We start from the raw sequence: 67,380 nt of genomic DNA on the forward strand, positions 1-67,380 counted from the left end.
TTTTTTTTTTAATTTCACATACAAATTTACAGTAGAGGCTATCAGAATAATCTATTTCAATTTACGAAGTTAATTTAAAAAGTGTCCCCATTAATTCTTAATTCTATATTTATTATTTAATTAATCAATTTTAAAGCACATCTTAAACAAATTTATTATTTATGTTTTAGCGTATTTATTATTATTATTATATATTATTATTATTATTATTATTATTATATATATTATTATTATTATTATTATTATTTATTTATATTTTATTATTATTATTATATTATTATTTATTATTATTATTATTATTATTATTATTATATTATTATTATTATTATTTATTATTATTATTATTATTATATTATTATCATTGTTATTATTATTATTATTATTATTATTATTATTATCTTTGTTATTATTATTATTACTATTATTATTATTATTATTATTATTATTACTATTATTTGTATTATTAATATTACTATTATTAGTATTATTATTATTATTATTATTTTTATTTTTTTTATTTTTATTTTTTTATTATTATTATTATTATTATTATTATTATTATTATTATTATTATTATTATTATTATTATTATTATTATTATTATTATCATTATTATTATTATTATCATATCATCATCATCATATTATTATTATTATTTTATTATTATTATTATTATTATTATTATTATTATTATTATTATCATTCATATATTATTATTATTATATTATTATTATTATTATATTATTATTATTATTATTATCATTATTATTATTATTATTATTATTATTATTATTATTATTATTATTATTATATAATCTAGATATTATCTACTGTATTTTAAATATTATATCAATCTTTATTTTATTTAAAATCTTGAAAATATGTATTATTATATTCAATATATTATTCTTATATGTTATATTTTTATAATATATTTAAGTAATATTATTATATATTATTTTATATTATTATTATTATTATATTTTATGTATTTTATTATATATTTTATTAATTATTGTAAATATATTAATTATTATTATTATTTATTATAATTAAGTATAGACCAGTTAAATATTATGTGTCGTAAGAACAGATGTCATTCATTTCTATTTTTCCTCATTTGTTTGAGATTGCAAAATCATTTAGTTACCAACTGCCCTAGTGTGAATAGAAAGTGCTAAGTTTCAAATTCCTACTAAGGCAATAATGATTGGCACAATGTCGTCATCATCATTCTCGACATAGGCATCATCATCATTTTCGATAGCTGGGGCAACAACGACGATGGCTACCAACACCACCACATAAATTATAGATACAATTTATAGAGCGTCAATCTCCAACGAATGTGTTCAATAGTGATTTTCAAGTCATTGATGATATGAACACTTTAAGATAATTAAATGTTACAATTTTAGATGATCAATTTAGTTATGCTGATACCAATGGAATATGAAGAACATGGTTTTGAAATATTAAGAGAGAGGTTAATCTACACTCAGTAGTATGAGCGCATCTGGTAAACACTGAGAGAGAATTCCAGATTGATGATGCCGCGAAACCAAATGCACGTTCCTAGAATTATTTTTTTAGAATTTTTCTTTCTTAAGTGGTGTGTTCTGAGGAGCGGAGAGCCGGAGATAACCTGTACTCCGATATCAGTAACTATTGTGGTGCTAAGCCATGTTCACATTTGAACCTACGCATGCCTATTTGCAGGTCTGATAACCGGACGCAATTAAGAGCTTGGTGTAATAAATTGTATAGACGGTTATTTCATCTCTTTGTATTTATTAAATGAGTTATTTGAATTACAATTTGACTGAAAACTAAAAACGTTGAATTTGTATTCATGTGCACCAAATGATTATTTATAATTGCCAATTAGCTGTCTTTTACACCTTATTTCACACCAATAAAATGTGCGAAAATAGTTTGCAATCGTTGAATACCATAACACATGGTTACAAAATATCTAATAATCTTACTTGGAGGGGTAGAATAAACGTATTCTTTCATTTCTTCTTATTTATTAAACTCGTTATATTTTTATCTTGCAATACACATACTCGCAAATTCGTGTTATTGGGCACGATAAAAAAACTCGTTTAATAAAGACAAAGAGATGAAAGAATCGTATATTATATTACGTTGTTTGAGATTATTTATTCCATCACAACAATGAGCTCATAACAATTTGGGTTATCAGATTTCCACGTTAGTGAACGTCAATTTGAACATTATACAGATCATCTTGAGCTCAACTCTCCAATCTTTCAAAACTGGGGTAATATTTTCTGTAATGGTTGTCCCAGTTATAATATTTTTTTCTGCTTTGTTTTGAATTGTTTGAAATTCCATCAAAGATGATTTTGGAAGACCAAACAGTAGGGAATTGTATAAATCAATTCTGCTCATTACAACACACTAACAGTCTCGTACATTTTTTCATCCATTAGGTTTCTAATTCTGCTGATATTTTATACATAATGATCAACAACTTGGCACATCATCATCATCATCCTCATCATCATCATCATCATCATCATCATCATCATCATCATCATCATCGTCATCATCATCATTACCACTACCACCATCACCACGATTAATTTCTTGTATGTACGCGGTTCCATCCATAGGTGATTGTGTTTCTAAATTCATCCTTCTTTTTTTTTTTTTTTTTTTTTTTTTTTAAGGGTTTTACGGCGCTTGCTTCTTTAAACCCAACCCGGACATTGCCCTAAAATTACGTCACAATAAGAGGCCTTCATCAGCGCAGCAAAAGAATGTGAAAACTGAGTTTATTGTTACTAGACTAGTGCTCCCATCGGTTGTAATAATATTATTGAATACAACTTATTAATCAATTTCTTTTGGTGTATCGTGGCGTGATTATGGCCAGTGTCAAGCTGAGTTTACAAAGGCTACGGGCCACGGCTGTAGTCTACATGTATACTACAATGAAACAAGAATAGTCTTCATTTACATCTTCAAAGTTTTAAATAAATCCGATTTACTTTTTACTTGTAAATGAGTGTATCCACATTTTTTAAAAATTACTGAATGATACGTTTACTAATAAATTGATAATACTGTCTTGTCTTATCCGTAGAGGTGTGTTCAACTGGTGGAATTTGAACGAAAGAGTCGAGGTAAGCAAAAAAGTGGAAACACAGTATCTACATTAATAAAAGCAAGGGCAATACGCTCTCTCTCTCTCTCTCTCTCTCTCTCTCTCTCTCTCTCTCTCTCTCTCTCTCTCTCTCTCTCTCTGTGTGTGTGTGTGTGTGTGTGCATATATATATATATATATATATATATATATATATATATATGTGTGTGTGTGTGTGTGTGTGTGTGTGTGTGTGTATGCGTATGTGATTGTGTGCGTATCTGCTATGAAAATTAGCTAGTTCATAAACTTTTTCACCCTTCTGATGCGAATCGATGATGTCTCTGCTATTTAGACCGATTTTAAAATGGCTATATAAAAAATCTAATCTATTCTATTCAATTCCCACGAGTTGTGAGGAAACGGGTGCAATAATGTGTTAGCCTTGACACCTGCCCATATTTTTTTTAACGAAATAACACCGAATATTGTATATAAAGAAGCTTTACAGATTCATGTATTTGTTTTATTATTATTATTATTATTATTATTATTATTATTATTATTATTATTATTATTATTATTATTATTATTATTATTATTATAGTGCGGCTATGTAGTATTATGTAATATGACACTCGCTGTCGGATCGGAAGGTGCTGGGTTCAGGCCTGGCTCGGCGCACAGTTGAGTACTTGGAAAAGGCCATTCTCTCACCGTACTCGGGTGTAAAATGAGTACCTGGTGTCAACAGCGTTGTCTCTGTCGGAAAGAATTGTAATATCGCCTAACAGGTATCATGTCTTGTTCTACATGTTACGTGTTGCTGTTGATCAGGTACCCTTTGTAAAACGCTTTGAATACGTTTAGTGGATAGTGTCCTATAGAAAATCTCAAGTTTATTTTCTGTGTGTGAGTTTTTCGGGTTTTTTTTTTTTTGTTTTTTTTTTGGTTTTTTTAAAAACATTTTGGCAGTTACTTTCAAGTGAGTCTTCAATATAAAAATGATTACTTTTCATCCATTTCTTGACCTCAGAAATACAGAAGAGACTTTTTAGAATCAATGCAGCAGAAGGAACTTGATGCTTTTATTTGTCCTACCTTCCCTGTTCCTGCTTGGCAGTTGAAGGATACCGCTTCTTCCACTGGTAAATACGACAGAAAATGGAACTCCTCTCCAACACTGTTAATACATTATTAAAAGGGCAAAATGATCGGGTCTTATGAATTTATTCGTTAATGTGACCAAAACTAACTATCACAATGTCCAGTACCCTGGCATTGTACAAAGTGCGGAGATGTGGTCTTGTGGTATGACACTCACTTTCGGATCGGACGTTCCTTTGTTCGAGCCTCGCTCGGCGCATAGTTGAGTCCTTGGATAAAGGCTCTTCACTCACATTCTCTTACCCTACTCAGGTGTAAAATGAGTACCTAGCCGTTAACAGCGCTGTTTCTGTCGGAAAAAATGTGACATTTCCTGACAGTTGTCATATCTTGTTCTACATGTTACGTGTTGCTGTTTGTCAGGGACCCTTTGTAAAGCGCTTTGAGTACGTTTATAGAATATTGCGCCATAAAAAAGCTCAAAAGCTCAAGTTTATGAATGTTACTATGGATGCACCTCTCCCTCTCTCTCTCTCTCTCTCTCTCTCTCTCTCTCTCTCTCTCTCTCTCTCTCTCTCTCTCTCTCTCTCTCTCTCTCTCTCCCTCTCTCTCTCTCTGTGTGTGTATGTGTCTATCTCTCTCTCTCTCTCTCTCTCTCTCTGTGTGTGTGTGTGTGTGTGTGTGTGTATACGCGCGCGTTTGTGCGTCAGCGTGTAATTACAAGTGAAATTATTTATGTTATGCTATCATAATGTTTCACAGTAATCAATGCATTATGGAAAAAGTCAAACATATGTTTCGAATGGGACAATACTGCTGCTGCTACTACTACTACTACTACTACTACTACTACTACTACTACTACTACTATACTACTACTACTACTACTACTTACTACTATACTACTACTACTACTACTACTACTACTACTACTATACTACTACTACTACTCACACTACTACTACTACTACTACTACATACTACTACTACTACTACTACTACTACACTACTATTTACTACTACTACTACTACTACTACTACTACTACTAACTACTACAACTACTATCTACTACTATACTACTACTACTACTACTATATCTACTACTACTACTACTACTACTATACTACTACTACTACTATACTTATATACTACTACTACTACTACTACTACTACTACTACTCTTACTCTACTACACTACTACTACTACTACTATAACTACTACTACTACTACTATACTACTACTACTACAAACTACTACTACTACTACTACTACTACTACTACTACATACTACTACTACTACTACGACGACGACGACGACTATTCTAATCTTACTACTACTACTACTACTACTACTACTACTACTACTACTACTACTACCACTACTACTACTACTACTACTACCAATGGTCCGCTATGTGGTCTGTTGGTATAACACTCACTTTCGGATAGGAAGGTCTTGGGTTCGAGCGTCGGAAAAAATGGTAATATCGCCAAACAGACGTCATTCCTAGTTCTACATGCTACTTGTTGCTATTAGTCAAGGATCCTTTGTAAAAGCGCTTTGTGGATATTGTGCTATACAAAAGCTTAAATTTTACTACGACTATTAGCATCACTATAATTAACATCATCATCATCATCATCATCATCATCATCATCATCATCATCATCATTATATATTATTATTATTATTATTATTATTATTATTATTATTATTATTATTATTATTATTATTATTATTATTATTATTATTATTATTATTATTATTTAAGTAAAAGGTCTGTGCCAGACATCGGTGATCATGGTACGCCATTCATCTCTCTGATCAGATAACCTCAGAAAACTATTATTACTCTTCTCTTTCTTTGTCACCCAGCTGTTCAAACTATTGAAATATGTTTTTCTTGGTCTACCTTTACTCTTTTTACCTTCTATCTTTCCTGTACGAGCAAGATGTTCAATACATTTATGTCGATTTAAGTGCCCTAAAAATTGCATTTGTATTTTTCTAATTGTAAGAATTAATAACCTTTTAGTTTCAGCTTGCTCTAATACTTCTTCATTAGTTTTCTTCTCTGTCCATGAGATTCTTAACTTTAACATCCTACTAAGAAACCACATTTCTGCTGCCTCCAGTTTCTTTCTAATGTCTTCTGAAATTGTCCAGCTTTCACAGCAATATAATAATACTGACCATACATAGGCCTTCAAAACACTATGTTTTGTTGTCATTGGCTTGACAAAGGCTAGCAAAGTAAACTGTACACAAACCGGCAGTAGGCAACGGGAAACCACTGCTGTACCTTCCCAAGAATATTCATGATGGCCACAAATGAGTCTAATTTTTTTAAACCACAATATCTCAATATCTCAAGTGTTATTATTATTATTATTATTATTATTATTATTATTATTATTATTATTATTATTATTATTATTATTATTATTTTATTATTATTATTATTATTATTATTATTATTATTATTATTATTATTATTATTATTATTATTATTATTATTATTATTATTATTATTATTATTATTATTATTATTATTATTATTATTATTATTATTATTATTATTATTTCATTATTATTATTATTATTATTATTGTTATTATTATTATTATTATTATTATTATTATTATTATTATTATTATTATTATTATTATTATTATTATTAACACCATTGTCATTATCATTATTATTATTAATATTATTATGATCGCTATTATTTTTGTTGTTGTTGTTGCTGCTGTTGTCATAATCATTATCATATTTTTTATTGTTATGATTTTCGTTATTCTTATTCCATTTAATACTATGACAGCGATGATCACCATTCTGAAAACCGAGTCTTGACCTGTTTCCACAGCTTTTGGAACATACACGCTATTGCAAAACGTCCTCAATTTGCCATGTGGTGTTATGCCCGTCACAAGGATCAATGCTGATGACGTCAAGAAAACCCAATCTTATTCCATGAACAATAGCACGGAAAAATTTATTCACAGGGTGAATATATTTCTAGATCTCTTGATTAGACTAGCCCCGCGAGTTTTTTTGTTTGTTTTTTTTACCAGCTTGCGGCCGCTATGCGGCCTCAAAATTAGGAAAAATTTTATGATTTGCATTGCAACCGCAAAACCTGCACGTTTTGCAAATTTTTGACAAATTCTTTGATTGTTTTTAAAAATTATTTTGCGAAATTTGCGTTCCCCGCTGTGATGAAGATATTTATTGTAATTTTGTTTCCCCAATTTTGTGGTTATTTCCAAATCAGCATAATTTCTGGCAAAATTTGCCATTTTTTGTCCCACAATTTTGCATAATTTTGAGTTTGAAATTGCGTAATTCCGCGGAGATATTTTATTACATGGATTACATGTAGTTAGTTGTTAGGTGTGATACAACATAATATTTCGAAACCTGCAAAATGTTTCCAAAATTCATTTATTTTCTTCTGTAAAATTCATCATTTTCTTTGCAAAATTTGAATTTTTTTTTAAACTGCGGGGTTAGATTAGATATTTGTTTCTAAATCAGGAAATTACTTTTATAATTTCAAAACTGCTGATTATTTATCAATCAATAAATTTGGATGATACAGTTGTTTATAAAAACTTGATTATTGTTTTGTTAACAATTATTATGATATATCTATATTAAAATAACTCCTTACTATTAATTTATTTGTTAATAAATTAGGATATTACATTTATATTTCTAAAACTGCTGATTATCTTTTTGTTCATATATTATTATTAGGATACCAGCTGTATTTTTCCCCTTTTGTGATAATGTAGTTACTTACAATTAGATGAATTAGGAAAGTATGACTTTCTGAACCAATATTTAACAATGTACATATATAATGCAAAATCTCATTTCAAGATTAACAGAAAAATATTTTTAAAACTATAGAACAAATCGAAATAAATTGATCTCACACAAATTGTTTTCATGAAAAAGAAATAAGAAGAAACGAAATTGTAACTGATGCGACCATAAAACTGTAATAATATTATAACAACTCCACTCATTGAGAATATTAAAGCTGGGAATTAGGATCCTACGATTCTTTCGTGCCTTTTCTCTATCCCAGCGGTTATTTGCCAAGGTCGGATACTAGTTTGCCTCTCTCACATACTAATCACCACCCATCCCAATTAATTAATGGCACCCACCCCTCTTGTTGTAAACCTAACGGCACATAATAATATTACGATCTCTCTCCCCGCCGCCCTCTCGTGTGGGGGGTGGGGGACGTAGGGGACGACTTGGACGATTCCATTATTCGGAGTAAATAATATTTCTATTTCAAAATCTACTACACACGAGGCTAAAAATATCGCAATGACAATGATCCACCATAAGAAAATAAAGACGACATCGCCCCTCTTCTCTATAGATAGAATGCGCTTGGCCAATGAGTTCACAACATTGCCATCCGGAAGTATAACGGACCAACACACAAACTCTGTGTAACCATGAACTTTTATAGTCTGGTTAATACAGTTTAGTGAGAACAACTCACAAACGCGGATGGCAAAAACAATAACAAAGGCCTGAGTGACGTCATCTGCATACTATCTATAGGTTACAGTTTGAAATAAGTTGACGCGCGCGCCCGCTCGTGCGTTTGGAATCCCGATAGCTCAAATGATAGAGCACTCGCTTCACACACAAAGGGACCGAGATCGACTCCGGGTGCTGTCGAGATATTTTTCTGATCTCCCTGTCTACACGACAGTGAATGGGTAGCTGGGTCTGTTAGATCTGGCGAAAAGTACTATGCGATAGACTGGCGTCCAATCCAAAAGTAGAAATATAAAAGAGAAGGGAGAGGAAAAAAGAAACAAAACAAACCCTGGTTCAGCATGTCAATGACACAAAGTATTAACAATCGCGTTTCCTTTCACTCCCTACGAATCCTATTATGTAATTCCATTAAGATCATCAATTAATGTCAGGAATACCTCAAATGAAGTCTTAGACCAATTTCTTTCCATAAAACATTGATTTTAATAACAAAACAATGGTGGTAAGCAAACTATAACGTTTCCTATAATAGCAAGGAAAATAGCATCTTAATAGTCTTCAACAAAAGTAAAAACAATTTTATATTTAAAATTCAAGATTTAAAACTTACATTATATATCTAAATTAAATCCCAACATATCAAGACGTAAAATAGTGGTGGTAAAAATTGATATGTATGTTTGGAAACAAATTACATTATAAATTTTCTTAAAAGAATCACATCGAGCTGTCCTATACATAAGGGTTAAGAATAATGATATAATACACATTAGACCATAGGGATCGTGAAAACAGGGTGGAAAAGTATGGAAGGACGCAACAAGATTTAAGTTGTGATAATCTGAAGTAAAACGGATATATGAAAATGTTATGACTGTGGAGATATAAACTATTGAAATTTCTCCTTCTTATGGTGTTCTTCAGATTAATAATTTTCTTCCCAAATCAAAGAAGAAGATGAAGTAGTAGAAGAAGGCGACGAAGAAGAAGGAGGAGGAGGAGGTGGTGGTGGTGGTGGTGGAGGAGGAGCGGGAGGCGAATAGGAAGAGAAGAAAAAGAAGAAGAAGAAGAAGAAGAAGAAGAAGAAGAAGAAGAAGAAGAAGAAGAAGAAGAAGAAGAAGAAGAAGAAGAAGAAGAAGAAGCTTGGAAATATTTAAAAGAAAAATATAACATGTTTGTTTTCAGTCTTATCATTGTAATCTTTGGACATTAACATAACATAACATAATATGACATAGGGCGAAATATGATAAAATCCCTTGAAAGCCCTTAATATTAATATTGATTGAAAGATTACAATAATGATACACGTGGTAAAGATAGTATATCAACTTGAATGTATCTACGAATGTATGTGTGATGGACAAACATATATCTTTAACCGTGATATGCAAAACACACACACACACACACACACACACACACAAACAAACACGCTCATACATCCATACATATAGAAGATAAGCAAAATAAGGTAGCAATGCATAATATTTACATACAAGATTGAAGGCCATGTCAACAGCAGTGCAAACAAGTATTATGCGTCATATATAAATCTCTCATCATATAATTCCCTGTCTACTAACTCCTTGAAATAATCCATTCTTAGTTTCAAATTTCAAATTGTTCCATTTCTGGACAATACGAATATCGAACCAATTTTGTCTTATGTTTGTTTTGCATCTAGTGACAAAAATCTTAAACTTGACCCTCTAGTAAAAGTAACATTAGAATATGAAGAAAAAAATTAATTAATAAATTAATTTCATTTCTTTCTTCAATCTCTTTGTAAAGCTGTCCAAAGAGTCTGAGAACCTGCCAGTGTCCGTACAAGCTGTGAGCTACCCGTTTATGGAAGAGGTCACCTTAAGAGTTATGGGCGAAATCGAAAAGGGGCTTCAGAAAATAGAACAAGCATAACCTGCACCGTTTCTCAAGCTACAAGGAATCATTGCTTTATGATGCATGCAGTGCCATTCTTCTCGCGACTTTAAAATCACCACTGTGGAATTCTCGGTGTGTCTCTCACTAATTTATGGTCGAAGTTAGAATAATGCAATTCGTTTTTTTATTTTTTTGTTTTTTAGTTTGTATGTTTAACATCTCAATCTCACTCCACTCACAAACAAACGTACCGGATCATTCAAAAAGTCACTTCCAACGATTTGGTATAATATTTTACTGTCCTGAAGATATGACAGAAGCTGGTGTAACTTTCAGTCTATAGGCTCCGAAACACTACTATTATAACTAGCCTACCTTTATGAGTTTTTATTTGGCATGCTTCTTATAAATAGTCTATATGTGACGCTTGATTTTTTAAATTTATGACACAATTATGATGTAAAAATAACATTTAAGGATAAAATGAGAAGAAATGTGAAAAACATGCCCCATTCCCGATTTGATGTAAATGTTGCTCATTATTCATCTTAACGACGCCACTACCACACTATCTCATTCATCTGTGGTGTTTCATTCATCCTGTTTTGTGGATAAAGGGGAAACCCGAAACGTTCATTTGATCTGTTTTTTGTAATAAAATTGAAGCTTACATTCAATTTCACATTAATATTCATTCCCGATGTGAAACTGATTGATAGTCTAAATAATTACTTTTTGCAAAACATTCCTCTTCAATTTGTTAGAATATATTACTTACTTTCATGATTTGCATGTTTATAATGGAAGTTTTATTATACAGATAATAGAAAAGACCAAGCATTGAAATGGCCAGCGATGTGAGGGGATCTAGGCCACGTCTTTATCGTTTATCGACAATTTTCTAGCTTGTCTTTTTTTATATATGCACATTTATTAATATAACATTGATATTAAGCCTCCATTTTGAGATCCTTTAATTCAGAAAAGTGGGTGGAGCAGGCACTTATGTTGGTAACAACAAGAGATGAAGTGAGTAGAAAAGTGCCAGAAGACAATAGATATGCGCTTGGCTAAGAAGCTCATAACATTGCCATCCGGAAGTATAACGGACCAATACACAAAACTGTGTGTATCCATGAACGTCTATAGTCAGGTTAATACAGTTCAGTGAGCATTACTCATAAACGCGGATGGCAAAAAACAATAACAAAGACCTGAGTGACGTCATCTTCGAACTATCTATAGAGAATTTAAAAAATTTGCGGCGGTTATGGGGTTGGAACCTGCGACCTTATTGGTACGACAACTCCGCCTGGTCGGTGAGAGCGTGACTCTACCATATGAGCTATCCACGAATCCAAAAAAAATTCGTATCAAACTCATGTCATTCATTATTCTCTCACCGACTACTGGAGGTAGCGGGTACACACACACACACACACACACACACACACACACACACACACACAACCATCGCAAAGTTACCTGGCCAGCAGTTAAGCTTAATAGCCAATATTCTCAACACAAACATATAACATATAAACAACTGAGACATTGAGTATGCTCCGGTAGATGGGGTGAATTTTTAATTCAGAAAAGTGGGTGGAGCAGGCACTTATGTTGTTAACAACAAGAGATGAAGTGAGTAGAAAAGTGCCAGAAGACAATAGAGAATACATTTTTTTTGCGGCGGTGATGGGGTTTGAACCTGCGACCTTATTGGTACGACAACTCCGCCTGGCCGGTGAGAGCGTGACTCTACCGTATGAGATATCCACGAATCCAATTTATTTATGTATTGTACAATATATCTAAATGTAAACGTGTTATTTTCAATATGATAGAAATACTTTGTACGGTTATGTTTGGCAGTGGTTGTAAGTGTGTGTCGGGAGGGGAGGGGGTACTTGCCTTGGTAGTTGAATTGTCTATGATTGTTTTTGTTTTTTTGTTTTTTTTTAATGAAAATAAGATTGCTTCATTTTTGAGGATGTGAAGATTAAAAATGTTTTTGAAATGCATGACATTTCAAATATTATGTCTGATTAAAATTTTCTGAAAAATCCCAATTGAAATTCGTATTTTCTTATATTATTCAATTAAAATAAAATGGAAAAACAATCTGTGAGTCCAAAGTACGCAACGGAATACCAAAATAGCCACCTTGTTATAAAATATTTATAAAACTGTAAATTTTTGAGAAAAATAAATAAAATTCTTTAAAATCATTTTTTCACCTTTAAATGGCAATATAACTCTTAGTTCCAACTATTTTTCAACTTCGAGCTACCTATTGTCGAAATCCTCAGAAAATGTTGTACTGTGTGTGAAATTTTCATGATGGTTACACGATTTGCACAAGTTTTCCATTAAACCAACGGACTAATGGGAAAGCATAGTACTTAAGTTCAGATCCGTGAAAATAAAAAAACGGGCAGGGACCGGAGTTGTTATTATTATTATTATTATTATTATTATTATTATTATTATTGTTATTAATATTGTTATTATTATTATTACTATTATTATTATAATTACTATTATTATTATAATTATTATTATTATTATTATTATTTATTATTATTATTATTATTATTATTATTATCATTATTATTATCATTATTATTATTATTATCATCATCATCAACATCATTAGTAGTAGTAGTAGTAGTAGTAGTAGTAGTAGTAGTAGTAGTAGTAGTAGTAGTAGTAGCATTATTATTATTATCATCATCATCATCATCATTATTATTATTATTATTATTATTATTATTATTATTATTATTATTATTATTATTATTATTATTATTATTATTATTATTATCATTATCATTATTAAGGCGGTAAGGTTGCTCTTAATGCCTACTTTTTGTATTGACTGCGTGAGAGAGGCTCTGTAAGCACTTCTTCCTTTCAATTATAAGTATATTCCTTAATACGTATCATTCTAGTCTAAATTTTACTGGTACCAAGGGGGAGATCCACCCCCCCCCCCCCATCCCTTTTTTACTCTCTTGCCTAGTTTGTCTAAGCCTCATCGGTGACAAACTAAAGAGCAGACGCTGGTGTAAAATAAAGATCGGAGTGAATGAAACAGTGCCAGACAAAGCAAGAAAGAAAGCCACAAGAAAAAAATCTCTGTCAAGGAAGACTTGATTTTACGGGATGTTTTTTTTTTCCCTGGCTTTGTTTTTCCTTCTTTGCCTGGCACTGTTTTATACACGTACAATTTCAGATCTCCGTCTAACCCCTCATTTTTTTAGGCGGGGGGGGGGCAGCAGCAGTTTTTCGTCTTATGTTCATAGACATTTTATAGCAAAATCTCTCATTAAAAAAAAACAAACCACAAGACAGCGATAACAACAAAAATAAATAAATAAATAAAATCAAGTGGGTATTACAATGAACGCATCATTCATACAAATGTTCAGATAACAATGTTAGTATTTGAGACTAGAGTTCTACAGAAAGTCCAAATTATTAGGAATAAATGTTGTTATCACTTTGATACCATTAAAATCGTGTAAATTTCGTTTACTCATGAGTTAAATGTCTTAAAATTATCCCAGTCCGACAGAGATAGGCAACTGAATATTGCATGGAGATGACACTTCTTCACAATTGTAGCCTTGTTAAAGAATGGAAAACTATAGTCAGATTTTTCATAAATGGCACGTCTTTTTTATATAGCATCAATGTGGCCCAAAATCTATATTTTGTTAAGACAAATTGATTCAGAGGTTAACAAATTTTTATAACTTTTTAATCGATGAGGAATAGGAATGTTTTGTTTATTTTTTTCTTAAATAGCACCTGAGCAATAATTATCAAAACAAAAATAACGGTCGACCTCAACATTGGCCTGAAGTGAATTAACCGAGAGAACTACGCCTCTCCGACAATCGTCATCATGTAAACAATGGCAGTGATTGGTAGACAGGTTTTACTATCGATGGTATGTGTTAAGTAAAATACCCACTGTTCTACCGCTTGATCAGTAGAATCAGAACAGAAAACTATATGTAAGCTTAAATGTTTTTTATATGATCGAGAAAACCATATGATAACTAGTCAACCCTTTGTCAATATAAAAACAATAACAACGATCAGATGGAGGTCGAATTTGTTCACGTTATTGTTTATAAACAACCAACTATGTTTGTCCGAGCACGTGTGAAGGTGTGTCACAAATTCCATGTTTTGATTGGTGAAAAATCTACTGGTTAATTAGGCTGTCATTTTTGATAAATTATGCTCTTTACAACGAATAAAATAAAAACCAAAGCGGTAGATGTTAGATCCAGTACACATGTTGCTGTTTCAATCTCCAATGATGGGGCATTTTTTTCCTCAACATTTTCTCTATAATTTGCTGTGGAATACCAGTGGACGTCGTCGTCGCTTCGTCAGTGGGGATAGAAGACACATTAAGCGCCTCCCTGCCACGAAAAAATCTCTTTAAAAATACTATACATCTGGTCATCTCCCTCCCAGCTAAAGATTCCTGACAGAAACTGGAAATATCCCAAGCAATCTCAATCCTTAATAAAGACAGTCGCATGGAAAGGGATAACATCTCTGAGGGATAGAAGACATTATGGAAGGTCAGAAGACCCCACTCCATCTGTCTCTTTCCAAGTAAAGAATCAAGCCCAAGCCCTCATAAAACAACTCAATCCATTGCAAAATCAAGTTCATATCGACAGGACAAATGATAAAGGGAAAGAGAAGAGAAAACGTCAGTTCTAAAATTACATCACTTCTGAGAGGTATTTTGTATCACGAGTTAAATTTAAGGGTTTTACAGCGCTTGCACCACATTAACTGTCTCCTTGCCAGTTATTTTCAGAATTTTACCCGAAACTTCGTACTTACCCCGAGAGGGTTAAGGTCATCTCAGCATCAGTAAAAAGAAAGAAAATGGGATAGTAAAAAGTTCTAGAATTACAATTAAAGCACCCAAGAAAAGGTAAGACGAAGGTGAATTGGTTCAAACGTGGAAACAGATGTAGATTCCAAGAGCACACAAAGAGGAACACATTCAAATGCTTACACGTGTATAGTATGTAAACAAAACAATATAGTACATAACAGATGGTATACAAGACAAAAATACCATCACCCAAAACTATACATTTGACCGTTTCCTTCCCAGCGAGGTATCCGGCCAGGGCCAGGACAAAACCAAGTAATCTCATCCCAAGACAAAGACAGAAAGCATGTTGGAAAACATTTTGGGAGATAGAAGGCGCAGTTAAGTGTCTCCCTGCCCACCATGGGAGGTCAGGAACCCCACCCAGATTCTTAAAAAACACCCCAAGAGAAAAGCTCAAATAGAGATAACAGAAGTGGATACAGAAGTGTTTATCAAGAGAAATCTTTCCAGAGATCTTGGTCTGAGATCACACGATCCCATCAAGAAAATGGGCATCAAGAGTGACCTCAAGCTACCTCAGCCCCAAATTTACTTCACTAAATAAATAAGAAAAACCCACGTGAGGCTATGTTGTCTAGTGGTGCGACACTCTCTTTTGAATAGGAGGGTCCTGGGTTCATGCCTCGCTCGGCGCATAGTTGAGTACTTGGTAAAGGCTCTTTACTCACATTCTCTCACCATACTCTGATGTAAAATGAGTACCTGGGCCGTTAACAGCGTCTTCAGAAAAATTGTAATATCGTCAAACAGGTTTTTTTTTTCTTTCTTAAGGGTTTTACGGCGCTTGAACACATTGAGGTCTTTTCAGCGCCAGTAAAAAGGAAGAAAATGAACCTCCCAGCCCACTATGGAAGGTCAGGAACCCCACTCAGGGAAAGAAGACACAGTACCCCCTGCCCACTAAGGGAGGTCAGGAACCACACCAATTAAAGCACCCAAGAAAAGGTAAGACGAAGGGAAATTTGTTCAAATAGGAAATAGAGCACACTATCAAAGTACTTAGTTCGAGATCAACTAAAAGTCTCATCCAGACACAAGCATAGGACCAACTAAGAGGAATACACTCAAATGTTTACAAATCGTATATAATGTATAAACAGTTCATAATACAGTACATAACGGAAATGATTTACAAGGAAAAAAATATCTCCCAAAACTATGTATAAACATTTGACTGTTCCCCTCTCAGCAAGGCCATCTGGCCAGGGCAAAAGCAAATAATCTCATTCCAAGACAAAGACAGAAAGCAAGTTGGAAAACAGATATAAGTTAGAAGACGCAGAGACTACCTCCTTGCCAATTATGGGAGATCAGGAATCCCACCCAGAGCGTCACGTTTCGTTAGGTGCTGTTAGTCAGGGGCCCAGTATAAAGCGCTTTGAGCAAGTTTTGTGGATATATAAAAGCTCAAGTTAAAAAAATAAGAAAAATAAAACAAAAACGAAAACTATGATTAAATTATTTTATTCATTGTAAACTATTTTTCCACAAGGCATCCACAGATCTGTCAGAAAAAGCCACTGAAATAAAAAACAACAAAGATTGATTGGGAATATTTATACAAACATGACAAACTTGGTAAGCAAAAATAAAACCACTTTTTGAACTCGAAACATTTTAAAATACAAAGTCTGGAAATTGCCTTTTAATTTAATTTTTTCTCAATACATTGATAACCCAGATATAAAATTGACCACCTGGGAACAAATATTCTTTGGGATTTATCAAACATTCAGGGATTCGTCGTTTAAAGTTAAATAAGATTACCAAATATCAAATTGGTTATGCCTTAAAAGTCATACTGAGCTTGTGGTGTAGACGTAAAAATACATCGACAGATTTTCTATTTTTGGTTGAATATATATGGGTTATTAGCTATTTGTACTTATTTACAGGTATTATAACCCTTCCCTTCACAGCAACACTTTTTTACATTTTTACAAATTTATATCTAAAATCATTATCTGTTTCTTTAAGTACTTATGATCCAATCCCCATTATGATGTCACTTGATATGACATATTTGATCACTCGTTCCAGACAAAATCAGCAACTATCGAAGTAGATATGAAATATAGGTCATTTCCAGACATACGTCTTAATGAGCTGGAGTTTATTTTTTAAAATCTAATCTTTTCTTTGGAAGAATAAAAGTGACAATGATGCAGCCCTGCAACTAATTTGTGATGCAGGAAAAAAATTTTTTCCTGCCCAGATGAAATCATAACCAGGTTTGTAATGCTATCATTGAGGTATGTATATGAAGGACAATTAATGTTTGATATGTAGTATTAAGTCAATAATCTAGAAAAGACAAACATTTCATTGTTTTGTATAATATTTAAGCTTTTACAGCGCTTGCAACACTTTTAGGTCATTTTAGCACCATTAAAATGAAGAACAGATAGTAATTTTAAAAAATAGATTTACAATTAAAACACCCGAGAAAAGGTAAGACAAATGGAACTGATTATACGAAGGAAATGAAGAAAATTCAAACTGCAAACTACAAAATGGTCTAATGGAGATCACATTAAAATCCTATTCAGACAAGTACAAGATGAATACATTCTAAACAAAAACAGGTAGTAGCTCATAATGGAAAGATGATTCACACGGAAAAATATGATCTCCCAAAATTAATATTGTGCATTTGACTGTTTCCCTCTCAGCCAAGGACTCCCATGTACGGGCAGAACCAAAGGGCCCAAAGGCACATGAAGATAAAGTGACCCTCATCTTAGATACACGGGATGATGATAATGAGCAGTTTTAATAATTATGTATCATTATACAATAAAAACAAAATGATATCCGTTTTGTGCCCGATCCGGGGGTCTGGCATCAAAAAGTATAACAATCTTGTGGAAAATTTTCTGCAAAAGTAAATTAATAACCTCCATATTCCTCCCTCTTATCAAGATTGTAGCATTTTGTGTCACCATAGAGATTTTACGGCTTTAGCTTAAGGGATTAGTTTTAAAGCATTACAAGTTGCGAATCAAAATTTTATCGCTGATAAGTGTGGAGATATTCAGACAATTTCATGGAATACTTTTGAGAACTATTTGACACAGTATTCCAAACCCCTAGAAAAATGACATACTGAGAAATTAGCAAAATGCTTTCCATTTTTCACTTTTCTTACAACTTACACCCTTTTCTATTGACATACAGAGCTTGACAACAGTACAATGTTTGCTACATCATATAAAAAAATCCTAGCTAACTAATGAATTCAAAGATTATTTATATACAAAATATGAAGAAGCTGATTACTTACCAATGTGCATTTATGTGCATCTTAAAACATCAAAGTAATTTAAATCACCAGTCATCCTATATCATAAATTCAAGAGTGTGTGAAGGCTGTGGAGAGAAAAAAATAATCAGGAAGTTGGCGGCTATTACAGCATACTGATCAATATGAATTTTGATTAGAAATCCGAGTCATAAATTATTTGCATGCATATCTGAAATTACTGAAAAAGAAAGACTTCATATACATAAATGAGACCACAAGTTTTGAATGGCTACTTTTCACCCTTTTTAAATGTTTTGAGATTGTAAATAAAAGAGAAAAATTATACTACAATCTTTTCTTTTACAACAACTCAGGTCTGTGACATCCATTAGCTATAGGATTTGACATCCTATAGGTATTTGCTAACATTGCCCAACCTAGACTATAAACATGTGGAGCTTATATATAGCGCAATAGCACTAAACGTGCTCAAAGCACTTTTTAAGGGATCCCTAGACAATGGCAACATTTAACATTTTGGATGAGATGCCTGTTGTGATACATTTTGTTGGACAGAGAATGTTAAAGCCAGTACTCATTTTACACCCGAATACGATAAGATGTGAGTAAAGAGCCACTACCATGGACTCAACTATATGCTGCTCAGTGTGGAACTCGAATCCAGGACCTCCTGATCCGAAGCTGATTATCACAACATTAATCCGCATAGCACCATATACCCATCTCTCAGGAAAACCTCCGCTTGCACATGGCAAGGAGGTGCAACTACAAAATTTAACCAAGTTCAGTGAATCTTGAGGCAAACCTGATACACGACTTCTTTAGCAGAGCTGCCTAGATTCACTTGTCCAAGGTCAATTTGTGCCATTATTGGCAAACTTGAAAATGGCTGTTGTACGCTTCACACAAATGTAAAACTAAAAGTAAAACATTCCTCATCAATTGGAAAAGTAAAATGCTTAACACTGAGACAAACATGAAATTAAAGATATAGAATAAAATGCACATAAATATATTATATTACAAATGCTTAAGTGGAAATGATGTTCTCGTTGAAATGTTTAACGTATAAATATACCGTTGCACGTTGGGTAGCATTGTTACCATCTTTGTTTTCAATTATCACAGTGAGTCTCAAACGTATGAAGTATGCTACTCCTAAGACTGACCTTTATGACAGTTTCTGTGCTGGAAATCATTGACACATAGGGAATATAAGTCAAAACAAGGGGTCCCCTAAAATCATCCAAGGTAAACGTAACAAGATTTTTTAAATGATTCGTTTAAATAATTGATATTAGGTTGACTACCTACCAATGTGTGTTTATGTGCATCTTGAAACATCAAAGTAATTTAGTTCACCTGTCCAGCTGAGGAATAATAATCAAAGTTAGTGATTGTCAAAACATACTAATCCATAATATGAATTTTGATAGAAATTAAGTTGAAAACATTGAAAAGGAAATATTTCATAATATATGGGACAATATCAATTAATCATACAGATAAATCAATGAAACAGTTGAATGCCTCCTTACCATCAACCATTAGAGGACGACAAACAGAGCTCCACAACGGTGATTGCTACAACAAAGAATTAAGACCCCAAGTCAAAACAAGGGGGTTACCTCAAAATATCCTAGCTAAACTAATGGATTCAAAGATGATTCAGTTTAAATACACGATATTAAGAAGCTGATCACTTACCAATGTGCATTTATGTGCATTTTAAATCAAAGTAATTTAATTCACCAGACACCCTTTCTCATAAATTCAAGAGTGTGGTGAAGGCCGTGGAGAAAAAAAAGCAGTCGGGAAGCTGGTGGTTGTTACAGCATACTGATCCATATGAATTTTGATTAGAAATAAAGTCATATAAATTATAAATACATGCTCATACTGAAAAAGAAAGATACCGTATACATATATAGGACAACACCCAATTATCTACAGATAAATCTATGAAACAGTTGAATGCCTCCTTACCATCAACCATTAAAAGGCGACAGAGCATGACATCCTTATGACCATAATTGCTACAATAAAGGAGATAGACACACATTTTAGGCTACTACATGGATTATCAATTGCAGTTTAAGTTCAACCATAAATACTTACCTAAGCCATTAAGCTGCACATGGATCTTGGGCGTCAACAATGTTACAAAAATCTTTCCTGGGCCATCCTCTCCAGCTCTCATGTGGTGCCATGACCCTTGATTTCCTCCAGTTGAACAGCAATTTCTTGGCCGTCCCCTACTTTCCTTTGTCAGTTCCACCTCAATTCCTGTTTATTTTTAAAATGCATAATAAAATGTACAGCTTTGTGTATTTTCAGACAATTTCATAAAATAAATTCTGAGAACTATTTGACAGTATCCTATACCCCTAGAAAAATGACAAATTGAGAAAATAGCAAAATAGCTTTCTGTTTTTCACACTTTTCCTGTACCCTTTTTGATAATGTTTTCCGTTTAATATTTAGAAAAAAAATGCACTTCAATAATATTACTTCTAAGATAATAGAATGTTTTTATCAATATCTTAAGAACTAGAGTGTTGAAGGATTTTCCTAATGATTAGACCCAAAGTGACGCTTAAAACTGCTATAAATAACGTTTAATAGTTAACATCTTTCTCCAAATTCAATATATACTTACCAAATTTGTTCTATTTGAGGTTAATTGAAAATGTTAGATGGAACAAAAACGTAGAGATTAGCATTCGTCATAATTAAGGTTTGCAGAAAATTACAAAATTCATTTCCTTTTTAAAAAATCCAGTCAAAAATTTTTAATTAGAAAGCAAAGTGATGATGGCTGGTGACATGTTAGAATTATACAAGATACCATACAAAATATTGAAGCATTGACTGAATTGATTTCCATGGTCAAAATCTTTAAAGCCGTAAAACAATTCACTCAACACAATATAACTATCATTAGAAAAGGGTATAAATAAACTTAAAATGTTAAAATACATACCAAGTGACTGTCCAATATCGATGGCAAAACCAGTTTTGAATGGCTACTTTTCACCCAATTTGTTTTTATGTTCATCTTGAAACATCAAAGTAATTTAGTTCACCTGACCAGCTGAGGAATAATAAAAGTTAGTGATTGTCTAAAACTAATCCATAATATAAATTTTGAATAGAAATTAAACCATTTAAATTATTTACATACATGAAAATATTGCGTACGTATATGGGACAATATCAATTAATCATACAAATAAAACAAATCTATGAAACAGTTGAATTCCTCCTTACCATCAACATTAAAGGACGACATACAGAGCTTGACAACACGTCGATGATGGCTTCAATAAAAAAAATCAAGACATAAGTCAAAACAAGGGGGTCAACTAAAAAAAATCCTGTCTAACTTATGGATTTAATGATGATTCAGTTTAAATACACGATATTAAGAACCTGATCACTTACCAATATGTGCATTTATGTGCATCTTAAAACATCAAAGTAATTTAATTCACCAGACATCCTTTATCATAAATTCAAGAGTGTGTGAAGGCTGTGGAGAAAAAAAATCAGGAAGTTATGTTTGTTTTTAAGGGTTTTACGGCGCTTGCAATACATTAAGGTCATATCAGCACCAGTAAAAAGGAAGAAAATGGGATAGTAAGTTAAAGAATAACAATTTAAGCACCCTGGAAAAAGTAAGACGGAGGATTCGATTCAAATAGAAAAAGCATGTAGATTCCGAGAGCACACTTTTAGAGTACTTGAGATCACCTAAAAGTCTCATCCAGACACAAGCACAGGTCCCCACAAAGAGGGATACACTCAAATTTTTGCAAATTATTATAAATAGAAAATAATAATAATAATACAATCAATGCATAACAGAGAGGTGATTTATAAGGCAAAAAAACTCATCTCCCAAAATACACATTTGACCGTTTCCCTCCCAGCTAGGGTATCTGGTCAGGGCCAGGACAAACCCAAGTAATCTCATTCCAAGACAAAGACAAAGCATGTTGGAGCACATATAGGGGAATAGGAGACAGTGAGTGCCTCCCTGCCCACTATGGGAGTGGGGATTCAAAGATGATTCAATTTAAATGCAAGATATTAAGAAGCTGATCACTTATCAATATGGTGAATCCTTTATCATAATTTCAAGAGTGTGAAGCTGTGGAGAAAAAAAAATAAAACAGGAAGTTGGCGGTTGTTACAGCATACTGGTCCATAAGAGTAGAAATCAAGTCATATAAATTATTTACATATATGAAAATATTGAAAAAGACTTCCTTTAAATATATTTTTGTTTTTAAGGGTTTTACGGCGCTTGCAACACATTTAGGTTATATCAGCGCCAGTAAAAAGGAAGAAAATGGGATAGTAAAAAGTTATAGAATTACAATTAAAGCACCCAAGAAAAAGTAAGACATAGGGGAACTGGGAACAAATAGGGATCAGATGTAGATTCCAAGAGCATACCACCAATGTACTTAGTTTGAGACCACCTAAAAGTCTCGTCCAGACACAAGCACAGGTCCCAACTAAGAGGAATACACTCAAATGTTTACCAATCATATAATATAATATGTAAACTCAACATTAATAATACAATGCATAACAGAGAGATGATTTACAAGGAAAATAATATCATCTCCCAAAACTATAACTATACATTCGACTGTTTCCCTTCCCAGCCAAGGAGCTCCGGCAAGGATCAGGACAAAACTAAGTAATCTCATTCCAAGACAATGACAGGAAACAATTGGGAAACGGGTATGGGGGGATAGAAGAAACAGCATGTACCTCCCTGCCCACTATGGGAGGTCAGGATCCCCACCCAGATTTAAATATATGGGATAACATCCATTAACTACAGATAAAACAAATCTATAAGACAGTTGACATACAAATCTTGTTTGTTTGTTTGTTGCTTTAGGTCTCTTCCAACACAATTGGGGTTATATGAGAGACCGCTGAAACAAAAAAACAAGCAATCTAACAAAAATAGTACAAATGTAAATCAAAATCATAACCTAAAGATATCATAAGCTAAATAATAAATAACCAAGAACAAACAGGCAGAAGATTTACAGAAAAAAAATATCCCCTGTCAAAAATACAATCACAAACCAAAGAAGCAGGATAGGCTAGTAAAGAGAAGAAACGACATCACTATCGGATCGTACACCCATGCGAACATCATAGGTATATGATTCAAGGGTGATGCTCCCATCCAACCACCCGCATACAAATCTTGACATCCGCACGACCATGTTAGCTACAATAAAGGAGATGACACATCTTAGGCTAATACACGGATGGTCAATTGCAGTTAAGTACAATTAATCACTTACTTAAGCCCTTAAGTTCTAAGTGGGGCAAAGGCGTCAACAACTTCAATCAACTCTTTCCTGGGCCATCTGTGTGGTTCCATGTCCTTTAATTTCCTCCAGTTGAAACGCTATTTCTTGGTCGTCCCCTTCTCTTTGTTAGTTGATTCCATGTCAATACCTGTTTATTCCCTTTTAAATACTTACCAAATTGTAAAGCTTTGTGTTCTTTTCTTCTTGAATCTTTCAAACCATGTATTCTACCTGAAGCCGATTAAAGATTCAGGACTTCCACACACGATATGGCTGTGGATAATAAGACAAAAATTCAATCACATTGTAGATCCGAGACAGAGGAGAAATTCCATATACACGCACCACTTCAACGACGTTCGGAAAATATATTGAGTTGCTCACCGGAGTTTAAAGTTAAGAAACTGGACTTGTAGGATTAACATTATTAAATAGATAATACTGAAAACGTGTTTTAGTGGCTTGAGGTCAATTTGTTTCTAAACTAATTCAAGGTCAGCAACTATTTTACTTTAATAAGTCATTGAAGTGGCATCTGTATATGGAATTTTTTCCCTCATGTGATTTGGTTTTCAAAACATTACATCGGAATTATAACGATTCAGGAAAGTACTAAAAATGACAAACGTACAGATCAGCATGGTGACAACAAAATTATACAAAATATACAAAATGCTTGATTTCCATGGTGCGTCTCTAAAATGAGATAATTTAAAATTGAATTCACCAATACCATTTTTATTGATTAATTAAGCTAATAAAGTTGGTAAATCGTAGTATTGTTCTCATCAACTTACCAAGTAGCTGCTCCACGTTATTGATGAAATCTCACTGATTTGAATGATTGTTTTCCATCCTTTAAAATGTCTGAAATAAGCGATTTAAAGCAAAACATGAATTCGTTACACTATTTTAAAAATTAATCTTTTCAGCTGGTCAGGTCTGTGACCCCTTTAATTTGGGAGCCGAGATCCCGTTTTATATCCCGCCAGCAAACGGTCCCGTGCCACTTCAGCGTTACCAGTCCGCTCCGTATCAACCTTATAGGAAAACACCCACATTAACGTGGCGAGGAGGTGCGGCTACGGGTTTCCACCATGTCCCAGTGATGTTCTTAACCCTCGCCTTACCACCTACAGCAAAATCGTCACATTTGTTAGGACACAATACATTTTCTTATTCAGATTTATTTTGTACGGCACAAACTTTGAAGAATGATCTTTGTTTAATTAATATGAACATAAAGTTGTTTTGTAGAGTTTGAGTCTAAAAAATCTATTTTTCTGCTGGGTAAGCCTGCCATTCTGGGAAAATACTGAAAATTATCAGTAAGGAGAGGGTCAAACCTGAAACATGGCTACTTTAGCAGACTACCCGGATTCGATGAAGGCATCATTTGGCGCCAATGATGCCAAGATCGAACCACTCCCTCCATCCCACCCAATGTGCACCCGAACAGAATGTAAAATTTTACAATTTTATCAACTAGAAATTTCTAACAATTCTGAGCAACACAGATTAAAGATAATATAAAATGCACTAACTTACTAACTCGTATTGATTTGAAATGACTTGATGTCAATTTAAATGCATAACGCTTATTTGCACATTGGGCGACTGATACCATCTTCGCTTTTGATTATCAACTGAATCACACAAAAAAATGTAAGAGTAGTCTATCACTATCCCGCATACAACCTCTCTGAAGCTGGAATTGCTGAAAAGCAATTATTCTCGTGTCGGTTGTATCACATCTGGGGAACATAAATCAATGCTGTCCGCCTACAGAGTAGACCTAGAAAGAAGACGAAACCAAAAGAACCCCATAGAAACCTCTAAATTCGTGCACCACAGAAGGGGGGTGTAAACGGAAGCATTTACCTAGCATATAGGTTCGAAATATATGCATTCACGTAGCGCATTTCAACATGCTACAAGTGGTCGCCGCCACCGATGTAGCTGTTGGTGATTCAGATTATGATAAACAATTGCGGAGATGGTAACGTTTTACCTGAAAAAAAAGATCCTGAAAAAAAGAATAATCCTCGAATGGTTCTTGATCCCCTTGAATCCATCTTGGCGTCCGTCGTTGTGAAATACAAGAACAAATGCACACTTAACAGAAATCAGGTTCGAAATATATGCATTCACATATAGGCCATTTCAAGCATTTGCCGTGCTCATTGCGTAACGTTTTACCTGAAAAAAAGAATTATCCTCGAAAAATCCTCGAATGTCCTTGTTCCTCCTTGAATCCATCTTGGCGTCCGTCGTGGTGAAAAAAAAAATTAACAACAAAACATTGACTACCACATTCTATTTTAATTTTGCCTAATGCAAAATATAATCCACTCTAGCCGTGGTCCCTAGTCTAACCTAGCACCCTAGCAGAGACAAGAGAAAGAGGGTCGAAATGAGAGACCTGGCCCCGGCCTTTCATCTCTAGAATAGACAAAGACAGCCCCAGTTAGACACCCACCTCTCACCACGGTGTCTAAGCTGAAACTGAAGATTTTTTGGATAGAAGATACACATTAACTCGTGAGTGTGTAGCTTAGCAGTGATTTGTTTTAACATATTAACCGTTTCAATTTCCGTGAGTATTGGTTATAAACACAACACACAACTTAATGTAAAATAAACAGTCACCAAGAAATTCTTATTTTACCTCTCATTTTTTTTTCTTTTTTTTTTTTTGTCTTGTCTGTTTTCAATTTATTATTATCTATCCTGCCATCTACTTGTGTAAAAACAACTCACCGCCAAGTCTATTAATAGTATTTTATTCAGTGAAAAGATCCCCCCCCCCCCCCCCCCCCCATCTACGATCATGAGTAACCACAACATAGCCAAATAAAAAACCCTAAAAACTCATAACATAAAACTTCACCTTGAACGTTTACATTCTGATTGATACAATTTAGTGAGAACTACTCAATAAATGACTGGTAAAAAACAATAACAAAGAGTTGAATAATGACGTCAAATTCGTTCCTTTTATAAAATTATACAATTGATCAGGCGTGTAGAACAAGTGAGCATTTTTCCTAAACGCAACCCATATATGGTAACACCGTGTCGTTTGCTGATTTTGATAGTAACAGCCATTGTTTACATTCGGGGGACTGGCCGATGGGTGTGACTTTGTCCCCCTCAACCGAGTGTTTGTTGATACTATGCTATTGGGTAAAATATTCAAAACATCCACCAGCCGGATATCGTCAACCAACTCAGAAAATTATATGTCACCTTGAACAATTATAGTCTGAATGATAGAATTTAGTGAGAACATTAGTAGTGTGCGCTTAGCTAAGAAACTCACAACATTGCCATCCGGAAGTATAACGGACCAACACACAAAACTATGTGTAACCTTAAACGTTTAATACAGTTAGCTGAGAATTACTCACAAACATGGATGGCAATAAACAATAACAAAGGCCTGAGTGACGTCATCTTCGTTCTATATATATATATAATATGTCAAATGACCCGAGACTAAAATGAAAATATGGAGACATGAAACTTAGGGACTCCTTCCGTATGTGGGTGTCAATGTCAAGTCGGTAAACATGGCATTTGAGAATTGATGGTATGTGTTTAAATAAAATAAACACCATTTCTACCCACTTTTTCAATCGTACAAATACACACAAAGTTTATATAGACAGAACGAAGTTGCCATCATTTAGGTCTTTGTTATGTTTTTTGCCGTCCGCGTTGATGAGTAAATCTCACTAAGCTGTATTAACTATAATATAGATAGAATGCGCTTGGCCAAGGAGTTCACAACATTGCCATCCGGAAATATAACGGACCAACACACAAACTCTGTGTAACCATGAACTTTTATAGTCTGGTTAATACAGTTTAGTGAGAACAACTCACAAACGCGGATGGCAAAAACAATAACAAAGACCTGAGTGACGTCATCTGCATACTATCTATAAACGTTTAAGTTTACACATAGTTTTGTGAGCTGGTCCGTTATACTTCCGGATGGCAATGTTGTGAACTTCTTAGCCAGGCGCATACTTTCTACTGATAGAATAAAGTTGCCGTCACTCAGGTCGTTGTTATTGCTTTTTGCTATCCACGTTTATGAGTAATTCTCACTTAGCTGTATTATCCAAACTATAAAAGTTCATGGTTACACACAGGTCTGTGTTTTGGTCTGTTTTAGATTGTGTGCGCTTGGCTAGGAAACTCACAACATTGCCATCCAGAAATATAACGGACCAACAAACAAAACTATGTGAAACCATGAACTTTTAAAGATAGTTCGAAGATGACGTCACTCAGGTCTTTGTTATTGTTTTTTGCCATCCGCGTTTATGAGTAATGCTCACTGAACTGTATTAACCTGACTATAAACGTTCATGGATACACACAGTTGTGTGAGTTGGTTCGTAACACTTCCGGGTGGCAATGTTATGAGCTTCTTTGCCAAGCGCATTCTATCTATAGATAGAATGCGCTGGGCCAAGGAGTTCACAACATTGCCATCCGGAAGTATAACGGACCAACACACAAACTCTGTTTAACCATGAACTTGTATAGTCTGGTTAATACAGTTTAGTGAGAACAACTCACAAACGCGGATGGCAAAAACAATAACAAAGGCCTGAGTGACGACATCTGCATACTATCTATAACCAGCTGGTGGCTGTTATGAGTATTTTTCCTAAACGCAATGCACCAATAGAGCAATATCCATAAACTTGCTTGTTCTTTTGATTTTAGCCAGCCATTTTTATGAGCAGTTCTCACTAAAATGTAAAAATCAGACAATAAACGTTTAAGGTTACACATATTTTTATGTGTTGGCACGTTATATCCTGCTGGCGGATGTTGTGAATATTTTTTCAAAGCGTATAGCATCAATACAATGTGTTAAAAGAAGAGAGTAGGTAGAGTGAGTAGTGCTCTAGATATTATGTATTGGTACTATGCGTTTAGGTTAAATAATCACAACACCGGCCAACAGGACTGTTGGTGCTTTGCGCTTGGTCAAAACGCTCACACCATTTCGCCAGCCGGAAGTAGGTACCAGCACATAAAGAAATGTGGAACCTTGAACGTTAATAGTCTGATAAATACCGTTTAGTGAGAACTGCTCATTTAAATGACAAGCTGAAAAGAATAACAATGACCTGAGTGACTTCGTTCTATCTGTAACCTACCAATTCACAATACCGTGTATAAACTTGTGCCTTTATAGATAGAATGCGCTTGGCCAAGGAGTTCACAACATTGCCATCCGGAAGTATAACGGACGAACACACAAACTCTGTGTAACCATGAACGTTTATAGTCAGGTTAATAAAGTTTAGTGAGAACAACTCACAAACGCGGATGGCAAAAAAATAACAAAGGCCTGAGCGACGTCATCTTCGAACTATCTATAGATAGAATGCGCTTGGCCAAGGAGTTCACAACATTGCCATCCGGAAGTATAACGAACCAACACACAAACTCTGTGTAACCATGAAGTTTTATAGTCTGGTTAATAAAGTTTAGTGAGAACAACTCACAAACGCGGATGGCAAAAACAATAACAAAGGCCTGAGCGACGTCATCTTCGAACTATCTATAGTCTGATATAATTTAAAATCACCAAAATGGCTCTTTGAAAATGTTAACAAGCTAAGAAGCTCACAAAATTGCCATCCGGAAATATTATAACGAACTAACACACAAAACCTTGTGTAACCTTGAATGTCTGGTGAATGCAATTTAGTGAAATGGATGCCAAAAAAAAAAAACAATAACAAAGACCTGAGTGACGTGAACTTCGTTCAATCTAAAAATCTATGTTTGTAATCAGTGTTAAATTTCAACACATCCAAACATAAGGCTGTGCTTTCACTTTTTGTTTAAAATGGCGATGGTGGTGTGCGAACGAATCGGCGGTCTCAAGAAGTGGGTGAGAGAGGGATCTAGAAATGACTTGGGTTTGAAACGAATATTTTTGTGTTCGTGGATAGCTCACACGGTAGAGCCACGCTCTCACCTGCCAGGCGGAGTTGTCGTACCAATAAGGTCGCAGGTTCAAACCCCACCACCGCCGCGAAAATTTTTTTATTCTCTATTGTCTTCTGGCACTTTTCTACTCACTTCATATCTTGTTGTTACATTTTATACAGCGCAATGTCCATTGAATGCCCTCAAACCGCTTCACAAAGCTTGCCAGCAATTTAATTAGCAATTAGGACGAGAAATATTGCCAATAGGACCTTATTGCTGTTTTTTTCATTTTTCTTTGGGTTTTTTTTTTACAGAGACAATATAATTAAAGTCATGAAATGACCTAAACCTGTGGCAATCGCGGTATAACTCATAAAAATATAACACATTAAAACCGTTTTACACCAGATTATATTAGGAAACAGCCTTTTCCAAGGACTCAATTTTGAGCAGTCAAAAGTGGGCCTCGATCTGGGAGGGGGAGTAGGGGGGGGGGGGCTATAGGTGATTAAACAAATATATCATCATCAATATCATCATCATCATCACCACCATCACCATCATCATCATCATCATCATCGTCGTCGTCGTCGTCGTCGTCATTATCATCATCGTCATTATCTGAATGAACAGCAACAAGAACAACATCATCATCAACAACAACAACAACAACAACAACAATAATAATAATAATAATAATAATAATAATAATAATAATAATAATGATAATAATAATAATAATAATAATAATGATAATAATAATAATAATAATAGTAATAATAATACTAATAATAATAATAATAATAATAATAATAATAATAATAATAATAATAATAATAATAATAATAATAATAATAATAATCAACATCATCATCATCATCATTATAATTTCATCTTCCAGGCTAATTTGAGGTTTAAAGTGTTTTACGATATAAGGTTATGTCATTTTTAAAGAGAAAAAAGCCAATGCGTGATAGTCATGTGAAATTCGCAATGGTTGACATCTCTGTGAAAGATTGACAATCGACAGCGTGTAAAAATGTTAATATCAACAACAAATGAATACAAGTCACTGAATATTACACACGGATGTGGATGTGTACATATTAAATTTCTGTCCACCATTTTTTCTTTTCTTTTCAGGTTGGCGATGTGGAAGGACGTGTGGTGCTGGCTGGCGGTCTTCATTGGAAAGATTATGCGGATTTCTTAGCTGGGTGGGCCCCCCTGCCGTGGATTTCCAAGTCTTCAATTCGATGGAGCTGGTGATGATGATGTTTTGTAAGTAAAGTATAATTTTATTATGCTTTCTTACTTTTTTTTTTCATAACCAGAGCCTGAATCATCCATTTTATGTTTTGTTTTATTTTATGTTGTTTACATGGCAGCCGTGGTTTCCTCCATCCCACACCCCCTTCTGTTTGCGCGTATTTAGTTGGGGTTTGGGGTACTTTGGGTGTGTCGTCTTCTATCGTAGCGATCTATTCTGTGGGTGGTTGGTTAATGGTGCCCAGTCTGACATGTGTTTTTTTCTATTTTTCGGATGATTTATGGGGATGGTTGTGATTTTTCTTTTCTTTTCTTTTTTGTATTTTTTTTTAATGTGTGGTGGTGGTGGTGTGATGATGGGTGGTGTGGTGGTGGTGGTGGTGTGTGGTGTGATGGTGGTGGTGGTGATGGTGTGATGGTGGGTGGTGTGATGGTCGTGGTGAGGTGGTCTTGGTGAGGTGGTCGTGGTGAGGTGGTCGTGGTGATGATGGTGATTTTTTATGATTTGCTATGTACTAACTATTTTTTTCTTATTTTTCAGGAGAAGGCCGTGGTCTGTCTAACCCGGATGCTTGGAGTGGTGGTATTATGTCTAATCATTTCCCATGCGTTCTTTTTCAGGAACTGAGTTACCATTTAAAATGTGAATCGCTGCTAGATGGCTACAGTGTGGTGTGTGAACCCCTAAGTTTTATGAAGTATTTGGAAGCGCAATGAGCATGGTAAATGCTTGACTTGCGCTATTACTTCATGGGAAGTGGATGGAAGGTGTGCATCACTGATGGTGGACTAGGTCCCTGTCTCTGTTTACAACCCCCTTCTATTGTGCACGGGCTAGTGGTTTCTTTCGGGTTCTTGTGTTTCGTCTTCTATCTAGGACTACTCTGTAGACTCTGTACGTCGTCGACTTGGTCTGCTGGGTGGTAATCGCCTGAAGTCCAGTATTAGGGGTTGTATGTCACGTTTACTGTGGCCATTGGCGACTCACTGTGCATACTTGATTGCAAAGATGGTAGCGGTTGCCCAGAGTGCAATTTCTTTTGTACATTGGGCGGGTGGTGGAGTGGTTCGATCTTTGATCGGATCCGGGCGGCCTGCTAAAGTAGCCATTTGTCATGGTGGAATTCCGTAGTCGCACCTCCTCGCCACGTTAATGTGGGTGTTTCCCCGATAATGGTGAGACATGGAGCAGGCTGGGTTATAATTCACTCAATCCTAGAGATGTTTGCTATCGTTCAAAATTGGAAAAAATGCATTAAAAATGAACATGTGCATACTTTTTTTTATTCAACTCTTATTAACATGAAAATAACTAAAAACGTTAGCTTTGATACTACGACTATAATTTGTCTCATAAAAATGTAATAAATAGGCATGGGGTAAAAGTAACCCCGGTAAACTACGGATATCGTCAGTGTTAGGGTTGAGTGAGTTAGAGCTGGAGCGGCACGGGACCGAAAAATCAGGCCTGCCTTTGAACATTTAAAAATTCGTCATTTTTAGGAGATATAAATCGTATTCTTTTTATTTACCTTTTAAAAATCATTTTTATTCTGAGATCAACGTTCATTTTCAATTAATCTTTGACTTAGATATGCTCATGAAGTTCTGAAACTGGAGCCACAATTTCGTAATTTTACTAATTTAATTGTTCGTAGTTGTAGGCAGGTCTGCTTTAAGCTGGCGGTATATAAAACGGGATCTCGGCTCCTGGGTAGAAAGGTGTCACAGACCTGGCCAGCTGAGACAAAAATGTAAATAATGGATTATAACACAATTTTTTTTTACTTTACAGCCCCATCAAGACTGTTTAAGATGGTGAAATCTAATCATTCATAATACAGTACTGGAGTTTCATTATTCTCATGGAGCACCAACTTGGTAAGTAGTGAGAATCAATTTGGTCAAAGTTTCAACATTGTATTATAATTCAGAAAAGCGAGTGGAGCAGGCACTTATGTTGGTAACAACAAGATATGAAGTGAATAGAAAAGTGCCAGAAGACAACAGAGAATAAAAATTTTTTCGCGGCGGTGGTGGGGTTTGAACCTGCGACCTTATTGGTACGACAACTCCGCCTGGCAGGTGAGAGCGTGGCTCTACCGTGTGAGCTATCCACGAACACTAAAATATTCGTTTCAAACTCAAAGTCATTACTAGATCCCTCTCTCACCCACTTCTTGAGATCGCCGATTCGTTCGTACACCACCATCGCGAATAATTTTGACCAGCAGTTAAGCTTAATAGCCAATATTCTCAACACAAACATATAACATAGAAACGATTGAGACATTGAGTATGCTCCGGTGTATGGGGTGAATTTTAATTCAGAAAAGCGAGTGGAGCAGGCACTTATGTTGGTAACAACAAGATATGAAGTGAATAGAAAAGTGCCAGAAGACAACAGAGAATAAAAATTTTTTCGCGGCGGTGGTGGGGTTTGAACCTGCGACCTTATTGGTACGACAACTCCGCCTGGCAGGTGAGAGCGTGGCTCTACCGTGTGAGCTATCCACGAACACTAAAATATTCGTTTCAAACTCAAAGTCATTACTAGATCCCTCTCTCACCCACTTCTTGAGATCGCCGATTCGTTCGTACACCACCATCGCGAATAATTTTGACCAGCAGTTAAGCTTAATAGCCAATATTCTCAACACAAACATATAACATAGAAACGATTGAGACATTGAGTATGCTCCGGTGTATGGGGTGAATTTTAATTCAGAAAAGCGAATGGAGCAGGCACTTATGTTGGTAACAACAAGATATGAAGTGAATAGAAAAGTGCCAGAAGACAACAGAGAATAAAAATTTTTTCGCGGCGGTGGTGGGGTTTGAACCTGCGACCTTATTGGTACGACAACTCCGCCTGGCAGGTGAGAGCGTGGCTCTACCGTGTGAGCTATCCACGAACACTAAAATATTCGTTTCAAACTCAAAGTCATTACTAGATCCCTCTCTCACCCACTTCTTGAGATCGCCGATTCGTTCGTACACCACCATCGCGAATAATTTTGACCAGCAGTTAAGCTTAATAGCCAATATTCTCAACACAAACATATAACATAGAAACGATTGAGACATTGAGTATGCTCCGGTGTATGGGGTGAATTTTAATTCAGAAAAGCGAGTGGAGCAGGCACTTATGTTGGTAACAACAAGATATGAAGTGAATAGAAAAGTGCCAGAAGACAACAGATAATAAAAATTTTTTCGCGGCGGTGGTGGGGTTTGAACCTGCGACCTTATTGGTACGACAACTCCGCCTGGCAGGTGAGAGCGTGGCTCTACCGTGTGAGCTATCCACGAACACTAAAATATTCGTTTCAAACTCAAAGTCATTACTAGATCCCTCTCTCACCCACTTCTTGAGATCGCCGATTCGTTCGTACACCACCATCGCGAATAATTTTGACCAGCAGTTAAGCTTAATAGCCAATATTCTCAACACAAACATATAACATAGAAACGATTGAGACATTGAGTATGCTCCGGTGTATGGGGTGAATTTTAATTCAGAAAAGCGAGTGGAGCAGGCACTTATGTTGGTAACAACAAGATATGAAGTGAATAGAAAAGTGCCAGAAGACAACAGAGAATAAAATTTTTTTCGCGGCGGTGGTGGGGTTTGAACCTGCGACCTTATTGGTACGACAACTCCGCCTGGCAGGTGAGAGCGTGGCTCTACCGTGTGAGCTATCCACGAACACTAAAATATTCGTTTCAAACTCAAAGTCATTACTAGATCCCTCTCTCACCCACTTCTTGAGATCGCCGATTCGTTAGAAGTGGGTGAGAGAGGGATCTAGTAATGACTTTGAGTTTGAAACGAATATTTTAGTGTTCGTGGATAGCTCACACGGTAGAGCCACGCTCTCACCTGCCAGGCGGAGTTGTCGTACCAATAAGGTCGCAGGTTCAAACACCACCACCGCCGCGAAAAAATTTTTATTCTCTGTTGTCTTCTGGCACTTTTCTATTCACTTCATATCTTGTTGTTACCAACATAAGTGCCTGCTCCACTCGCTTTTCTGAATTAAAATTCACCCCATACACCGGAGCATACTCAATGTCTCAATCGTTTCTATGTTATATGTTTGTGTTGAGAATATTGGCTATTAAGCTTAACTGCTGGTCAAAATTATTCGCGATGGTGGTGTACGAACGAATCGGCGATCTCAAGAAGTGGGTGAGAGAGGGATCTAGTAATGACTTTGAGTTTGAAACGAATATTTTAGTGTTCGTGGATAGCTCACACGGTAGAGCCACGCTCTCACCTGCCAGGCGGAGTTGTCGTACCAATAAGGTCGCAGGTTCAAACCCCACCACCGCCGCGAAAAATTTTTTATTCTCTGTTGTCTTCTGGCACTTTTCTATTCACTTCATATCTTGTTGTTACCAACATAAGTGCCTGCTCCACTCGCTTTTCTGAATTAAAATTCACCCCATACACCGGAGCATACTCAATGTCTCAATCGTTTCTATGTTATATGTTTGTGTTGAGAATATTGGCTATTAAGCTTAACTGCTGGTCAAAATTATTCGCGATGGTGGTGTACGAACGAATCGGCGATCTCAAGAAGTGGGTGAGAGAGGGATCTAGTAATGACTTTGAGTTTGAAACGAATATTTTAGTGTTCGTGGATAGCTCACACGGTAGAGCCACGCTCTCACCTGCCAGGCGGAGTTGTCGTACCAATAAGGTCGCAGGTTCAAACCCCACCACCGCCGCGAAAAATTTTTTATTCTGTTGTCTTCTGGCACTTTTCTATTCACAACATTGTATTATGTTATATAATTCTATACATTAAAATGCTTCTATGTTGTCTTTTGGCATGGCACCCACCTTCAGAACAAAAGGTCCAGGGTTCGAGCCCCGCTCTGGGCAGCACATAATTTTGTCCTTGGAAATGGGTCGCAATCTCAACTTACTCAGATGTAAGATGAGTACCTGGCCGTTAACAGCATTGCCTCTGTCTGAAATAATTGAATGGCTGTCGTGTATTGTCCCATATTGTTAAATATTTTTGTTGGAAAAGGACACCTTTTTACGCCATATCTTTGAATTGATCCCAAACACTGTTTCTGTTCCAACTGTAAAATTTAAAAGTAAAGACCTCCGCATAAGCGTAAAAATGTTTTTGGCTGACTTTTGTTGGCAATTCTGTCTTCAGTCTAGGCTTGAAATAAGAAATTTATACAGGATATCTAAGATATCTTGAGGAAGAAAGAATGCGGGGGTTGCCTGTACTCTGATATCAAAAACATTTAATATTTTGGTGTTGAACTATGTACATAGTTGAATATTATACAGATCATCTTGAACTCATTCCTTTTCTAGACAGGAATTTAAATTCAAACGACGAAGATGATGATGATGAGATTAGATGGTGATTATAAGACGTATCTCTGACATATTGATTCTATTCTTTAGTGGGCCCACTTTTCAAGAGCCATAAAAATATTGCATTTTTATATGGTGTAGTTTCTCAGAATTTACACTCTTTTAACAATTGCGCACAAACAGGATTTACCTAAAACATTGACAGAATGGGTGTTTAATTGCAGGAGGTCAAGTATTTCACTTTGCCGAATTGAACATTAAATGTTATGGAAATATGTTGACATGAACAAATGAAAACAAATCATTTATTACTATAGTCTAATGCATACATACTATTTTTCTGTCCCTCAATCTTCATTTTCAGCTTGGTTTCCAGATTTGGAATGTTTTGTGATTTAAGGATGGAGCTCTCTCTACGACAGTTATGTGATGTTTGGTGAAATTAATTCAGAAAGATGATGTGCATTTGACAGCTGGATGGGACAACCCAACAGTAGATTTCCAAGTACATCAGTAAGATGGAACAGGTTGTGATGTTTTTTTAAATAACAATCATAAAATAAATGACACAAAATTCCCTTCATTCACCCCGTGGGGGAAAATTTTTCTCAAGGGACTATTACAAGGGAAAATGGGAACAACCCAGGCTGCAAATTGAGCTTTGGCAAGATGACTTCAGGTTAGGAAGCAAAGACCGTACTGCTGAGCCATGACATAGACATTAGGTAAAATAAGTGTTGTACACCAATTCTTGAATATAATATTCATTTATTTTTTCTAATTAATTCATCACGATTTTTATCTTTCATAACCAAAGCCTGATTCATCCGCTTTATTTTTTTGCTTTGTTTCTATTTTTATTCATTTTTTTGTTCACATGACAGCTGATGTAGGTCCTTCTCCATCGACATTTGCCATCTCTCTTGTGTGCATAATACATTTAGTTGGTTCTTTGAGGGTTCTCTGGATTCTGTCAGCTTCTATCGTTATTCTGTAGATGTACGGATACTTTGACTTGCTCAGCCTACATGTGTTCAATAATTTATTTTTTTTAAAACAATTTTTGCGGATGATTTATGGGAATGGTTTTGATAGTTAAGCGTGATGTATTGAATTGAGTCTTGATGACATGCATAATCATTAAATCTTAAGTTTAAAACATTTGATTAATTTTAAGTGCTATGCATTTAAATTAATTATTAATTCGATATTATAATATTGGTGTTTGTATAGTATGTTTTGCAAAGTATTAAATGTTTATCGTTTTTTTCAGGAAAAGGTTTATATGAAGGTAATCATTTGTCTCGGACAATTTATACGAATTGATTTTTATGAGATATTCATTATTATAGTCTTGATGTTTTACCATGCATTATTCATTTACTTTCATTCTTTCAGGTAATGTCCTTTAAATGTGATCGCCTTTAAATGACTATGGTTGTGTGTTACTCCATTGTTGTATTGTACAATCAAGTCTTTATTTGTTCCTGTTTGTAAATTATAAAGCATTGGAACATAATGAGCATGGTAAGTGATTGAAATTCTCTATATCAATGTTTGCTTTATATGAATCAACTGAACCAGACCTGTGCATCACTGATGGCCATAGGCTAAATAAATGCTGAAATGCTGAAGTGATTTTATATGTCATCAGCCATTATCACAGTTCTCATCTGCTTGGAGATACTGTTCATTACTGGATATATTTCCATTAATAAAATAATTACTGATCCTTTTTGTTAATACAGTACTTCCTCTCCCCCACCCCCTCCCTGGGCTGAGTGCCTGGAAATAGTCAGGGAGTGAAAGTGCTAAATGGTGGGGAATATTCAGATTAGTTAATAATGCTTAGTAACACTCGAACCATCAATTGATTGTAAATGTAGAATTTCCTGAGTCTCCCATTCTTTTTAACTGGCATTGAAATGACGACTTAAGTGTCTCAAGTGCGGCAACGCCCTTAAAAGTAAAAACGAACTACCTGAGTAACACTATCTAAATGTTTTTTTCCCACAGAATTATGAAAGTCTTTCTTTTCAGTAACCCTCATGCAGAACACAAGCTGCACAGTAAGTATTTAAAGGGAAATAAATCAGAAGAAAAACACAATTATTAAACAAGTTATATTAATGGTAACAAATCGATTTGATCATCGTAATTATTTTTACTAAAACAGCCATAGAAAGTCAATGTTGTATTCTTATAAAATGCGAGCCTCAATGTTTTTTTTATTCAATATACTGTTTTCAACCTTGGTAAGTCATCTTTTAAAATGTTTAGTTGAATTAATCTCATCGTTTTATTAACATTTATAATTGATTTATATATTTTTACTTTTGGCGTAATCATTTTTGATAACATAAATTCTTGCTCATTCAATTCTTTATTGTCAAATAATAAGTACACGTTGTTTGTAAGATTCTTGCTCATTCAATTCTTTATTGTCAAATAATAAGTACACGTTGTTTGTAAGATTCTTGCTCATTCAATTCTTTATTGTCAAATAATAAGTACACCTTGTTGGTAAGTCATCTTTTAATAGTTGACCTTGGTAAGTCATTTTCTTTTTAAATTGTTATTGACCATTCTTGATAACCTAACTTATTTTGTTGTTTGTATTTGTTTTCTGTTTTTCAATCACTTAAAAACTGTTTTAACACGAAGGTGAGCGTGAATTTGTCTTTTTCAAATTCTTGCCTTTAATTCACACTACCATTCCCATTTAAACCATTCTTTGTTTTCTAACATCTTTTATTGTTAAGGAGACGCGAGACCAGTGCCTGGTTTGGTATTACTGTTTAATCTTTATGATTAATACTGTAACATATACCTCCTAACTGTTATCATTCTTATTCATTGTTTTCATTTATGTTTATAATTCCCATGTCTAATTTATAGTTTAAAATTCAAGTTGTTGTGATGACCGTTAATTTCAGTTTGATTTTTTCCCTTCCAGGCTTCACACGAATTTAACAAAAGATAAATGGTGTATTAAGTTACCTGATATCTAGGATACAAAAAGATATGAATCGGTAAGTGGTACACTAGGATTGGTTTGAAAACTAAGATATAATAATATATTCATAGCATGTATTAACATAAAGATATGAGCCTCCACATTAATGCATATACATAGAACGCTGGGTGGGGATCCTGACCTCGCATAGCGGGCAGGGAGGTACATACTGTGTCTTCTATCCCCTTATATCTGTTTTCCAACATGCTTTCTGTCTTTGTCTTGGAGTGAGATTGCTTGGTTTTGTCCTAACCTTGGTCGGAGTCCTTGGCTGAGAGGGAAACAGTCGAATGTATAGTTATTGCTTTGGGAGATGATATTTTTTTCCTTGTAAATCATCTCTCTGTTATGTACTGTATTATGTTTTATTTACATGTTATATTTGATTTGTTAACATTTGAGTGTATTCCTCTTAGTGGGGACCTGTGCTTGTGTCTGGATGAGACTTTTAGGTGATCTCAAACTAAGTACTTTGATGGTGTGCTCTTGGAATCTACATCTGTTTCCTATTTGAACGAATTCCCCTTTGTCTTACCTTTTCTTGGTGCTTTAATTGAATTCTATAACTTTTTACTATCCCATTTCTTCCTTTTTACTGGCGCTGATATGACCTTTAAAAGCGGGTGGTTGATGGAGCATCACCCTTGAATCATATACCTATGATGTTCGCATGGGTGTACGATCCGATAGTGATGTCGTTTCTTCTCCTTTACTACCTATCCTGCTTCTTTGGTTTGTGATTGTATTTTTGACAGGGATATTTTTTTCTGTAAATCTCTGTCTGTTTGTTCTTGTTATTATAATTTAGCTTATGATATCTTTAGGTTATGATTTGATTACATTGTACTATTTGTTAGATTGCTTGTTTTTTGTTTCAGCGTCTCTCGTATAACCTCAATTGTGTTGGAAGAGACCTAAAGCAACAAACAAAAAAATATGACCTTAATGTGTTGCAACTCCGTAAAACCCTCAAAAACAAAAACAAACAATACATAGAACGAAATTGACGTCACTCAACTCTTCGTTATTGCTTTTAGACAGTCATTATAATGAATAGTTCTCACAGGCATGCACTTACTTGCTGGTCTGATAACCCATTTTATTATGGGCTAATTGTTATAATAATCTCAAAATATGAGAGAAAACATTGTACATTACAAGGTCTATAATTGCATTTGGATGTCATACTGCATATATGTAAATGTTGGTTCTCACTATATTATATAAATTAGACTAAACTTTTGTACTCAGTTTTGTGTGTTGGTACATTATATCCTTTACATTAAGACTCATGCCATTGCAATTCTCTTTCTTCTAGTGACTGTGAAGCGCAGAAAACTGTTGGTTTGGACACCATACTCGACACGATAGCCTGAGCAGGACAGTACTACAGGACACAGTCGAAGGCCAGCACAGAAGAGGGCACCAAAGGAAGATGTGGCTGGACAATATAAAAGAATGGACAGATGTCGGTTCCGGAGCTGCTACATAGGGCTAGCAACAGGCAGGCATGGAGAGACTAACTTCTGCTTCACACAAGTCGCACCGACGACCATCCGGTCATGGGATTGAGTGAGTGAGTGACATTATATCCGGCTGGTGGATGCTGTGAATATTTTATCTAAGAGCATCGCATCAATTATTTTTGTGGTAATGTTGAAATGGTTTAGATTGGTTGTTGTTTAACTGCTTTTTTGATTTTTATGTTGGTTGATATATGTTGTACCTAAAATTAAGGTTGGAAAATAAAATGAATTTCATGGCTTTAAAAAACACTTATTAAACAATAATTCAAATAGTTATACGCACTTATTGATAGCTTTGTAAAAATATTTTTAATTTCTTCTGATTCTGGCAGAAGAGACGGTTAAAATCCAAAACATTCCAAACAATGTATTTTGTTCTTTACTAGATTTGCTTTATCAATTAAAAAATATTTTTCACAGTTCACATTTGCTCGCAGCCTAGTATTCACTTTGCACTTTCTCTACTTATTTGCTTTATTTAAATAAATTTTGTTGTGGCTGTCGTGACTTTATCAATCTTTTTTTTTTCATTTCAGAGGCACTCATGAGGATCTTGTGTAGTATATTAGAATAACATTCCAAACAACTTTTTACAAATAAACAATGAAAATGTTTCCTTTGTGTTTCTTTTTTATTTATTATTCTTTTTGTAAGTTTTTCTGTTTTTTGACAGCGGGGGTCACCTGGGTGAAGTTCCTGACCTCCCATAATGGGTAGGAAGGCACTTACTGTGTCTACTTTCCCCATGTATCCGTTTTCAAGCATGCTTTCTTTCTGTCTTGGAATGAGATTACTTGGTTTTGTCCTGGTGCTGGCCAGGTACTCTGGCTGGGAAGGAAACAGTCAAATGTATAGTTAGAAGATGATTTTTATCTTGGAAATCACCTGTTTTGTACTGTATTATTTTTGTTTTACATAAATATTTGTAAACATTTGAGTGTCTTCCTCTCAGTGGGGACATGTACTTGTGACAGAGTTAGACATTTAGGTAGCCTTTAGGTAATCTCAAACCAAGTACACTGATACATCTGTTCCTAATTCCCCTTAGTCTTACTTTTTCTTGTGTGCTTTCAATTGTCAATCCATTAAAAAATTTTTTCACTATCTCATTTTCTTTACTGGCGCTGATCTAAATGCGTTGCAAGCGCCGTAAAACCCTAAAAAATAAAAAAAGAGCCTGTCACTCTATGACTGTTCTTTCGTGTTGACTTTTTTCTCTTATTCTTGAGATCTATTGGTTTGTCATACCCTTGGTTGATGCCATTAGCCAAGACGGAATTTCTGTGTCTTCAATCCAACTGTATCTGTTTTCCAACATGCGTTGTCTTTGTTTTGGAATGAAATTACTTGGTTTTATCCTGGCCCTGGCCGGATACCCTAGCTTGAGAGAAAAAGCCAAATGAATATTTTTGGGAGATTATATTTTTTGTCTTTTACACTGTTATATATGTATATATTGATTTGTAAACATTTGAGTGTATTCCTTCCATTCGGTTGTGCTCGTGCTGGGATGAGACTTTTAGGTGTTCTCAGACTAAGTACACTGGTAGTCTGCTGTTGGAATCTAGACATCTGTTCCCTATTTAAACCATACCTCTTGTCTTTACTTTTTCTTGTAAGCTTTCAAAGAACTTATTTCTATCCCATTTTCTTCCTTTTTACTGGCGCTGATATAACCTAAATGTGTTGCAAGCTCCGTAAAACCCTAAAAAAACTTAAACTTTTCTGGTAAGCTTTCAATTCCAAATCTATTTATCTCATTATCTTTTTTTAATGGCGGTGAAATGATCTAAATGTGTCGCAAGCGTTGTAAAACCCTTAAATATATAAAACAAAACAAGACAGAAGTTGTCATTTTCTTGAAATATTTTTCCTTTATAGTTTTCCTTGTTAAGTATCGCGTTTTATTCAGTGAGCATTTTGTAATATTCCGAGTGTATCCCTCATGTATGCAATTTATCCGTGTCTGATGGGACATACCTGTGGAGTTATCACTCAGTTTATTAATCTTCGTATCCAATTCTGTGTCTACCTCTATTCTCTATTTCAATATGTTCATTTTTGGGAGCTTTTATGCAGTTCCAAGTTTCTAATCGATATTTTGAAAATCTCTCATCGTCCTTTTAAATGATGTTGAGACGATTTGCATCTCAGTTGGCCGATGGATTCCATATTGAGCCATAGCCTTGCTATATCTTCTATTTTCCTTTATCAGGGGCAGGATCTTTGGCATCCTATGATGGACGGGGAGGCCAACTTTGCTGTGTCTCTACTTGCGCAGTTGGTAGAGCGCTCGCTTCACGTGCAAAGGGACCATGACTCCCCCTTGTCCACCCAACAGTGATTGGGAAGCTTAGTCTGTTAGATCTGGTGGAAAGTACTTTACGATAGATAGCATCCTATCCAAAGGGTAGCAATTGCTATTGTCCATTTCACGCTATAAAAACTGGGATATAATCCTGCTTCAAGGGTCTCATGACTTTTTACTATATCATTTATGAAGTGCAATATTGACTAAATGTGCACAGAGTGCTTTACAAGGGGTCCCAAGCCATCAGCAATGCTTAAACATGTTGGACGGGACATGTCGTCTGTTTTGGCGAAGGTACTAAAATGTTTGAGCTTTTAGACAGTGCAAGATCCACTAAACATGCTCAAAATGCTTCACAATGTGGTATAAGACAAAAGCAACTCTTTTTTAGACGAGACATGATGCCTGTGCGGCGCTATTACAATTTTACTCACTTAAGATTTGAACAAATATATTATATTAACTTGGTCATTCTGTCCTGTATTTATCTTGTTGTTATATCAATCTTTTTCCTTTCAGTATTGGTAATGTGGCCCACTTGGGAATTCAGATCACAGCAAACTATTACTTATCCCGTGTTATGAACCTATGGGTGAGGTGTGAAGAAAAGGGGACTCATGAGCGAGAAGATTACTTTTCTGAGAATATCCGTGATGAGAAAGGGGGGGGGGGGGTTGTATTTTGATTAAAGGCAGACATTAACAAATCTTTTACAAAAAGATACATTAATCCGTTTCCTCTCATTCTCAATAAAAGGTTCCAGATAGGACCACAGTGAAATCAAATAGTCTCATTCAAGATCAAGGACACAAAGCCATCTGGTAAGGATCAATTAGAGGCATAGACTGAAGTGCAAAGTTGTGGACTGATTGAGACTCCATTGGCCATGGGTGGACCAACGTTATCCGCTCTTAGGGGAATTCCACCCACCGCAAAAGATGATTTTCAACAAATTGTGTACACACTGAAGACATGCAAAAACCATGATCTACTATTTTTCTTACATAAAAAAGTCAAAAGCCACTGATACTAGTTGTACATTACAACTCATTGAAATTCAATATAACCACAATACTTTTATAATTTAAACTGTAAATGATGAATGAGCGTGACATAAAAATAAACTATGGTGAGATCCTTACTTTCCAAGTAATTACCTTAAGAAGTAAAGGGAGAAGATGAAGAAATAGATCCTTGTTCTTTTTTCCAAAGTCAAAATCAGAGTATCAAATAAAACTATTAGAAAGTAACAAGACATAAAATAAAATAATAAACAAACTATTTTATTTCATTGTGTTCGCTAGGTAGATATTACAAAAGCAGTAATACAATAATTAGAATAAAAATATATAAATTCAATAAAACATAACAATTTATTGTAAATTAAGTTAACATATAGTAGATAAATAAACAAATCACAGAGTTAAAACGGGTATAAATATTTAAATTGTATTGAGACTTCAAAAATATTCAGTAATGCCATATTCAGGTTTTCAGTAAGTTGAGGATTATTTTAAATCTATCTATCAATATCTGAAGTAAAAGTTTCCATACCGAAATGAAAAAAGCGTTGTGCCAGAAATCAACAGGGTTTTGCTGCCCTTGAATCACAGATTCGGGTTATTAAAGAAAGCACTATCATTTTTATAGCTAGCATCACACCTTTGGTGAAACAACATAATTGTGCTGCTTCAATTGATGATAATGATAATGATAATGATGATGATGGTGATGATGATGATGATGATGATGATTATGATCATAATCATGATGATGATGATGAGACTTGTATCTGTGACATATTGAAACTATTCTTTAGAGTGCACAGTTTCCCCAAAAAAGTTTGCACTCAAAATCAAAAGAGTACAACTTACCATTACCAATTTGATTTTCATCTCTCAATAATTATTCTAGCATCCTTCATAAATCAACCTTGCGCCTTAAAAATCTATTATCCTCCAACCTTGATTTGTATAAAGGAATTCGGCTTTTAATACACCTACAAAGTAAAAGGGGAAATGAGAAGCCTTATGAAATCATAGAGTATGCACGTGATAGTCCAAAAGTTAACAACTTTTGTGCAACGTCTACAGCAAAGTGTACAGGCATTTCTTTTTTGAGGAGAAAAATATGAATGGCATTGCATATCTGGAACACGAGATCAATGGTTTCATTTTTCAGCAGGATGGAGCTCCAACCAATTGTTCGAACATTTTACTCCAGTGTCCTGTCGCATCATTGGATTGGACGCAGGGTACCACATGACCTCGTTTTTCAAACTTGGCCTCCAAGATCGCCTGACTTCACCCCGTGTGACTTCTTCTTGTGGGGTTAGATAAAGGATGTTGTGTATGTACCACCTTTTCCAACTGATGCCAGAGATGGGGAGTTGCTTGTGTATGTTGGTGTGTATGGATCTATTTGGACCTTTTATGTCTTGTTGATGAAGCACCAGAGAAATGGAAATGATCCACAAGCTCCGGAGATTCCATACACTTTTGTTAAAAAATTGTAATCACCGAAAATAAATAATTTGATTTTCTTCTTTTTCGAATCAGATCCACCAACTTCCTCAAAAATAGTCTCCAAATTTTCTCTTGAATCATCTATGTTTGCCATTGCTATGACGATAGTATTGAACTTTGAATTCAGATGTTTTCTATTTACAATTGACATACTCAGTTTGAAGCTACCTCTACCGTGATCTCCACCAATTTTAATCTAAAGGTATAGTTCCTTCATACCATGTAAGGTCATTTACATAATCTTTTAAATTTTTAATCTTAATCTAAGTTGTTTCTGTCAACATTCCATGAGCGTCTTTAAAAACCTTATACTTTATCTCTAAATCCTCATCCCCTATGATACTATTTGCTTTTCTTCTTTGCTCGTGATGACTTGAAATCCTCACACCATCTTCTATCAAAGATCCTCTAATTGTTTTTTTCATGGGACCAGGTGAGGCCACATTTGTCCTTTATAGAAAGAACAAAAGAAGGACCAGACAATGACTTTTTTTACAGGGATCCATGCTTTTTTTGCAAATGTTGCGGCTTGCTGGAAGTGATTTTTAAAAAGTTTATGAGCTTGTTGTGTCTGTATGGCTTATGTTGAACTTCCTGCTACATGTTTTCTAATGTTTGTTAATTCTACAGATCGTTTTCTCGGTGTCGGGGATTTGAATTTGTAGGTTGTATTCTGTACTTTGTTAGTTTCATGATGTAGATGGCTGACCTTTTGTTTAACATTTGATTATATTAGATTTTTCTCCATTCAGCTTTCTCCTAATCAAATTACTCTAGAGTAATTCTTCTTCCTCAGAGAGTGGTTTGGATAAAAGTGGAAGAGACTTTTAGACCTGGGTGAATGAATGTTTAGATCCATGTGAATCAGTGAAACCTTCAAAGAGAGTAGTAGAGAACAGATCTGAATGATCAGGTGAATTTGTTGAAAAGTTGTTAGAAATGTCCTATGGGTGTTGATACCCCGTGTGGTGTCCGGGGTCCCTCAACTAGAGTGAGAGGGTCAAGAATAGCCCAACGCCAAGCCAGCGTGTCGTAAAAGGCGACTAATGGTGTGTGATTCCCCCATCTTTGAGTCACCTGGTCCTCCAGGTTGGGGGTTGGCAAAGGGTTAACACCCCTTTCCGTTAAACTCAAACCGTTACAGAAACGCAGACAGACCAACCAAATCCTTTTTTTAGCTTGGGCGACCGAAGAGTTTCTGGAATGACAGAATTTATGAAGGACAACAGACAAAGCCGAAAGGACTCTGCTGACCCGATGACGTCTTAGCCAAACAAGCAGCTTCGAATTGCGTCGTGGAACGTTCGCACCATGTATGAAGCAGGAAAAAGCTCTCAAGTTGTGATTGAGATGAGAAGATACAGGCTGCATATACTTGGAGTAAGCGAAACCCACTGAATACAATCCGGACAGAAACACCCCAAGTCTGGGGAGAAGATTTTATATTCAGGGAGAGGGGACGGGATTCATACACAGGGAGTATGAATAATTCTAAGCAAGTTTGCCCAGAAGTCACTGAGAGGATGGGAACAACACGGAGAAAGGATCCTCATGGCGTCCTTTACAACACGGAGTAAGAAGATCAGCATGAACATTGTACAGATCTATGCCCCAACAAATGATGCAACAGATGAGGACAAAGATAATTTTATAGTCTGCTACAACAAGTCATTGACAAGTTGCCAAGGAAAGACATCAACATATTGATGGGAGATGCTAATGCTAAAAAAGGGACAGGATAACGTAGGTTATGAAGGTGTCATGGCATGGGAGAAATTAACGATAATGGTGAGAGATTTGCAAATTTCTGTGCATTCAACAGTTTGGTGATTGGAGGATCAGTGTTCCCCCATAAGAGGATCCACAAAGCAACTTGGGTCTCACCAGATATATATATATATATATATAATATATATATATATATATATATATATATATATATATATATATATATATATATATATATAACTTTGCGAAGAATATGTTTTAGTTTATGGATATCAAGTTCTGATTATTATTTTCTTTGGATCGTGGATATATGTATTAGCTATGCAAAATTCCACTGCAATATAGTACACAGTTATAAAAATATCCACTAAGTAACATAATGGATTACGCCATATGTCTGTTGATTACCATGTGAAGAAAGTTGAAGAGTTGATAACGTCCCTCCCTTTAATTAATGCTATGGACTTTGGTAAAATACTCACAACATCTGTCAGCCTAATGAATTGTACCAACACACAGAACTGCGTGTAACTTTTTACGTTTATTTAATCTGATTGATATAATTAGTGAGAACTAATCATTTAAATGGAGGTCTAAAAACAATGATAAAGAGCGGAATGACTTCAACTTCATTCCTTCTACATATCCCAAGCAGCGGAATCGATCATCGTCATTGTTTGTGAGCATTTATCACAATATTTTGACACATTGATGAGGGAATTGGATTCAGTAGTCTGATGTCACGCTGCCCGGCAACGGCGGCCATCTTGGTTCTAAACAAAGAAAATCTGTACTTTTTATTCTTCATGCTGGCTAGAACTTTTCATATGCCTTGTGATCAGAATGTGTAAAAGTCAAAACATGATCAAATTTATGTGTTCCCCCCCCCCCCCCCCCCCCCCCCCTTCTGGATACGCTTTTATGCTCGCCGGAGAAATATTTCATATGGCGTCCGCCATTGTTCCGATAGTTTAGAGCTAGTGTTACGAAGTTACCATGCGTCATTAGGAAGGAAGTGACGTTACGACTGTTGAAGAGTATTGCATGGAGCCACCTGACACCATGTATTTCTTAACGAAGTGGTTATTCAGTATGATACTGAATAGTGAGTGATGCTCAGGATCTGTGGGGCTGGTTGGTTTACATGACATCAAATACTTGACTCGGGTATGGTTGATAAGTTATCACCAATTTTTCTCTCTTTAATAACACAAACGCAAAAGGTCGTGAGTTCTTTAAAACTATTCATTACGGGAGAGAGGAATCTCATACTATTTATAGATATGTTTAGGGACACACTTCGGGTTGTGAATGGTTTTTACACATGTACAATGGCATTGGGTGAGAAAAACAAAAAATGAAAACAAAAAACCGTGTTCCCCCACCCGTGAAAAAACAAAAGAAACAAAGAAAAGAGAATAATTTTCACTTTATCACCTCAAATGGAGATGCCAACCTTAGGAGTAAAGATGGACTTTTTAAATTGATGGTGTGCGTTTAGCTAAAATACCCACAACATCCGCCAGCAGGATATAACTATGTGTAACCTTGAACGTTTATAGCTTAATTGATAAATTTTAGTGAGAACTCGTCACAAAAATGGCTGGCAAAAAATAATAATAAAGAGCTGAATGACATCAACTTCGTTCCATCTACAGCTCGGGATCCCGATAGCTTAGTTGGTAGAGCACGCGCTTCACACGCAAAGGAACCGAAATTGATCCTGGGCATAGCAAACTAGAGCGGGCATTGATCCCGGGTGAAGTCGAGGTTAGTTTCTGACCTCCATACCCACTCAGCAGTGATTGGGTAGCTGGATACGTTAACAACTTTTTTTTTTTTAACTTAAACTTTTATATAGCGCTGTATCCACTAAACGTCCCCAAAGCGCTTTACACCGGGTCCCTCGCCAACCACAACACTTAAAATGTAAGCCGACACATGACGCCTGTTAGGCGATATTACACTTTTTCAGACAGAGACAACGCTGCTAAAGACCCGCACTCATTTTACAATTGAGTATGCATATGGTGAGAGAATACGAGTAGAGAGTTTTTTTTCAAAAACTCAACAATGCGCCGCTAGAACCGGTCTTGAAGTTTGGACCTTATTATTATTATTATTATTATTATTATTATTATTATTATTATTATTATTATTATTATTATTATTATTATTATTATTATTATTATTATTATTTATTATTATTATTATCCACAATAACATCATCACCAGCATCACCATCAGAGTAAAAAACAAGAAGCCGAAAAACACCAGCAATATTATTACGTCTTCCAATCTAATTTGAAGTTTAATATCCAGGTTAGGAGGCTATGTCATTTTTAAAGAGAAAAAAAAAAGCCAATGCGTGATAGTCATGTGAAATTCGCAATGGTTGACATCTCTGTGAAAATTGACAATCGACAGCTTGTAAAAATGTTAATATCAACAACAAATGAATACAAGTCACTGATTACTACACACGGATGTGGATGTGTACGTATTAAATTTCTGTCCACCATTCTTTCTTTTCTTTTCAGGTTGGAAGGACGTGTGGTGCTGGCTGGCGGTCTTCATTGGAAAGATTATGCGGATTTCTTAGCTGGGTGGGCCCCCCTGCCGTGGATTTCCAAGTCTTCAATTCGTGGAGCTGGTGATGATGATGTTTTGTAAGTAAAGTATAATTTTAATATGCTTTCTTACTTTTTTTTTTTCATAACCAGAGCCTGAATCATCCATTTTATGTTTTGTTTTATTTTATGTTGTTTACATGGCAGCCGTGGTTTCCTCCATCCCACACCCCCTTCTGTTTGCGCGTATTTAGTTGGGGTTTGGGGTACTTTGGGTGTGTCGTCTTCTATCGTAGCGATCTATTCTGTGGGTGGTTGGTTAATGGTGCCCAGTCTGACATGTGTTTTTTTCTATTTTTCGGATGATTTATGGGGATGGTTGTGATTTTTCTTTTCTTTTCTTTTTTGTATTTTTTTTTAATGTGTGGTGGTGGTGGTGTGATGATGGGTGGTGTGGTGGTGGTGGTGGTGTGTGGTGTGATGGTGTGTGGTGTGATGGTGGTGGTGGTGATGGTGTGATGGTGGTGGTGGTGTGATGGTCGTGGTGAGGTGGTCGTGGTGATGATGGTGATTTTTTATGATTTGCTATGTACTAACTATTTTTTTCTTATTTTTCAGGAGAAGGCCGTGGTCTGTCTAACCCGGATGCTTGGAGTGGTGGTATTATGTCTAATCATTTCCCATGCGTTCTTTTTCAGGAACTGAGTTACCATTTAAAATGTGAATCGCTGCTAGATGGCTACAGTGTGGTGTGTGAACCCCTAAGTTTTATGAAGTATTTGGAAGCGCAATGAGCATGGTAAATGCTTGACTTGCGCTATTACTTCATGGGAAGTGGATGGAAGGTGTGCATCACTGATGGTGGACTAGGTCCGTGTCTGTTTACAACCCCCTTCTATTGTGCACGGGCTAGTGGTTTCTTTCGGGTTCTTTGTGTTTCGTCTTCTATCTAGGACTACTCTGTAGACTCTGTACGTCGTCGACTTGGTCTGCTGGGTGGTAATCGCTTGAAGTCCAGTATTACGGGTTGTATGTCACGTTTACTGTGGCCATTGGCGACTCACTGTGCATACTTGATTGCAAAGATGGTAGCGGTTGCCCAGAGTGCAATTTCTTTTGTACATTGGGCGGGTGGTGGAGTGGTTCGATCTTTGATCGGATCCGGGCGGCCTGCTAAAGTAGCCATTTGTCATGGTGGAATTCCGTAGTCGCACCTCCTCGCCACGTTAATGTGGGTGTTTCCCCGATAATGGTGAGACATGGAGCAGGCTGGGTTATAATTCACTCAATCCTAGAGATTTTTGCTACCGTTCAAAATTGGAAAAAAATGCATTAAAAATGAACATGTACATACTTTTTTTATTCAACTCTTATTAACATGAAAATAACTAAAAACGTTAGCTTTGATACTACGTCTATAATTTGTCCCCGGTAAACTACGGATATCGTCAGTGTTAGGGTTGAGTGAGTTAGAGCTGGAGCGGCACGGGACCGAAAAATCAGGCCTGCCTTTGAACATTTAAAAATTCGTCATTTTTAGGAGATATAAATCGTATTCTTTTTATTTACCTTTTAAAAATCATTTTATTCTGAGATCAACGTTCATTTTCAATTAATCTTTGACTTAGATATGCTCATGAAGTTCTGAAACTGGAGCCACAATTTCGTAATTTTACTAATTTAATTGTTCGTAGTTGTAGGCAGGTCTGCTTTAAGCTGGCGGTATATAAAACGGGATCTCGGCTCCTGGGAAGAAAAGTGTCACAGACCTGGCCAGCTGAGACAAAAATGTAAATAATGGATTATAACGCAAATTTTTTTTTTACTTTACAGCCCCATCAAGACTGTTTAAGATGGTGAAATCTAATCATTCATAATACAGTACTGAAGTTTCATCATTCTAATGGAGCACCAACTTGGTAAGTAGTGAGAATCAATTCAAAGTTAAAACCTTATATAATATTAATATCTTTTATAATTCTATTCATTTAAATGCTTCTATGTGGTCTTTTGGTGTGACATCCACCTTCGGAACGAAAGGTCTAGGGTTCGAGTCTATCTCTGGGCAGCATATATTGTCATTTGAAAAGGCTCTTAACTCGCGTTCTCTCAACTACCTCAGATGTAAGATGAGTACCTGGCCGTTAACAGCGTTGTTTCTGTAGCAATAAAATTGTAAAATCGCCGAACGGCTGTCGTGTATCGTCCTAATCGTTAAATGTCGTTGGCAAGGGACATCTAGTAAAGTGCTTTTTACGCCATATAATGTTCATATATTCCTTTGAATTGATCCCAAAACTAAAAACTGTTTCTGTTCCAACTGTACAATGTGAAAGTAAAAACTTAAAAATTGAAAAAATCGTAGTCTTGTGGTATGACACTCGCTGTCGGATCGGAAGATCCTGGGTTCGAGCCTCGAGCAATGAACACATTTGATAATTATACAGACATTGATTACTCAACTCTGTTTACGTACTATATTTCTGTCACACAAACTTCATTTTCACCTTGTTTTCCCGATGTGGAACGTTGTGTGATTTAAGGATGGAGGTCTCTCAACGACAGTTATGTGATGTTTGGTGTAATTAATTCGGAAAGATGGTGTTGTTTTTTTTTAAATAAGCTATTATAAAATAAATAACTAAAAATAAAATTCCCTTTATCCACCCCATAGGGGAAATTTTTTATCTAGGGTCTATTCCAAGGGAAGACTGGAACAACCCAGGCATCAGCCTCGGTGCATCGCAGCAATTTGAGAATAGGCGAGGTGACTTTCGCAGCGGCGGGCGATAGAACCTCAGTACCTTCCGGGTACGAAGCAAAGACCGTACCGCTGAGCCGCGCTGCTCTCCGACATAGATATAAGGTAAAATAAGTTTTATGCACTGATTCTTGAATGTAATAATTCATTTTTTTGTTCTTATTCTTTAAGTCATCATGGTTTTTATTTTTCATAACCAAACCCCGATTCGTTCACTTTATTATTTTTTTCCTTTGTTTTTATTTTCATTCATTTTATTGTTCACATGACAACTGGAGGAAATTAAGGGACATGGAACCACACAGATGGCCCAGGAAAGAGTTGATTGAAGTTGTTGACGCCTATGCCCCACCTAGAACTTAAGGGCTTAAGTAAGTGATTAATTGTACTTAACTGCAATTGACCATCCGTGTATTAGCCTAAGATGTGTCATCTCCTTTATTGTAGCTAACATGGTCGTGCGGATGTCAAGATTTGTATGCGGGTGGTTGGATGGGAGCATCACCCTTGAATCATATACCTATGATGTTCGCATGGGTGTACGATCCGATAGTGATGTCGTTTCTTCTTCTCTTTACTAGCCTATCCTGCTTCTTTGGTTTGTGCTTGTATTTTTGACAGGGGATATTTTTTTTTCTGTAAATCTTCTGCCTGTTTGTTCTTGGTTATTTATAATTTAGCTTATGATATCTTTAGGTTATGATTTTGATTTACATTTGTACTATTTTTGTTAGATTGCTTGTTTTTTTGTTTCAGCGGTCTCTCATATAGCCTCAATTGTGTTGGAAGAGACCTAAAGCAACAAACAAACAGTCGATGTAGGTCCTTCTCCATCAACCTTTGCCGTCTCTTTCATGTGCTAATACATTCAGTTGGTTCTTTGGGGTCTCTTGGTACTGTCGCCTTCTATCGTAGCGATCTATTCTGTGGATGGACGGATACTTTGACTTGCTCAGCCTACATGTGTTCAGTAATTTGTTTAATATTAATTTTTTTGCGGACGATTGATGGCGATGGTTTTGATAGTTAAGCGTGATGCATTGAAGTGAGTCTTGATGACATGCATAATCATGTCTTAAGCTTAAAACATTTGAATGATTTTAAGCACTATGCATTAAATTAATTCTTAAATCAATATTATAATATTGGTGTTTGTACAGTATGTTTTGCAAAGTATTAAATGTTTCTTTATCCTTTTTTTTTTCGGAAAAGAAGGTATTATGAAGGCAATCATTTGTCTCAAATAATTTATTGGAATGGTTATTTATGAGATATGCATTATTATAGTCTTGATGTTTTACCGTTCATTACTCATTTACTTTTTCAGGTAATGGAGTTACATCCACGCAATCCTTTATCAAAATATGAATCGCCTTTAAATGACTACACGCGTGGTGTGTTACTCCATTGTTGTCCTGTACAGTCAAGTAAGTCTATTTGTGCCCGTTTGTAAATTATAAAGCATCGGGAACATAATGAGCATGGTAAGTGTTTGAAATTTTCTATATCAATGATTGCTTTATATGAATCAACTGAACCAGGCCTGTGCATCAGTGATGGCCATAGGCTAAATAAATGCTGAAGTGTTTTATATGTCACCAGCCATCATCAGTTCTCATCTGCTCGTTGATAATATTGTTCACTACTGGATATATTTCCATTTAAACGTGAATTACTGATCCTTTTAGTCCAGTGGTGATCGCCTAAATGCTTGTAACGCTCGAACCATTAATTGTAATTCTAGAATTTCCACTCTTCCATTCTTCCTTTATATTGATGACATTGATATGACTTAAAAGTGTCGCAAGCACGGCAACACCCTTAAAAGCTGAAACAACCCGAGTAACACTGTTACCGAAATGTCTTTACTCCATAGAACTGTAACAGAAGGAAGTCGTGTTTTCAGTAACCCACATGCAGAAAACAAGCTGCGCAGTAAGTATTTAAAGGAAAATAAATAAGAAAAACACTTATATAATTAAACGCGAGTTATATTAATAATTAATGTTAGCAGAAATTTATTTGTCAATCATTTTACTTAAACAGCCATAACAAATTAATAATGTAGTCTTCTAAAATGCAACTCACAATCGTCTTTTTTTTTATTCAAGATGATGCTGTTGTCAACCATGGTCAGTTTTCCTTTAAAAAATCTCAAATCATTTATTTATCTTTTATTATTTTCGCTTTTCACGTAATCTTTTCTGATAATCTAAATTCTTCAGTCAATTCTAAATTGTCAAGTACACGCCATTGGTAAGTCATCGTTTAATGGTTGACCTTGGTAGGTAATCTTTTATGAAGTTTGGTTGTATTAATTTTATTACTTTGTCATCGACATAAACATTTTTGATGCTTGTGGTTTTATTTCTTGGGGATTTTATTTTTTTCAGTCAATTCAAAATTAACACAAATGAGCGGCATTTGTCTTTATCTGCCTCTTGTCTGTAGTGCACACTAACATTCCTTTGCAAACCAATCGTTTTCTAACACAAGGTCTTTTATTGGTAAGGAGACATGAGGCCTGTATTTGGGTTGTATTGCTGTTATATCCGATTAATAAATGTGTAACTTATACTTAACTGTTATAATTCCCATTCGGTGTTTTCATGTATGTTTATAATCCACACGTCTAATTTATAGTGTATAATATTCATGTAGATCAGTTTGTTGTAACCGTTACGTACCCCTAATCGTTTTTGATGAACTAAATTCTTGCTCAGTCGATTCTAAATTGTCAAGGAAGTACACGTCATTGGTAAGTCATCTTTTAATTGTTGACCTTGATAAGTGATCCTTTAAGAAGTTTGGTTGTATTCCTTTTATTATTTTTTGTCATTAACGTAAACATTTTTGAAGTTTGTTTCTCTAGTTTGATTTGTTTTCAGTCAATTAAAAATTGTTTTAACACGAAGGTGAGCGTGCATATGTCTTTATCTACCTATTGTCTTTAATGACATGAAATGAAGTGAGTAGGAAAGTGCCAGAAGACAACAGAGAATAAAAACTTTGCGGCGGTGATGGGGGCTCTAACATTCCCTTGTAACTAATCCTTCTTTTCTAACACTATCTATTTTGTTGGTAAGGAGGCATGGTTTGGTATTACTCTTTTATCTGTATGATCAATGGATGTGTAACATATACAAAACTGTCATCATTCTTATTCAGTGTATTCATGTATGTTTATAAAACACTTGTCTAATTTATAGTGTAAAATTTATGTAGATCATGTTGCTGTGATAACCGCTAATGTTCAGTTTTATTTTTCCCCCTCCAGATTTCACAGCCACATGAATTTAACATGTTCTACGATGCACAAAAATGCCAATCGGTAAGCGATTGGTTTGAAAAATGAAATAAAATATTAATAGCATATAGTAAGCTAAAAATATGAACCTCAATTTTAATGCATATAGATTGAACGAAATTGACGTCACACAACTCTTTGTTAATGTTTTTAGACAATCATATTAATGAATAGTTCTCACAGGCGTGTATTTATTTGCTGGTCTCATTTTTTATAGATTGTAATTGTTGTATTGGAAATCTCAAATCTCGCAAAATATTGTCGATTACAACGTTAAACTTGGCCGATATTTGCGTCGTGATGTTAGACTGCATATATTTATGTACAAGTCAGGTTCTCAATAATTCATATCAATTAGACTAAACTTTTTTTTTAAACTGTTTTTATAGGTCTATGTAATTTTATTTTGGTTGATATTTGAGCGCCCAAAATATAGGTTGAAAAAGAAATGAATATTATGCTTTAAATTTAAAAAACAGAAAAACAATAGAGCAGTAAAGTTAGGTGCCCCAAACGTAAACAAAGGTCGAGAAGCACGTGGCAAACCACATGTTCCTGTCTTGACAGCTCACGTTCCAATGTAAATAATAGAAAAAAATAACCTTTAAAATTTGGCTGTTAGGTGGCAAAAGAAACACATATTCAAAAATACTCGATCATGCATCAAATAATGTCTAGATATGGATATTTTATGGAACAAAAGGTAAAATTTTCTAAAATTTATCAAAAGTTACAGTCTATCTATTTTTAGACCAGAGCAAATTATTGCGCTGGTGTGAACAAAACGAGAATTATTCGGAGCCTGATTTTCATAATAATTTAGCCTTATATTATTATTTCTGCAACTGTTAGATTTTATGTAAACATATTTTCAATATTGAAAGTGTATTGCCTACAACTCAAACTACAAAATTGGGAGACCTATATTGTGCGTAAATTATTCCGGTCCCTAACGGAAATCACTAGCAACTTGTTATTGTTTACGTTTGGGGCAGCAAACTTTACTGTTCTATACACTTCTCGATATCTATCTAGACGTTCTTACTGATCGCTTTATAAAAATATTAAATATATATTTAATTGCTTCTAATTCTAGCTAAAGAGAAACATTTCATGTAATGGATTTTGTTCTTTACAAGAGCTGTTTTATTCAATTGAAAAATATACTTTTCACAGTTCACATTTGTTATCAGCATATTCACTTTGCACTCTAGACAAATTTTGTTAGGCTTTCTTGTTACTCTGTTTGCTTTTTAAAGAATGACAGTATCAATCTTTTTTTTTCCATTTCAGAGGCACACGTGAGGATGTTGTGTTGTATAATAAAAACACTCCTAACATTTTACAAATAAATAATCAAAATATTCCCTTTGCGTTTATTTTATTATTGTATTTTTTGTTTGTTTTTGTTTTTGTTTTTTGGGTGTGATTTTTGGGATTCTATTTTTATATACCCAGGCCTGTCACTCTCTGCGTTGTCTTGCTATGACTGTGTTCTCCTTTCATGTTGACGATTTTCTGTCTTGTTCTTGAGATGTATTGGTTTTGTCCTTACCCTGGTTGGTGCCATTAACCAAGACGGAAGTTGTCAAATGTAAGAGCCCGTTTTCTTGAGCTATTTTTCCTTTATAAATAGATTCCGTGTTAAATATCACTGCGTTTTATTCAGTGATGTGCCTATTGTAATCATTTGAGTGTATCTCTCATGCATGGCAATGTACACGTGTCTGATTGGGATATTCCTGTGTGAAAATATCACACATGTTTAGAAATCTTTGTATCCAATTCTGTGTTTACCTATTTTCTCTGTGTCGAAATGTTCATTGTGGGGAACTTTAACAGCTTTCAGGCAATTCTAAATTTCTAATCCATATTTTGAAAATCCCTCATCGTCCTTTTAAATGACGTAGAGACGATCTATACGCGTCATTTGGCCGATGGGTTCCATATTGATCCATAGTCTTGACTATAAGATCTTCAATTTTTATGATGGGCGGGGAGGTCATCCTTACCGCAGCATTTGATAGCTCAGTTGGTAGAGCGCTCGCTTCACACGCAAAGGGACCGATCACTCCCTGTGCCCTAACATTGATTGGGTATCTGGGTCTGTTAGATCTGGTGGAAAGTATTTTGCGATAGACGAGCCTCCTATCCAAAATGTAGCGATTGCTATTGTCCGTTTCACGCTATAGAAACTGGGATAAATTCCTGCTTCATGTGCCTCATGGCTCTAAGATTTTCTATTAATTTATATTGCGTAATACCCAAGTAGCGTTTTACAAGGGTCCCGAGCAAACAGCAACGCTTATACATGTAGGACGAGACATGACGCATGTTAGGCGATAGTCCATTCTTTTTACAGACACCTGTTAACGGTCAGATTTCTCAATTTACACCCAAGTACGGTGAGATCTTATTTTCCTTCCCTAGCTCCTTTCTGCCTGTCTTGGACTGGGATTACTCTATTTTGTCCTGGTCCAGTGGAATGTATAATATTAGTTTTGGGAGATGTGTTTTTATTCAGCACCAACAGAGTTTAAAAATTTATTGTGTAGACATTTAATTTAGAATTTAGGTGGTTCTCCTTGTGGGCTCCTATGCTTGTCTGGATGGGTCTTAAGGTGATCCCAAACTAAGTACATTTAAAATCTGCTTTTCGAATCTACTTCTTAACCGATTTGAACCAGTCGCGTCTTATTTTTTCTTAGATACCATTCGATTTGCTTCCCTTTTACCGGCTCTGAAATTACCTAAATGTCGCAAGCGCTGTAAAACCCTTAAAAACGTAATCTCCCCGAGTAAATTATCCTGCAATATGACTTGTCTTTTGTTCTAGAACGAGATTAGTTTTACCAGGGCTATGGTTTGTTTGTTTGTTTTTTTTTTTTTTTTTTTTTTTTTTTGGGGGGGGGGGGGGGGTTGTTTTTTGTTGTTGTTTTTTGGTTTTGTTTTGTTTTACTTTTCTTCTTCTTTTTTTTTTTTTTGTTGTTTTTATTTTTTGACCGAGTGACCAGGGGGTCTGGGTGGGGTTCCTGACCTCCCATAGTGGGCAGGGAGGCACTTACTGTGTCTTTTATCCTCCTATATTTGTTTTCATACATTCTTTCTATCTTTGTCTTGGAATCGGATTACTGAGTTTTTCCCTGCATCTATTTGAACAAATTCCCCTTGTCTTACTTTTTCTTGGGTACTTTAATTGTTATTCTTGAACCATTTTCTTCCTTTTTACTGACGGTGATATGACCTAAATGTGTTGCAAGCGCCGTAAAAACCTCAAACACTGTTGTCTTGCTATGACTGTTCTACTTTCATGTTGACTTTTGTCTCTCTTTTTTCTCGATATTTATTGGGTTTTGTCCTAACTTTGGTCGGTACCATTAGCCAAGCGGAAGTTGTCAAATGTAGGAGTCCTTTTTCTGGGTGGGGATCCTGACCTCCCATAGTGGGCGGGGAGGTACATGCTGTGTCTTCTAAACCCTATTTAACCGCTTTCCAATTTGTTCTCCTGTCGTTGTCTTGGAATGAGAATTACTTGGTTTGTCCTGACCCACTGGCCGGAGTCCCTTTCTGGAAGGAAAAACCAGTCGAAGTATATAGTTATAGTTTTGGGAGATGATATTTTTTTCCTTGTAAATCATCTCTCTTATGCAGTGTTATTTTTTTCATTTTTAACATATTTTGTAAACAGTTGAGTGTATTCCTCTTGGAGGGATCTTGTGCTGGTTTCTCCAATGACCTCATGCAGGTAGCGAGCAGGGAGGGTTATTGGTCCCTTGGGAGTTCCAACTGAAATAGCGCTGATTCCACGCAGTGAGTACCATGCGAACACTAAGTTTGGTCATTATTCTCTCTCTCTCTCTCTCTATCTTCTCTTAACTCTCCCTCTCATTCTCTCTTCATCTCGCTCTTCTCTTCTCTCTCTCTCTCTCCTTCTCCTTAAGCAGTATCAAGTCTGGCCAACGGCAGAACGAGTAACAACGAATACGAACTCACAAAGATACTAGGCTTTTAACGAAATCGGCGAATGAGACGCGCGAACGCCGAACCGAAACGGTATAGCTTCTCACGTGACCATGAACGAGGATCTGGTAGCTAAGACTCTAAGCGTATATGCAGCATCGGATCTAAGGTCACGTGTTAGAGGATAGTTTGAATGGAGACTACCTCAGGCCTCCCCTAGGGGGGGGGCAAGGTCAGTGTCATTCAATAGTATATAATTGTGCATGTGGCGCTCTACCCTAGATACGGAGAGAAAATTATAAATTGAGTACGGGAGAAGGTGGGGGGGGGGGGGGGGGTTGACCCACAAACGACCGAGGTGTTGGGCTTTGGGTAGACCATGATACGAAATCAAAGAGAAAAGGCCACTGGTACTTGGATGTGGAAATGGTTGGGGGTGGGTAGTGACAATCAGCATGGGATGTATACATTAACATTAATAATATAAGCAATAGATGGCCAGGGATGTGTATCGTTTGTGTATTGTTTATATATGTTTTTGTGTGTGTTTAAGTGTGTGTGTGTGCGCGCGCGCGCGCGTGTGTGTGTGAAAGGGATTACACAAAAACACCTTTCTCTGTAGTTTCCAAATGATTACGTATACGATAAATTTGAAAACCACATTGTTAGAATCAGCTCGCAAAGAGGAGAACATTTATCTTTGTTTCACAAAAATAGGTTTAGAAATAAAAATTATTTCTAGTAGATTGATTTTGAAAAAAATATTGCTCAATTTTTTTAATTTAATGATAGTTTCTTTATTTTCGGTCGATTTTCTTGATTTATATCTCATTTTTCAATTCTCAATGCGACGAGCACACTGATGTATCTCGTGTGATTCAAAAGCGTTGTTTGTTTTTTTAAATAGATATATATACTAAGAGTCCTGCCTCATTAATTAATTCCTGAGCGTTGAGATGGTGACGCAACTATTACATACAAGACCTTGCAGTCGAGTCGGCAGGGCTTTTGGGTTACACAACCACTATGTACCCATCGGTCAGCGGTACTCTTTGATGTATACAACACTCACCGCCTTTACGCAAAGCGCCTGCCCATAAATCAAGAGATGATCTCCTAACTGTTCACAAGCGAATTGTCAAACGAGCAATCGATGATTGGATAAGAATCTCAAGATCTCATATAATAAGGTAAGTTTTGGAGAGGTGATACCCCCCCCCCCCCCCCCTCACCCGTCATCGGACAGAACTTTCATTGCGTTATATCCATGGCCGACTCATGGTTATATCATATAAGCTCCGCCTCCTCTTTCTATTCCGGAGTGACGAGATTAGACGAGAGGACGCGAGAAAAAATTGAACACGTGATCGGTAAGTCGATCGGTCGGTCTGCTCCGGCGTGTAACTATAACTCCGTAATGTCTTTTTAACCCCAGCCGTCGTCAATATGAATTAGTACCTGGCGATGGGCATTGGTGGATACTGTAAAAGTATATGAGCAAATATTTATGCTTTCTTGGTGACTTGTACAGCACGAAATGAAAATGTTGTTCTTTACTACTACTACTATTACTACTACTACTACTACTACTACTACTACTACTACTACTACTACTACTACTACTACTACTACTACTACTAGTAGTAGTAGTAGTAGTAGTAGTAGTAGTAGTAGTAGTAGTAGTAGTAGTAGTAGTAAAATAAAAATCCTAATCACATCTATTACTCAGATAACTCTAATTCAATTTTTTTGCCTGATAAAATTTTGAAAGGGATCTTGGTGTTGTTTTTGACTCACATTTGAACTTCGATGTGCATATTAATGATTGTACAACTAAAGCTAATCGCATGTTGGGAATCATCTACAGGAGTTTTACTTATTTGGATAATGGCATGTTTCTTTCGTTATTTAAAACTATCATAAGACCTGTTCTTGAGTACGGGAACAATGTTTGGAGCCCAATATATCTAAGGCAGTCACTAGGTCTTGAAAATATTCAAAGACGAGCAACAAAATTGCTTCCCGGGCTTGAGAACATGTCCTATGATAGCATTCCTCGATCTACCTAGTCTCAAATACAGAAGAATTAGGGGAGACCATAGAATTAAACGAATGAGAATACGTACGAAGTCTAAAAAGTGTCCACCAATGAAAGCATTCAGCACCATTTTGTTGTTGGCTGAGAATGTAGTAATTACCATTCATTCGGTATCTATGTTAACATAACGACACAAGAAAAACAACAAACAATATCAAAATCCACAATAAAATGTTTCAGAACTGTTGCGTATATTTATGGCACAACGAAGCTGTCAAAAAATGAAGTTAGAGAATGTGTGTAATCATGTATTATAAAACCTGTAATGTGTTTTCCAACCACCACATCATCTACTACTACAACCACCACCACAATATCATCACTAACACTACTACTACAACCACCAGCCCCACATCATCATCACTACCACTACTACAATCACCACAACCACATCGTCATCACTACCACTACTACTGCAACCACCACCACCATATCATCATCATTACCACTACTACCACAACCACCACCACCACTACTACTACAACCACCACCACATCACCACCTCAACTACTACAACCACCACCACAATAGCATCACTACCACTACTACTACAACCACCACAACCACATCGTCATCACGACCACTACTACTACAACCACCACCATATCATTACCATTACCACTACTACTACAACCACCACTACCACCATATCATTACCATTACCACTACTACTGCAACCACCACTACCACCATATCATCACCATTACATCTACTACTACAACCACCACAACCACATCATCATCACTACCACTACTACTACAACCACCACCACATCATCATCACTATCACTACTACTACTACTACTACAACTACAACCACCACCACATTATCATCACTACCACTACTACTACTGCAACCACCACCACCATATCATCATCATTGAAATATTTTTTTTTTTTAATTGAGCTTTATATAGTGCAATATCTACTAAATGTGCTCAAAGCGCTTTACAAGGGGTCACTGGTCAACATTTAACATGTAGGACGGGACATGACGCCTGTTAGGCGATATTACAATTTTTCGGACAAAGACAACTCTGTTAACGGCCAGGTACTCATTTTACACCTGAGTGCGGTGAGAGAATGTGAGTAAAGAGCCTTTTCCAAGGACTCAACTATGCGCCGAGCGCGAGGCTCGAACCCAGGACCTTCCGATCCGGAAGCGAGTGTCATACTACTAGACCACATAGCCGCATCATTACCACTACTACTACAAACCACCACCACATCATCATCACGACCACTACTACTACAACCACCACCACCACCATATCATTACCATTACCACTACTACTACAACCACCACAACCACATCATCATCACTACCACTACTACTACAACCACCACCACATCATCATCACTATTACTACTACAACTACAACCACCACCAACACCACATCACCTCACTAACACTCAGTACTACAATCACTACCATTAGGTTTTGGAGCTTTACTTCATTTGAAATAAGGAAACTTCGGAATTGTATTTGGCATTGTGTTTATATATCATAATATAATTCTAATCAGTTATCTATTTAGAACTAGATACTATACAATATGTATGCCAAATACCACCCCAATTCCCCTTTCTTGTGTGCAGGAATTCCTCTTTCGGCATTGAAATTGAGTGTGAGAGAGTCATCACTACACACATAAACAACAGAAACAATTTAAAAACAAGACTATGACACGCAACCACTCACACACGAGGCTATACTTTTCATCCTTTTCTCTATATAGAATAGGACAAGACAAACAATAGCTTGACTCTCGCTACACTTCGCATTGATGTTTGTCGTCTCACGAGTTCAACTCTCGGTCGACCTGTCAATATTCCTTTTTGCCTCGGACGTAATCATTAATAGAATGTTGTGTGGTTTTGACCGTGAAGAAAACCTTAAGAAGTCACATTTATATCATTTTAGAGAGATCGTTTTGAATAATTTTGAGTTAAACGAGCGAGCAGCAACTTGTTTTCATGAACGGCCGATCAGCGCTTGTTTACTATAGTAACGCGATTCCCAGCCAACATCAAAATGGCGGATATTTTTCTCATCGAGGCCGCTGGTTGGTTAGCCAATAAGAGCACCGTACGGTTTCCATTGGGTAAATTCCTAGGGGGAGACTTACTTCAGCTCTACAAGATAATACATAATATAAATTAAATGATATAAATCCATCAATTTTGTTTACATTTTCCAAGATTACGTATACCAGAGGCGACAAATATAAAATATACATTCCAAGATTTCAGGCCAAAATAAGACTGAACTCATCTATTATACGTATAGTGAAAACATGGAATAGTCTCTGTTTTAACACAAAAAATACATGTTCTTTGATGAATCAGTTTAAAATCTTAGTTGATAGGGAGTTAAAGTCCCTGAGATTTAAGAATGACTAATATGTTTTGTTTTATTTTTACCAAATTCTAAATTAAAAAAAAAAAAAAATGATGATGATGATGATGATAATAATGATGATGATGATGATGATGATGATGATGATGATGATGATGATGATGATGATGATGATGATGATGATGATGATGATAATAATAATAATAATAATAATAATAATAATAATAATAATAGTGATAATAATGACAGTTATAATAATAATGATTAAAAAAAAAAAACACAAAAAAAATAGTAATAATAATAATATATAATAATAATAATAATAATAATAATAATAATAATAATAATAATAATAATAATAATAATAATAATAATAATAATAATAATAATAATAATAGTAAAATAATTAATTGATTAATTTTTAAATTCAATTTGATCTTGTTAATTTTTAAAATTTATTTATTTATTTATTTATTTATTTATTTATTTATTTATTTATTTATTTATTTATTTATTTATTTATTTATCCATTTATTTGTTTGTTTGTTTCTTTAGTTATTTATCCATTTATTTATTTATCTTTTAAACTTTAAATTGTCATGTGGATATAATTGTTTCCATTAATTTCATAATTTTGTAGACTGGTTTGTAAATGTTGACAAGTAGAATGCATGACATCTGAAACAATGTAAAATCATAATTTATCAGAGACTTATGTATGATTATTATCGTTGTTGCTTTCACGATTATTTGTGCCGTTAAAATTTCATTGTAGTATGAACTTTGTACATTTATGATTCATTCGATCATGACCAATTTTCAATTACCAGTATTCTATGATAGTATTTTTCGATTTTACATTGCTGTATTGATACATTTCTCCTGGCATTCATAGGTGTGTAAAACTGTCTGTGAATGATACAATGCAAGCTGTATGAGATTCTATAAATATAAACTATTGTATAAGGCATTTAAAGGATAATTCCTATTAAGCCTTTAGTAAGATAAGATAAGATAATAATAATAATAATAATAATAATAATAATAATAATAATAATAATAATAATAATAATAATAATAATAGTAGTAGTATGTAGTAGTAGTAGTAGTAGTAGTAGTAGTAGTAGTAGTAGTAGTAGTAGTAGTAGTAGTATATTAGATTGATAGATGGATGGAATGATGACCAAGTCGATCGACCATGAAGTTCACACACTTTCATCTCAGACTCGCTGCATTTTGTTTATTTATTTATTTATTTTAATTTTATTTTTTTGTTGTTGTTCGCATTTTTGCTGTAAAAGCGTCTGTTTTGTCCCCGAAATGCCAATGTTTACTTTTTCTCAAGTATCTTTACACTGACAGTATTCAGGCAACCCATATATCGTTGATCTCCCTCTCTCTCTCTCTCTCTCTCTCTCTCTCTCTCTCTCTCTCTCTCTCTCTCTCTCTCTCTCTCTCTCTCTCTCTATTCTCGATTGTAGTATGAACTTTGTACATTTATGATTCATTCGATCATGACCAATTTTCAATTACCAGTATTCTATGATAGTATTTTTCGATTTTACATTGCTGTATTGATACATTTCTCCTGGCATTCATAGTTGTGTAAAACTGTCTGTGAATGATACAATGCAAGCTGTATGAGATTCTATAAATATAAACTATTGTATAAGGCATTTAAAGGATAATTCCTATTAAGCCTTTAGTAAGATAAGATAAGATAATAATAATAATAATAATAATAATAATAATAATAATAATAATAATAATAATAATAATAATAATAGTAGTAGTAGTAGTAGTAGTAGTAGTAGTAGTAGTAGTAGTAGTAGTAGTAGTAGTAGTAGTAGTAGTAGTATATTAGATTGATAGATGGATGGAATGATGACCAAGTCGATCGACCATGAAGTTCACACACTTTCATCTCAGACTCGCTGCATTTTGTTTATTTATTTATTTATTTTAATTTTATTTTTTTGTTGTTGTTCGCATTTTTGCTGTAAAAGCGTCTGTTTTGTCCCCGAAATGCCAATGTTTACTTTTTCTCAAGTATCTTTACACTGACAGTATTCAGGCAACCCATATATCGTTGATCTCCCTCTCTCTCTCTCTCTCTCTCTCTCTCTCTCTCTCTCTCTCTCTCTCTCTCTCTCTCTCTCTCTCTCTCTCTCTATTCTCGATTGTAGTATGAACTTTGTACATTTATGATTCATTCGATCATGACCAATTTTCAATTACCAGTATTCTATGATAGTATTTTTCGATTTTACATTGCTGTATTGATACATTTCTCCTGGCATTCATAGTTGTGTAAAACTGTCTGTGAATGATACAATGCAAGCTGTATGAGATTCTATAAATATAAACTATTGTATAAGGCATTTAAAGGATAATTCCTATTAAGCCTTTAGTAAGATAAGATAAGATAATAATAATAATAATA

General features: G+C 35.3%; 1 protein-coding gene and 5 long non-coding RNA genes across 13 annotated transcripts; 4 read left to right on the forward strand and 2 right to left on the reverse strand.

The window, feature by feature from the left end:
• The first annotated feature begins 2,753 nt into the window (after positions 1 to 2,753).
• LOC144958004 (fatty-acid amide hydrolase 1-like) lies at positions 2,754 to 12,717 on the forward strand. Its single transcript, XM_078889593.1, has 4 exons — positions 2,754 to 3,155; positions 4,152 to 4,263; positions 7,098 to 7,237; positions 10,559 to 12,717. The coding sequence occupies exons 2-4, from the start codon at positions 4,179 to 4,181 to the stop codon at positions 10,682 to 10,684; spliced, it is 351 nt and encodes a 116-aa protein (XP_078745719.1). The 5' UTR covers positions 2,754 to 3,155; positions 4,152 to 4,178; the 3' UTR covers positions 10,685 to 12,717.
• Positions 12,718 to 17,034: 4,317 nt separating this feature from the next.
• Positions 17,035 to 22,382, reverse strand: LOC144964607 (uncharacterized). Its single transcript, XR_013643885.1, has 6 exons — positions 22,294 to 22,382; positions 21,833 to 21,943; positions 20,968 to 21,135; positions 20,164 to 20,219; positions 18,868 to 18,953; positions 17,035 to 17,104 (listed from the first exon to the last, which is right to left on the reverse strand). It is a non-coding gene; the product is annotated as an uncharacterized LOC144964607 (long non-coding RNA).
• A 579-nt stretch (positions 22,383 to 22,961) lies between these two features.
• On the reverse strand, positions 22,962 to 26,981 carry LOC144964612 (uncharacterized). 4 transcript variants are annotated; one of them, XR_013643887.1, is made up of 4 exons: positions 26,394 to 26,981; positions 24,992 to 25,061; positions 24,369 to 24,467; positions 22,962 to 23,002 (listed from the first exon to the last, which is right to left on the reverse strand). It is a non-coding gene; the product is annotated as an uncharacterized LOC144964612 (long non-coding RNA). The 4 variants fall into 4 exon arrangements; XR_013643888.1 differs by having other exon boundaries at positions 24,186 to 24,467; XR_013643889.1 differs by lacking the exon at positions 22,962 to 23,002 and adding an exon at positions 23,746 to 23,804.
• Positions 26,982 to 31,251: 4,270 nt separating this feature from the next.
• On the forward strand, positions 31,252 to 37,746 carry LOC144958021 (uncharacterized). Of its 2 annotated transcripts, XR_013642293.1 has the most exons (4): positions 31,252 to 31,442; positions 31,972 to 32,013; positions 33,226 to 33,311; positions 37,142 to 37,746. It is a non-coding gene; the product is annotated as an uncharacterized LOC144958021 (long non-coding RNA). The 2 variants fall into 2 exon arrangements; XR_013642292.1 differs by lacking the exon at positions 31,972 to 32,013 and having other exon boundaries at positions 31,259 to 31,442; positions 37,142 to 37,744.
• Positions 37,747 to 38,217: 471 nt separating this feature from the next.
• LOC144958012 (uncharacterized) lies at positions 38,218 to 41,934 on the forward strand. 2 transcript variants are annotated; one of them, XR_013642291.1, is made up of 5 exons: positions 38,218 to 38,304; positions 38,794 to 38,846; positions 39,734 to 39,809; positions 41,112 to 41,365; positions 41,856 to 41,934. It is a non-coding gene; the product is annotated as an uncharacterized LOC144958012 (long non-coding RNA). The 2 variants fall into 2 exon arrangements; XR_013642289.1 differs by having other exon boundaries at positions 41,112 to 41,369; positions 41,856 to 41,933.
• Positions 41,935 to 50,116: 8,182 nt separating this feature from the next.
• On the forward strand, positions 50,117 to 57,888 carry LOC144958027 (uncharacterized). 3 transcript variants are annotated; one of them, XR_013642307.1, is made up of 9 exons: positions 50,117 to 50,552; positions 52,287 to 52,372; positions 53,493 to 53,585; positions 53,971 to 54,032; positions 54,542 to 54,698; positions 55,091 to 55,149; positions 55,440 to 55,470; positions 56,492 to 56,545; positions 57,815 to 57,888. It is a non-coding gene; the product is annotated as an uncharacterized LOC144958027 (long non-coding RNA). The 3 variants fall into 3 exon arrangements; XR_013642300.1 differs by lacking the exon at positions 50,117 to 50,552 and having other exon boundaries at positions 51,890 to 52,372; XR_013642313.1 differs by lacking the exons at positions 50,117 to 50,552; positions 53,971 to 54,032 and having other exon boundaries at positions 51,890 to 52,372.
• The last annotated feature ends 9,492 nt before the right edge of the window (positions 57,889 to 67,380 follow it).

This window comes from Berghia stephanieae, chromosome 1, assembly GCF_034508935.2.
Source record: "Berghia stephanieae isolate SIO BIC M18660-M18661 chromosome 1, UCSD_Bste_1.3, whole genome shotgun sequence".
Classification (NCBI taxonomy): Eukaryota; Metazoa; Mollusca; class Gastropoda; order Nudibranchia; family Aeolidiidae; genus Berghia; species Berghia stephanieae.

Excerpts from the sequence above, each read along its gene's own strand:
- LOC144958004 (XM_078889593.1), top strand. The coding sequence starts at position 4,179 with ATGCAGCAGAAGGAACTTGATGCTTTTATTTGTCCTACCTTCCCTGTT. Across the intron at positions 4,264-7,097 it reads GGATACCGCTTCTTCCACTG|CTTTTGGAACATACACGCTA; the intron begins GTAAATACGACA and ends CTGTTTCCACAG. Across the intron at positions 7,238-10,558 it reads CGGAAAAATTTATTCACAGG|CTGTCCAAAGAGTCTGAGAA; the intron begins GTGAATATATTT and ends CTCTTTGTAAAG.